Here is a 72089-nt window from a genome sequence, read left to right on the forward strand (position 1 = left end):
GGATAATCTTTCTCTAAATATTTCATTTAAACTCAGGAGAGTTTACAAACCATTCATTTGCACCTCTTTGTCTCTTGGTTTCATCCTAAAAATTATATTATTGAGCCCCTTTACTCAACAAATTTTTTTACACAATATGTAAATACCAGGTTCCCTGTATCTCTTTAGGCATACTTCTTGTTTTTCTGGGATTGATTGGGCTTTTTGGTTTTGCTTTGTTTGTTTCTTAATGTAAATAGAATGTTATACATATTTCACTGGCAAAGACAAAAGTTTTTATAAAAAAAACCAATTCAAACTTAATGAATTAATTGTTCTAACTCAGAGATATGAAAAAAAGAGCTTAGAAGCTTGAATGAATTTATAGTTGAGCTTGGTGGAACATGAAGACAGCTGCAACTGGCTGCATTATTGATGAGAAACACAAAGCAGTTACATAGAACATTGAGTTAAAGAGAATAGAACATTGCTTTACTACTTCATGTACAGTCAGATGTTAAAGCTTCATTATCTTGGTGGATCTTGGGGAGTTATTTGTACAGGGATTACTTGTGCATGTGAGGCTTTCTCACTTGCTAACAATACTAGGTTTTGTTCAGTGTGCCTCAAGAACAAGACCTTTCTAGAAATTTTTCCTTTCTTCCCACTGCCTACCACTCCAAGACAGATTTGGAACTATAATTAAACCATTTTGATTGACTGGTGATTTAAAAAAAAAAGGGTGCCGATTAATGCAGTCACTACTATATTATTATTAAAGTACCCAAAGCAATAAAGGTTAGGTCAAGCTCCAGGGAGTGTTCCTAGCCACATAAATAGATAACAAATGTAGGGTGGAGTTTAAACAGCTTTTCCATTATATTAAAAGGCTAATGCTGCAACTGAGTTAGGGAATTTTGAGGTAAAATACTGGCAGATCTGGGAAAAAAATTGGAAATATGCCATATTTCCAAATATGACATATCAGTGGACAATACCAACCTTAAAAAGTAAAAAAGAAAGGTTTTTAAAAGTTGAGGTTTAATTTGTACTGGTCCTAAGTTCTATTACTCTTGCTGGCATAACTCAGGCTTACTACTATAAAATGCTTATAACAATGCAAAAAAAATCATTGCAATAAAGTGGGTATGCAGAGGAGGAAGGCTTCAAACAATTCAATTCTTGATTGTTCCATGCAATGTCTTTTATGTTTACCTAGGTCAGTGGGCAGAGAGAAGCCTGATCTGGGGTCTGTGCCATTCTCTAAGCAGCCCTTTCTTTAGTAACACTTTCCAAACACGACCTGAGGTTAGGTCAGATCCTATTTCAGTTCAAGGTGTTAGAATGCAATTTCCTATGCAAACTGCCTCATCCCTCACTTTGAACTCAAACACTCCTAAAATATGTAGCTAAGCGGATTTTTTTAGTGTGTATAAAATACAGTAAGTATATAGTTTGAACTTGTTTTCTATCACGCAAGGGGGAACTATCACAACTGGGGGAAAAGCTACAGTGGGGTTTTTTTCATAATCATACACAACAGGAACATATACTGTTGGAAATACATAAGATACTAAGTCCTTCTTTTGCTCTTCAGAAGTTTTTCTTCCAATTTTCCCAGAAGATGAATTCAACATTGTTATTCAAGCTGCAGTCTCATTGTGTTGTGCACCCAAAGAAAGAAAACATCATAGTTGCAAAGAAACACGAAGCAGTGACTTAAAAAAGATTTTTAACCTTCTACTGGAATTTGGGTGGAGGGCCAGAATCTACTCCTCCTACTTCTAAAATTTTTTTCCCCTTACAGATTTCAAGGTAAAAAACAAGATTTAAGCAGCAAATATAACTCAAAAACCTCTCCCCCTACACTCCCTTCCTGACTACATTGTTGTAAAACAGGAGAGGTCATAAGCTTAGATTCTTTTCCCTTGCAGGTCAGCTTTTTTCAAATCAGGACTGGGGTTTTGATTTGATTTTGTTGAGGATTTAGGATTTCCTTTTTGTTTTGGTTTTTTGTTTGTTTGTTTTGGGGTTTTTTGGTGTGTTGTGGGTTTTTTTTGTCTACTTCTGAACTAGAACTTGTGCTTTAAACAAATCTAACTTGATTTATCTTTCACATAAAATCAATACACTAAGTTCAAAGATGTCTTGCTATTCTGTGCCCTTTGACATTATACCATTAAATTCCAGGATTTTGTAACAGGAAATAAGTGAATGTTTAAGAAACTAAAGAATTTCTAGATACAAGGAATGAGTTTCTCTATTTGGGTATAATGAGCTTTATTATATTGGGGATAATGTAGGCACTTGATACAAGTAGAAATCTAGACACCATACAGCTACATCTGTATGGGCAAATGTTGGCCGGGAGAATATCTGTAGTTGTGCTCAGAATGTGATAGCTTTAAACATGTTCCAAATTTCTATACCAAAAGCTAGCACTGGATTAGTGAAAATCTGATGAATTTAACAATCAAGAAAAGATGGAATTTAGTTTCCAGTCAAGTTTCATCCAAAGGAAATCCCGTTTGAGCACTCCCGTGCCACACCCCCACAAACCATAGCACAAGAAGCTTTGATAAATCTCATCAAGGGTTTTGCTTCAGACAAGTACTTCTGATGCAATGGAGGCACGCCTTCCACTATTCCTTGAGGCAAAAATCTAGTATACTGACCAAAATTGAAACTGTGGGCTTAGGATTTGCTTCTCCTGTGCCCAAGAAATCTTACAACGGACATGTATCCCTAAAAATGTCCTTTCAGCTTCAGAGAATCATCCTTCCTAGGATCTTCATGAGCCACAGGCTGCATCCATTTAACTAATATTTTTTCATTAATTTGCAGGATGAATTTTCTGTTCAGCATAAATGTAAATTAATACACCAAAGCATCTGGGAAAATTTATCTCTTTTTAGAATATATTAGTAATATATATAGGATTGCAGTGATTTCAAAACCATGAAAAACCTAGGCCTAGAAACACTGGCAAATACTATAGAATGAAAATTAAAATATTACAGAATAGAAATTAACATCTACTGAAAATTTTTCTTTCCATCTTCATGGAAGTTGTTTGGGATTTTTTTTGCTGCTATGTGACATACTATTTGGTTGTTCCCACTTACAAGTCTCTGACAAAACAGTGCCTTTCAAATTGTGCTGCTGTACTTCTGTATAGTATCTCTCTCAGAAAAAAAAAAAATTAGATATTCTAGATTCATTCCAAATTAAGCAAGCCACTACCTGGATGTTAATACTTATTACATAATTCTAGGTGAATTACTTCAATGTTCTGATCCTTGCACTTAAATTATTTAGCAGTTCCACCACAAGACAATGGTCAAAATACACAGAGGAACACAAATTCATACAAGTTCCAAAGATGCTCTAATTCACATACTGTTTCACTCCCTATTAGGTACAAGTACTAATATTGGTTTGTTTCAGACATGAGAGAATGGTATGTTTAATTTGGATCTTTAAAAGGTTCCACCATACAGTTAAATCCCATAAATAGGGATCATTTTCAAGGGCACTGCAATGCCATCCTGATCAGAAATGTTTCTGTGAACCAGGACCCCAAAATACCCATAATTCTCTTACTTTGTGCTTCGTTTCAACAGCAAGGTGGAAACATAAGCCAGAACAAAATAATATAAGTAGTGCTAGCAAAAGAAAGTTTTACATTGTCACAGCAAAGTATCCCTCCAAACAACATTTATGACCACTTATATGCATATATATATATGGTATATGGGCAACTGTAAGACAAACGTTTTTATAATTCTTGATGTATAATATTCCAGTAGCTGAACACTGAACATGCTATTACACAAATATGTACAACGTAAAGGGAGACTTCAAAGCACATTTACGCTTCCTGCAGATATGATTATAATACTATTTTATCCTTCTTATACATAATCAGGCTCTTTTGTATGCAACAATGCAAATTCACTCACAGTAAGAGTCCTATTGAGGCAATGTCTTGTGTGTTTTACTGCTTGGATTATCTCTAACATGTCTACTAGGATTAAAATTATACTGCTACTTCCTTTGGAAACTGGAAGTAGTTGATAGATAAGTCACCCAAAATTTCTTTAGAGCTGTGGATTATTTTTTTATTTAAGGTTTGAAGAGGTGAGTAATGAACGTCCTCCTCTCATTTGTTCCCTGTGCATGGGGCTTTGCAGCAATCACAGTCCTGGCAGTTATCCAAGTCTGGGCACATTTACTCCTGGTAACATACCAGCTCCTATCTGTCACTGCTACTTTTTCTTTTCCCTGGTGATCACCCATTCTCACTAACAATTCCCCAGTTCTCCATTTACTCTGAAATATACCTGCTGTCAAAATGATTTAAGACTTTATGTGCAAATGCTATGTTTGTTTGTTTTTAAAAGGTATGAAAGACAAAATCACAAAAAAGAATGCATTGTCATTCCTGAAGTATCAATTTTGTCTAATTCCTAAAAGAAAAAAGCTTTTTAAAGATTTAGAATTATCATGAACTTCAAAATATTAATTGACAACTAAGTTTTTACTGAGTAAAAAAATACATTGATTTTAGTTGAGCTTTTCTGAATAATATACCTTGACACATTTGGGTTTACGTGAATTGGAATTCAAGAATTATGTCTGTGATGATACTTTCTAAATTTCTTCAATTTATTCTGTTCCTTCTCTTGCATGAAACAGCTGATCAAGGAACTGAGCATGCTTTCCTAGATGTTTTGGTCTGTGGTAAATCCATTTCTAATAAAATATTAATAATAATCCATTTTTAATAAATAGAATGGTGCCACCTATGTTTTTCAACTGAATACTTCTGTCATATGTTTTTATCTTCCCCAGTATCCAAGGCCAGCACACACAAATGATAATCTAGCTTCTGTCCCTGATCCAAAAAGTGACATATTAACAAAAGTCATGTGGCTTAAAACTAAAAAAAGGCTCAATTCATCTGTTCTTCTTTGGAAAACCACTACAGTGAAAAACCTCACAGCACATATTCTGTGCAAAACTATGCAAGTTAGTAGAAAACATACTCTTCTGGAAAAACTGAGTCAATATCTCAAGATCTTGAAAACTGGTGGCCAGGAATGTCAGATGAGCCTGAGTTTGCAGATCGCCTTAATGAACTGGACTGACTAGAGGACTGAACTCTTAATAGGCACTAGACTAGTTTCTTCATGGCTGTGTCTAATTAAACCTATGATAATATCAAACTTAATGCCATACAAACTTAATGCAGGGTAATTATTTCCTAGAGGGAGGTTATAAGATTCATTGTAAATGCCAAATGAAGACAGATATTTCTTTTAGAGAGTCATGCATATTTACTCCCTCCCGTCTTTAGTGTAGAGAGTCTCATATTGTGGAAACGAAATGTTTTGAGTATGCTTTCATTCCTACTTGCTTTGCCAAAGTGGGAACATGACAGATTTTTTACTCCTAAAATTTTAAACTCCATCTATCTAACTAAACTTAAATGAATCAAAAAGACTACACAACCTACCAGCACTGAGAGCATGTTAACTCCACACAGAAGTGTTTTAAGTTTAATAACATATTTAACATTTTGACATATAACAACATATAACAACATGTTTAACATTTTAAGTTTAGTAACATGTTTAAGTTCTATTTATACACAGCAGAAAAGGAAGCTCTGAAATGTCTGCAGGCACCATGAATATTTTACACTTTCAAACCACAGTAGTTGAATTGAAGTAGATACTAGGAGTATGTCCCAGTAGTATATGACTAAAAATGCTAGCAATATTTGTACAAAAAATATATGTTTGCACTTGCTTTATGATGGAAATGAAGGTAAGAGCAGGCAAAAAAACCTCTCCATAATTGAGTTTATGAAAGCAGTGCTCCTTTTCTATCACTTTCCTGGCAAGTCTAGCAATGAATTACCAGAGTAAAAAAGTTTTTTAATTAAACTCTTTGCAAGTATTTCTACATGGCAAGGGGGTTTGCCATTATTTCTTCCCAGAGGAAATAATTTACCAAAAGGAATAAAATCATAGAATCATCAAGGTTGGAAGAGACCTTCAAGATCATCCAGTCCAATCATCAAATCAGCACTGTCACTTTAACCTCTAAACCACTAAACCACATTACCCAGCACCAGATTCAGAAGTCTGTTAAACACCTCCAGGGAGGGTGATTCCACCACCTCCCTGGGCAACCTATTCCAAAGCCTGACCACCCTAACAGTGAAGAAAATTTTTCTAATGTCTAATCTGAATATCTCCAGCTTCATTTTAAGGCCATTTCCTCTTGTCCCTCAGATTTTGGCATAGATTTTTCCTGTAACGGGGAAAGTTAAGGAATCAAAACATACTTGAGCTCAATATTATTATTTCTCTTTCCCTTCTTTAGAGTGAAAATTATAATATGATTTCAATGTAATCTCTCTAGGTTAAGGTTAGATTATAATAAATGGAGTAATTAATAAATGGAGTATGGCAATGCTCATTCTAGTCTGAGTGTAACAGAATGAAGGTCTCACTGAGAAAAGAGTTGGGAGCTTTATAATACTTGAAAGCTATTCCATTTTCCTGCCTTTTAACAAAAACATTTTGAAATCACACAATTTGTACTTCCAATTGGAGTTTACATAGTGAATGGCAAAAGTGTAAATCAGAAAATCTGTTCTTCAAATTACCTGGCTTCTCCCCCAAAAGGCGAGCTCTGATCATACGTTCCTTTCCAAGGCTGTGCTGATTTGTTCTAAACAAGAACATTCACAGGGGGTAAGTCTGACATTAGTAGCATCTAACAGGATGATACAGTGAGGAAATGCTATTTCCAAAAATCTCAGCCTAATGCAATTTTTTACACAAGCTGACTTGCTTAATCAGAAGAAGATTTTTTATTAAAAATAAATGGTAAAAGGAGGTCATTTTGTCTTAAGATGTACAGACAGAAAAACATCTGCAGTGAAATTCTCTTCTCTCCTCATAAACAGTAATTTATTTTACATTTCATGAAGAAATGAGAGTCAACAGTTGCACTTATTTTTCTAAAACAATGGCAGTTTTTGCATTAAAAATTAGCTACTCTTCTTATGGAACTCTCCATGTTTGATGTTAAAAACAATGGAAAAGCTTCTAAAATATATTTAGAATATTTGTGTTTAATTAAAGCCTGCTTGCTCTCTTGTCTGCCCAGGATGAGTAATGGACCAACAGAAGATGTTGTCCCTTTGTACCCTGATTATGATACAGATAGATAGGGTAGAGGCAGGGATTTACTCTTTTGCAGGCAGACAGAAAGTGGGATTAGGATGACTTCTAGCTGCAGGATCCAACATAAAAAATAACCAACCCAAACAGTGTGCGACAATTGACAGCTGACAGTATTTCCTCTGGACCAAAAGGGAAGGAGAGATTGGAAGGCAGGGGATGAAACCTTAATTGAAACCTGATTCTGTGTTTCTTCTCTGCAAGGAGTTGATTCTTAATGCAGGACTTAAATTAAGAATTAGCATCTTCTGTTTTAAAATTTATGTATGTGACGTATATCCCTAAGTCCTGAAAAATACAAATAGCCTTAGTAAAAATTTAAGAGATAAGAGATTTGGTCTGTTTTAGGGGTTTTTAAGACTTTTTATTATAATTGTAGATTTTGTTGTCTTCCACCTACACATTCCATCACTGGAGACAGCTTAAATCACCAAAGAAGCCTTTTAAACACATTTAGTGACACGACTGTATTAGGATGCTGTCTTCATGCTCTTAACCTTTGAGAATGAAAATTTTATAGAAAAGATCTCTGTGCTTTTTTAAGTGGATGTTTTAATGCCAGTCAGATGAGAAGGCCTTTCAGAGAAGAAGCTGTACATTAATAATAATGCAAGGTACTTAGAAAAACAGAATTCCTATCAATGGACAGATTCTTTTTGATACACAAAACTGTATCTACTGGTTTAAAATTGCATTTCAAGAACTAGATGCTCATTATCTACAAATATAAAATAGTTTGGTTGTGAATATATGCTATCTTGAGTATCTTTTTGTCTTACATATAATGGAGGATGATGTTTATAGACCAAGAATAACCTTTTCTGTGTGCTAATGATATAGCCTGGTCAGTCTGAGCAACTGGGTCAGATTAGAATAGCAATCTGTATGGCTTTGAAGTGTATGTTTTACAACACTTTGTCACACATTTACAAGAAAGGGAAATTCTGAAATGATAAAAACAAGTCAGCACTACCCATTTCTGCTAATAGCATCGCCATTTATAAACTGTGCTTAAAAGCCTGTGCAAAAGAGTTTGCGGAACTAGCTGAGGGCGGTAATATATGCATTCAGGAATCAAACTCCTAATTAATTTAGATCTTATTGAAGTTATTTAAAAGTGAGAACAGCAGAATTCTTTAAACATTCTGGCCTCAAAATAGGACAGAAATTCCCTACTGGCACTTTTGTTTATTTTAAGAGAACCTGTTCTACTCAGTTGATTTCATTACTTTTTCCATAATGGGATGCTGGAATGTGTTTCAAATAACAAGATTGCACAGACATACCATTAGTCATCAAATGAATTTTCTGTCTGGCTTCTGTGTTGAGTACGGAAATCCTGCTTGTATAATAATCAGAATTTTAATCATCTATCTGTAAAATTGGTTATTGCAAAAGCAAATGAGCAGCAGAATGACAAGCAGAAATGTTAAAAGAAAGAAACGCAACATGAAGGTCAAAAAAAAAATGTGGAAGGAGTGACTTAGTCATATCCTGTAGGGCAAAAAAATGTCTGTAGCTAGTATGACAGATTTTCTAAGCAGGTAACCATCAGTGAGCTCAAAAGAAAATGCTGGACAATGAACCTTTGCACAATTAAACGATTTTCATGTATTTGACTCAAATCAGGTCTCTGAAACACAGGAGAAGATTTTTTACTAGCAAAAACCTGCAGACTGACTTTCTTACTAGCTACAAATTATTTTCTAAAAGGAAAACATAGGCACAAACATAAAGTCTACAACAGGTTTAAAATCCTTGAAATTAATCTGACAATTTCCTCGTCCCTATGAGCTCAGCATCCTCTTAGATTTCACTTGAATAATTTCCTTAAAACCATTCCTTGATTTTCCGTCTCTACATCATAAACAAGAGGAGCAAAGAAAATTCTGTCTGTACTTGAAGTGAACAGCAAAACCTGCTTTAACTTCTAAGTTGTTCTTGTGTGATGAAAGAAACATATCATCTTACAGATATGAAAACATCTATTTTTTTCCTCAGCTTGCTTGATGTAAGAATAAAAAGCAATGTACACTTAACAGATGTCCTACCTTTCTTGTGTTGTACCCTCATCACATGGCATTTCTCTCCCTCATTTGTCTTTGGTGGTGTTTTTGTTGTCAATGTCAAAATGGAGTAAGTTATAGGAAACTTCTGTATCTGAGACCAATGCTCACACAAAAGCTGCAAAGACAGTCTTAATTCTCTAATTTACTTTCATATTTACAGGTCATCTCTTGGAGTCTAATAGACAGCTTTAAAATTCCACACATCTGCTATTTTCTTAAAAAAATAAAGAAAAACAAAAACCAAACTACACCTTTAAAATCCATTAAAATTCATGTTAAACTCCCAAACACATTAACCTTAGCGTCTGATGCTCCAGAAATATCCCATGGCCATTTTTTCTGAAGGCTTACATTTTACATGCTCAGGCTATAGTCCATTAATAAAAATGAGTTTCTCTACAGCTTTTAGATAGAATTTATTAGTGTGTTCAATCTTAAATCATAAATTATCTACTAACATTTGTTATTCTGTTCACAAACATGAGTAAAAATTTCTCCATACTAGAACATAATCTAAGTCCTTTTCTTAGTAACAAAGTCATAAAAATATTTTTAATTGGGAAAAAATGTAACTATATGACACTTATTTGAATGCTATCCCAACTGTTGTTACTGTCTGTAAAACAGACTAAAGTGTGAAATTGCTTCTTCATTTAGAAGTTAATTTCAGCACTTATTTTAGCTGCAGTTTCCTGCTTTTGTGTTTGTTTGCAATTCAGCAGTACCAAACCATAATCCTTGCAAGTCTTACCCTGCTTATTGTGCACACAAACTATATTGCAGAAGCAATAAAAAACCTTGATTCAAAATCTGAGCTGATGGAGATTTGCCTTAACACAAATGACATATGATGTTGTTTCCCATGCTGTCTTAACAGAAATCCTTCTGAGGGATTTGTGACGCCCACCTTCAGCCACTGACACTGCCTGGTTTGTCTTCTGAAGATCACTCTGTACTAAGATGAGGTCTGCCTGACAAAAAGGGGTAAGACCAGGGACTAATTTTGCAACTCTGAACCTCTTTGTGACTAATTTGTTTTCTCTCGCTCTCTCTTAATTGATCATGGTTTTCTAACTAGGGCATTTAAGTTAAATGCCAAGGGCTATGTAGCACGCACAACTTCAGAATAACTTTCTCATTAAAACGTCAGAGGATGAAGTCTCAAGGAGAATTTGTAATCAATATTCCATGTTGTCTTTTACAATTCTTTCCTTCAGTGGCTGTTCCTGGCACTGTATTTATTTGCAGATCCTTTTACACAAAGGTAACTGGTGACATGTAGTCTTACATGAAACTAAATTTCACCAAAGAATGTCGTTTATTTCTAAAACAGTTATAATTTCACACAACACAAGCTGAAAGTGAATGTAATAATAGTTTATTAGAGAAAATTCTGAAACTTTAATGGTCTTTTTATTCATTCCATGTTCTGTTAATGCTTCAGGGAGGATTTCCCACTAGTAAAGGCTCTATAATTTAAAATAAGTGAAGACATTAGGATGTGAGTCATTAATTGTTAATTATACTCACCTGACTTTATTGGTGTCCTACAGAGTATCTAGTTAACAGTGATCTATAGACAGATTTTTAGAATACCTGTAAACAAAAAAAGACTAAGGTATTTTATGTGATGGTTCCACACCATCTGCTACACTCTTTGAATGAAAGGACAGGAAGAGGGAATAAATTCAAAATGATACAGCAGATGTCCTTGACATAAAATGATGATATTTATGCCTTATTTTTGTTTTCTTTTTATTTACTACTGAAGAGAACAGAAGAAGTTAAGCCCCAAATTCTATTAGAATATGGTAAAGTTATTTAGAACTATAAAGTAGGCCAGAAGAAAATTCTCAGAAATGTATCTTGTTAATCCACTGTAACATAAAGGAGAGAAAAGAGCATCCTAAGTAGTAGAAATTGTTGAAAGAGAAGTTGTGTATGCCCCATCCCTGGAAGTGTTTGAAACTGGATTAGACTGAGCTCTAAGCAACATGGTCTAGAGAAAGGTGTCTCTGCCCATGGCAGGGAGTTGGAACCAGATGAACTTTAAAGTCCTTCCCAACACAAACTGTTCTATGATTCTATGTTAGTGAACATCTCCATTCATCCTTCTTTCTGCCCTTTCTAAGGCTGGCTTTTTAGCTGTCCTCCCAAATAAGCAAACCCTTACTGGTGGAAGAATCTTCTGTTTCTTAATCCAGTGTTTTTTCCTCTATGTATTCCTGAAATTCTCAATGAGCTTCATTTTAATCAGACACATTAATTAACTTTTGAATTAATTTTTGGGAACCAAGTAAATAGTATCTAAAAATGTATCTATTTTGTCAGTCGTTTCTTTCTGTCTTTCTTTTGGACATTATCTCAGTGACCTGTTCTCAAAATACTGGGTAATCTGAACGGCTCCAGTGTGATGCTCCCTCTATTGGTGATTCCGTTTATCCCCAGCAACCGCATTAGCAGCCTTCAAATAGTCTTTTCATAAAATTAGGCCTCACAAGCCATTATAATTTACAGATGAAACCTGAAAAATTACTTGCAAGGGAATAATAAATAAGTAAGTAAGTCAATAAATAAATAAATAAATAAATACTGTAAAGGACCTTGAATCAGATTGATTGTGACATAAACACTAGTTGATTTTTTTATGTTAGAACAGAAATTTTACCATACTATTGCCTTTTGCAACACTCTCAGCAGTAAATTTGTTTCTGTTGCTAGACATTGAGGTGCATTCCAGGTCTCTCTGAGCATTATTTCCCATTACAAAACTCTTTCATCTTGTTTTGTAGATGGAATGCCAATGTATTTTGCACCCAATTCTGCATTGTACAACATAATTCATGGTGAAGTAAGAGCAGCCTTCTTATGAAATTCAAGTTCCAGAATCAGCTACTGAACTACTTTGTAGTCTCCAAAATAACCAGAGGCAAAAATAAAGTGATAAAAAGTTACTGGGAAGAATGTGGTTGCGTTTAATTCCATGATGCAGTGACAGGCGATAGGACACGGAAGAATAAATTCTGTAAAAAAAAAAACATGCACTGAAAGCATTGGGAAAAATGAGAAAGTCATATTACATCATGAAACAAACTTTCCCATGAACCTGATCTAAGGAACCTCCTTCTATAATATTTTTATTTGGGGAAGATAAGACTCCTCTCATGTATATGGAATTGCTTCTTATTATTAGAAAAAAAGATTGGTAAGGGGATCTAGAGATAATGGAACGTTTTTGACTAAGTCAAAGAGGAAAAGATAACTGGAGATAAAAGTCATAACACTCAGTGTGGCATTAGTCTTTTAGATGTGAATATGTATATAAATGGTTATGAAAAATCTATGATGGGGATTGGGAAAAATTATGGGGAAATGAGCTGTCCTTTTTCATAGACATCTGAATAATTGTGTGGAACTTATGCTAAGAACAATAAAAAATAATAAAACATAAGCCATGACCTTTTAGGATGGTCCTTCTCTTAGGAAGCAACACAGCCTTCCTTCATGAAATAGTTGAGAGATTGTAACACTGGCACGTGTCCTAATCTTCTGTACAGGACTAGATTTTTATATCACAACATGATGATAGAACCATGAAACCAGGGCAGCTAGAGCAGTCATAAACAATGAAAAGAGACAAACTGAAACAATTCATTAATGAAATATCAATCAGAAAAGAAAAAAAATACTATCTTCAATACTATACTACAAAACAAAAAATTGACACAGAATTATAATATTTTTCTCATTAATGCCATAAAAATACTGGAAGTGTCAAGCTGCACATTTTTGTTTGAAACATCAAATGTCTTCCTGAAAAGGAAAAAACCCATTTCTTTCATACGTCTGGCTGACTTAAACATTTGACTGCTGCCAAAGAGTCAGACAAAGGTCAAAACTGACTGCAGTACTCTTAAAAGGGCTTCTGCACTGTTTTTGAATGCATTTCATTGGAATGTTAATCACCCAAAAGAGAAGACCTATCAAAAGGATGTCTCCACTGTTATTTTAGCATGAAGAGTTCAGTAATATTAATTTTATTGAAGTATATTTTCATGGAAATATTTATTTTTTATCTTTTCCTATTTAGCTGAATCCTGAAAGTTGTGAAAGGGAGTAGAGGGAGCAAAGGACTTTTAGGTTTCTTTAGAAGTTCGTAAACTCTGTCTTGAGAGCCTGATGAATCTAAGACAGATGAGACAATTATCTGGAACAGTCTGATGTGAGACATAGAGAAAAGATGCAGCGCAAGAATGGCACAGATCCTCAGATCTTACTTTTTATAGGAGAAGTGACACTGAAGGAGAGAAGGAATAAAGGATTTGCAGAGTCTGAAACTAAGGGCAGATAGATGAGGGAGAATTTGAGACTAAGGCCAAAGGCAGACAGTCACTGAGAGAGAGAAGGGAAGTAAGATTTTGTGATTGTCTCCTGGAAACTGCTTTACAGAAGTCAAATGTTGCTTGAATCTCTATCTTCATAATTATAACAGACAAGAGACCTGACAAAGATAACGTGTAATCATCTTCAAGTAATATATAAACCCAGAAAATTTTTTTTTGTATCAATGGTGTTAAAATGGTACGTGTGTTCACTGAATTGTATTTCTCAAACTTTAAGAGTAATGGACTGATTTGGAATGAAATTATGCGACTCAGGTCGATGTGTCAACTCATTTTGGTGATGTCTACTGCTTAACAGACAGATCCATGCATAGAAGACCCTGCTGCCTTTGAAATATCGTTGTACAGTAATGACTCCCCTCTTCCTTCAAAATCCTGGGAGGACTCCTGTAAATTAATTATCCTTTGTCTTAGAAGTGGAGACCTCCATGACATAGAGCTAGGTAGGGCTCCCTATTCCCCATAATTGAGGTGCCCAGAATTTTGACATTCCTTTTCACACACTTTACTAGGAGAAAATAGTAAAGATAATGCTATGAACAGAAACACACCAGAGGCAAAAATTGTATACTTTTTGCTACTCTAGGCTACAATACACAGGTCTTACAATATGATCTGCCACTTTAATTAACTGCAAGAGACATCACATGCCTTCTACTAGGTGGATATGCCAGATATGGGCTCCTTTAAAACACCAATACCAGACATTTTAAGTGTAGGCAGTAGAACCTGAAGTGCCCTTTTGACCATGGACCATCACTTCTCCAGTTATCATGAGGCAGAAAGTAGTTGGGATCCACTCTATCCCCATCTATAACTGAGCCATTTCTAAACAAGGATAAAGAGATGACAAGATTTATTTCATGCAGAGCTAGACCTCCTCCCAAAATGTTGATGGGACGTCTCTTGCTAGGCATGATCCAGAAGAAAATAAATGTCGAATGAGTGAGAATCAACAAGAATTGCATAATTTTGAAGGCAAATATACACCTCATCACACATACCTTGATATCAGAATTAAAGCCTGCTTACAAAATTATACGTAACTTTTGGTTCCTGTAATACAAACAGAATCCTTAATCAAAATTACACCTAAGAATTTGTTCTTCTCTCCAGCTGTCACTCAAACATAATACATGTCACAAAATATATACGTCACAAAAATATAATCTTCAAAATGTTCAATTCTCTTATCAATTAATTCTGTCAAATATTGGGGGGGTTTTTAATTAATAAATGTTGTTCAAAGATATTTAATCTACAATTCTGATTTTGCTTGGTTTAGAGTTAATTTTTTTTCACTGTGGCTAGAATGGATCTATGTCTTGGATCTGTGCCAGAAACACTGTTAATAGAGGGATGTTTTCATTATTGATGAGCAAGGCTTGCACAGAGTCAAGGCCTTTTCTGCCTCTCACCCGACCCCACCAGTGAGCAGATTGGGGGTGCACAAAAAGTTGGGAGGGCAGACATGTGGGGCAGCTGACCCCCAACTGACCAGAAGGATATCCCACACTATACGGCACCATGCTCAGCCTGTGGAGCTGGGGGAAGGAAAAAGGAAGGGCAGGATATTCTGAGTGATGGCATTTGCCTTCCCAAGTCAGCATTATGTGTGAAGGAGTCCAGCTTTGTTGGGGATGGCTGAACATGTGCCTAGCAATGGGAAGTGTTGAGTGCTTTCCTTATTAAACTCTTTGTCTCAACACAAGGGTTCCCTCATTTTTTGCTCTTTCACTTCACTTCCCCATCCCACTAAGCAGAAATGAGCAAGTGGCTATCTGGCACTTAGCTGGAGGCTGGGGTAAACCATGACTCCTGCACTACCTTGCTATGGATGAATTCACACTAAGAGGTTCCAGAGAAGAATTATGTACTTCTGCCTGCCACTTTTCCCTATAGAACTTTTTTTTTTTTTTTTGTTAAGAGTAGCAAATGATTGTTTCATACATTTATACGTTGTTTATTTATACATAGATAGTCATGACACATAAACCTATGCAGCAATGCTTACTTTTTGCTGCTTACTTTTGTTTATTCTTTAGAGAAGAAAAAAGTTAAAGATGATACATTTTAGAATATCTAGGTACTAATGAAAATATTAAAAGCTATGATTGCAGTCTTCTTATGTTTCAACAAATTTAGGTTTTCTAGTTGCATAGTCAAGCATAAAAGTACAAATAAAGAACGTTCCCTAAAGGGCTCACAATCTATTCAATGATATTTTTTTGTTTCATTTTCATAAATACATAAAATAACAGAACACAATTCTTCCAAAAAACTGCCATATTTTTCTGTATTTATCAAGAATTACGGTATCTGACTTAACAGAGGGGGAAGGCTTAGCCTCTATACCTGAAATACTGGAAGGACTTGTCTGTTTAATTCCCACTGCTTGCAGTATATGGTTTCCAAGACAGAATGATCTGAGAGGAAATAACTTAAGAAATGGGTGGATCTGGATGGACACAACCCTGAACTAATTCTGCTAAGTATTGGCTTAAGTTCTACTGTTTTCACTTAGTGTTAATAGCCCTACGAAGTGGACTTTAGAGTCCAGTGAGATTCTCATAAAATCTTCCTATTATGCTTCAAATACAACCAAAGCTAGAAGAGCTAGGAGCCTTTACCACATATTTTGTTGAAAGGCATTAGGTTAGTTTTAAAACAATACCACCCACACAAATAGCTAGAAAATATCAAACATCATGCTGTGTTCTATACTTTATTTCTGGCATGCTACAGAAAGATGAAGTGCATTCATTATCTCACCATGACAGTGAACCAATCCATTTATTTTGTACTGTTACAATTTTAAGCAGGAAAGTCTGCTCTAATAACACAAAAAATAAGTCCAAGTTAAGTCAAGGATAGTTATGACAAATATTTTATGTACTTGCTCCATGAACATGATACATTTTGACAATAACGTATTACAATAATTATGAAGTAGTCACTGCTCTTTAAGATCTTTAAAGTTAAATGCAAACATAAACTATTATTATAAGCACTAACACATAAAAAAGGCCCATCAACATTTAGGGAATGTTGAATGTGAAGAGTATTTGAAAGTAGTTAATGGAATGTGAAACTATATATTTACATATGCCTAAAATTAGATAATCCTTCAAATTTCCAAAGTAATATTCAATCCATAGTTCTGGCTTACAGTTTCTCCTTCCTCATTGCATATTTTCAGGACACAAGTATTTCAGGTGCTATTTATTTGTATTCCAGTATTGTTACGGCGAGGTTTGTCAGCTACATAGAAATATAAGTCATTTGTGTCAGAGTTCCTTTTAAAAGTGCAAACTTTTCATGAGAACTTCATAGTACATAGCCAGGTATGGCACATTTTTTAAAAAACCCACTTTTTCCTGGTTTTGTGTAAAGAAAAACATAACACAAAATGAAGAAACTTCATAGAATTATTGAAGCGATAATGTCACACTTCGTTTTCAGTAGAATTAGTTTTTTAGATCTCCTTGCTCATTTTTTCTTGGGGTCTTCCTTAATGGCTATATAATCCTCATTTACTACTGGAAACCTCAGGGCTTTCTGTCCTTTGCCTTTGGAACGTCCCTTTCCTAGCGTTTTAAAAGAGCATTCTCCTTCTAGTTCATGGTTTACCTATTTTTCCGGTACTTCAAGTAAGTATCTTTCTAATACTTTTCATTCATTTTAAATGTCTCCTCCTCTTTCTAGTGGAACAAAGTTACCAGGATTCTGCAAAATGAGACCCTGTGAAGGGTCCTGGCTAGGAGTCCATGCACCACACACTGCAGTAAACAAACTGCAGAGCAGCAGACACAGTTTGGTAACCTTCAAACACCCAATGACAAAACTAGGCCAGCTCTGTTTGAAATTCTGCTGTGTTTTATTGCAACATCAGTGTTGACTGCATATTTGGAAATGGCTTTTGTCTTCATAAATGTTACTTGATTCTTCCTTTCACTTAAGGAAGTCACTCACAAATACATTTTTTCTTATTACAGTTGTCATACAGGCAGCTAAAGAGCAGCCCAAAGTTAATTAAAGACAGAAGACAAAAGACTGAAGACCTAAGTGAAAGTTAGATGTTTGGACATTTGTATAAAACATGAAGATTATGTTAAAATAGTCATATTGCTGCTACAACAATAAATTTACACACTAAATTAATTTATACTTTTGGGTAGTTTGCTAACTACCATTAACCCTAAATTCTCAAAATAAAATCCCATAATGTAATCTTGGCAATCAACTAGAAGTGGTTTTGTCCTTCTCACACGCCTCCTCTTGATATCAATAAGACTACCATACATATAAACAAAAAAGCATCTTTGTGAAGAAATGTTAAACAATATTTTCTTTCTCTAGAATGGATTATTAATTTTTATGTTCAATTATTTTTCAGTACTTGTAAACAAAATTTTCCAATAGACTTAAAAGAGTGCATGGGGGCACTCATTTTGCTGTAACAAATTAGTATTTAATCCAAAAATAAGAGAGTTTATCATGAGCGGCTTGGCCAATAGACATAAATTTTAATGATAGACAGATAAAAGCAGGCAGAGTGCAGTATCATTTCTAATACAGTAATACAGGCATTCCCTTGCATAACAACTCTCATTATGTAATTTAGTGGCAATGTAATTTATCTACTGTAATTTGCAGACACATTTAAAACTAAATGCGATTAATATTTATGCAGCTGAATTTTTTTCCAGAAGCAGATTTTATTTTATTTTTTTGACCCAGTTCCTCAAATTAATTTTTTTCCTTTCATCTTTCTGCTTAATAAATCAAGGAGAATATATACGTCATGATTAATGCTAATAACTGCCTTGCAATAATATTGTGCTGCACTGCATTAGATGTCCTACTGGAATTAAATCTAAACTCTTTTACCTTTCATTAATTGAAGAGTGGTAGTAAAGATCATAATATATATGCCAAGAGGATATCAGAGAAACATGCAAAATGTGTTTCAGCTTTTTGCACATTCTCTAATTTAAAAAAAAGTTTATGCTTTAATTTTCTTAAAGCTTTTCTATTCAATATTCAATTTGCATGCAAATTGAAATGTTTCAAACCGCAGTATATTTAGATGCGCATCTTCATTTCTGTAACTTCCCTCTTCATTCCTTCCATGTCAATACAAATTCTTCCTGATGAATTTATTTTATTTTATTTTATTGCATGAAGAAGTTTATTGTAATTTTCCTGTTTTGTAAATAATTATGTAGATTATTTTTGAACAGATAGCCATCCTTTCACTGTAAAGAATCCACATGCTCCTGTGGCTGCTCAACAAACAATATTAAAATGCATGGTTTTATTAAATGATATCCTGAAAAGATCTGGATCTATCTTTTAAAAAAAATAAGCATTAGAAACAAATTCTGGGAAAAACTAAGACATTTTTCTTTGTGCACCAGTAAGGGACCAGCCTCCTCTCAATTGATAATCTTATTTTTCATTCATTAAAAACATTCAGCAACATAAAAAACTCACAACACTTTCAAAATTGAAAACAAAATGTGTTAGAAACATAATTAGTTTAATAACTGGACTAGGTTTCAATCACTTTTTATTCTACTGGAACCTGAGAACTCCATTTCTAAGTACAGGGTGTTATGCATATGGTTCCCTATTTGGAAAGAGACAGCTGTAACACTGTCTTTTTTTTTTTTCCTATTTTTTCTGTTCTTCAAATAAATATCTTTCTAATGCTTTTCATTCATTTTAAACATCTCCTCCTCTTTCTAGTGGAACAAAGACTTATGGAGAAAATATTTAGGTCAGAAAGAGATAAAATATTATTTGCTGTATTGTCAACTATATAAGCCCTAGAGAGACTGGAATTTATCAAGCACCTGGAGAAGAAAGAAGGACAAACTGAAAATTGAAATTATCAAAAATGGAACTGCAATTAGGCAAGAACAGCTGGATTCCCAACTGCCCAGATGTAATTACTATTCAAAACTATCAGTACAGAATAGGCTTGATACTGAGACTTGGTGGGGAGTGGAAAAATGAAAAAAGAAAGAGAAAGAAGAAAAAATTAAATTATAGATATGCTAACATTATTTAATCATCATATACTTTAAAGTATTACTGAAAAAAACCAGTAATACTCTGTTTCCTACCACCTAGAAGAAAATCAAGTGTGAATGACACTTCAGATTTGCAAAGACTGACTGTAATGGATGATGCAAAGTGAAAAATTGTGAACGACTGAGAACTGGAATAATTGTGTTTGTGCCAATGAAAAATATGAAAGAACATTCCCAGAGATGGTGCAGAAAGCAGAACCGCAATCCACTTCCTTTTACCTTTGAAAGTCCATAGACTCAAAGCACAATTTATATATTCCATTCTACCTTGTATCACTTATTTTAGTTCAAAAACTCTGCACCCTTCCTAGGCAACTGCTCTAAAAAACAAGCTATAGAGCCAAGTTTGCTCACTTTCTCTCAGACTTCAAATGAATCATAGAATCCTAGAATGATTAAGGTTGGAAAAGACCTCCAAGACCATCGACTCCAACTGTTGACATAATTCCACCATGACACTAAAAACATTCTTGAACACTTCCAGGGGTAGTGACTCCACCACTTCCCTGGGCGGCCTGTTCCAATGTTTTCAGTGAAGAAATTTTTCCATGCTTTCAGTGAAGAAATTTTTCCCAATACCCATCATAAACCTCCCCTGGCACAACTTGAGGCTGTTTCCCCTTGTGCTATTGCTATTTGACTGGGGGAAGAGAACAAGAACATTTATGAGACAAAAAATGTACGTCTCAACAGCTCAGTACCTTGATGTAACCTAGCTGCCTGCTGCTAGACACCAGCATACTTAGGAGACAGCTTCTAAGCACCAGAGCTGGTGACAAACCTCCAGGATTAAGTTCAACTGAGCAGATTTGGAGTAATATATTTTGGGTGCAAGCACCCACAGTGGCTGTTGGGCACCACTCGTACATTTATACCTTATTTGAGATTTAGTACAAGATTCTACAGCTCACCTCTGAAACTATACCAGGGTATTTTTTCTTCAAATAATGTGCCTGTACAAATTGAAACCCCAATATCTGAACTGCACTGTGCAGGGTCAATTTTAAATTTTCATTTAAAAAATAGTGATTTTAAAAAAATGTGTGACACCACATACAGTAAGAATAATCTAAAATCACAAACTGCTATTTCAGGCAATGTTAAGAATATTGCTTTCATCAGATAGACTAGGAGAAAGTGAATCTCAGACAAAAAAAACTGACAGAAAAATGAACACAAGGTTTGTTGGGAAGTATCAATAATGACAGCTACAGTAGCAAGACAGTGACCAAGACAGTTTAAACATATGACATAGTTTACTTACGTGAGTAAAGCATGTTTTTATCAGTGTGTCTAGGCTGAGATTAATTCTTCCTAAAATTTATATTTTACAAAGAATTTCAGAGTGTTCCCAGTGTGGGAGGTAAGGAGGTGGAATAGAGTTCCAAGAGTTTTGCTAAGGAAATCCATAATTTGGAGCACTTCCCAGTGCAGGACTAGCATCAGTCATTTTTCTTTTTTTTTCTCCACTAGGCAAGAATGATAACAGCAGCATTCAGAACGGATAAGAAAAGTCAGTGGAGACTGAGTTCACTAATGAGGTAAATGGAAAAAAAACCCGGGTGGATGTTGGAAGCAGGGAAGGGCCCCTAGATTAGATAATAACTGAATGAGGTAGGTGTTTTCTTTCAAACACTGTAAGAGGTAGAGAGAAACTCTGAGGGATGAAAGAAACAGGAAAGAATGCTGGTGCTAGAAGATGAAAGAAAAGCAGAAATGTTTCATCTCCTCTCTAAGTAAAGGGAATTTTTCAGAGAGAGAAATATAGAACATAGTGTGCTATCCTTTCAATGGTCCCAGAGGAAAAAGGGTAAGTAGATTAGGGAAGTGAGGGTCATGATAAAGATCATCTCTTCTGATCCATAAGGTCAGATTTTAAAAATATTTTAACCACTGAGACCTGTGGAAAGAGGCAGCTGAGTTTTGAACATTCAGCTGTTACTTTGACATTCCAGAAACACAGCTGATGCCTTTTCTTGGTCTTAAATCAAGAGGCATACACGGTTAGAAGGGGAAAAGGGATTTTACCTTGGTATTTATTTTAAGGACCCTTAGGTGTACACGTCTAGGTCATATGCATCGAGATGCACTCCACCGAGTCTACCTCTGTGTCTCTGTCTCTCAACATTGGGTATAACATTATAGGTTTTACTAATTAGCATATCTATCAAAGATTCCCCAATGAGAGGCTCAAGTGAGCCCCCCTTCCCCAAGGAACCTTCCCCTGGATGGTTCTATCTCGGTTTACAGAATGTGTTCTGGAGAGGACCTTGGGGTCTGGGGCACACTGATCCCTAGCTACGAAGCTTCTAAAATGTTGAGTCTCTCAGCTTGACAAACAAGTCCAAGAATGTAGGCAAAAAGCACTGGGAATACAGAAGTTGTAAAAAGGTATAACAGGGGTATAAAAGAAAAGGCAAAATCTTCATGGCATCACAGCCACTGTTCTTCCATCTCAGCCTTCTCTTGTCCTTTGTGGACCACTCTCCACCTCTCTCTTGATAGAGGATGGGATCATACTAACACTTTTCTCAGCATGAAAACAGAGCTCTCTGCACTGTGCACATGACAAAACTGCCATTTTCTTGGCTCACCACAGTTGCAGCGTCACAGAATATTTGAAGTTATTTGAGAGCACATCTGGAGACTGTCCAGTGCAACCCACTGCTCAAAGCAGTGGCAGCACCCACAGCTGCAGAATCTCCAGTCAGATTTTTAATGTCTTCAAGGATGAAGACCTCACCACTTCTCTGAGCAACCTGTTCCACTGTTTGATCAGCCTTAGAGACTGTGATTCTGTCTTCCTCAATTCTCCTTCAGATACTTCCAGGGTCCTGAAGCAGGAAAAGGTTGTTTAGTGAAGACACTGTGCTGAGTTCTTTAAAAGCACTTACCACAAACCTATTATTTCTAGACTTTATTCCATCATGGACATAAATATATGCATAAATTTTAAAAAAAAGGAAAACCATCTTCCCACCAGTAAACATATATTCATAAAGATCATTTAAAGGCACATGCTAAAAGAGAAAACTAACAGTGAAAGCAAATACAACATATGTGGAAGAACAATATACTAGAGAATTCAAATTATCTTTATATCCATTTACATAGTACATAGTGCTTAGAATATGCATTTAGAAAAACTAAATTATGCTACTCTGCTCTTAGTGTACTTGTACAATGGACTGCAAGTATCCAGAATTCCAGTTAGTGTATTTCTCCAATACAATATAGTACAAATATGAATTTTAGTTCTTGACTAAGGAAGAAATATGTAATTTTCTTCTCAAACATATTTTCACTTTGAAATCTTAGGATGAATTCATATGAAAAATTTGATCCACCTTTATAGGAAAAACTACTGCTACTATAACTTAATGGCCAGGAAAGAAGATAAAAGAGATTAAAGTACACAGAAAGAATATTAATTTACTTTTTTCTACTATACTTATAATATTAATTTAAAAGAAATCTCAAAAGAGGTTTTTTGCATAACTATTTCAGTGTGTCCTTATTATCTAAGTAGTCAGACATGACTTTGTCCCTACATTGAAATCACAGTTTCTGAAATTGGGTAACATTCACAGTTCTGAGTTTTATTGCACACTTCTGTACTACAGCTAAGTACCAATTTATACATTCCATTTTGTACAGCACATTTTGCCACTGCAGCCCTCTGAACTCTGTTTAACATGTTTAACTGTTAACAGCCAGGCAGAGCCTTTGTTTTACTGAGCAGATGTGCAACAATAATGAGGTTCAACAACAGCACACCAATGCCAGATGACCATTTGACCTGAGATTTGACAACCACAGGGAAAGGGAAGCTCTACATTGTGGTATTTTATGTATGCATGACTCAGTATCTTCTTCCAAAAATCAGGGATTGCATTCCAGAAGGATTGAAGCAACACAAGAGAGTGGGACAACAGGTTGGGGTTTTTTTTAAGCAAACTTTGGTATAAAAAAGGATACAACTAAGATCAAAAGATAATTACAATACTTTTAAAAGACATATTTAGATGAAAGCATGTGGGGAAAGAAAAAAATTATCAAACATTCCAGGGACAGCTAAGGACTTTGAAATAACCTGAATACTGAATATTGACATGCAAAAGGAAATTCACAGTAGTTAAACACCTGTTTTCATCTCACATCAGGAATGCATAAAAGAGGCTAAAAATGTGTAGAGTTTAAATGACATCTTATCTGATGCATTATTACAATGAAATGAGTGCAGTTAAGGCACAAGGGAGCAAGTGTACTTTCAGATGGATACTACCTTCCCAGAAAATCTATGTCTAAAAACAGATTAAGACATCATTTACTCTCATGAAGCAAGACAGCCGACAAGACAAAAAAACCCACACATTTTTTACTGTATATACACTCACACATATATTTATATACAGATATCTCCATGTATGTGTATCTACATAAATATATATATGCATACGTGTCTATGTGCACAGATGGGGCGGCTGACAGCTTGAAATGTTCCATTATTGAAAAATGTATAATTAGTACTTTGAACAACATTTTAATTTTCTTCTGAAAAAGCACTTTAGAGTTAAAACTGCTGTCCAAGTTTATTAAAATAGGTAATACACATCAAAGTAAAATAGCATATGCAGTCAAGACACAAATACTTGATAAAAGACATGAAGAAGGAGATTAATTATTTGAAAACTGAAAAAAGAATTTTTTATCCCCAGCCTATTCTAGAAATGCATCTACCAGTACAGAAATCCCCATCTAGGTCAAACCATGGTCAGCAAAAGGGTTGACAGTGGAGTTCCGAGTAATTATCCAATGAAAATAACATGTATCAGCAAAACCACTTTACTTCTTAGATTATATAAACTAAGGGCTTTTTCTTCTTATATAACTGTCATAGGTTAGCAAGCATAGTCCCGGAAATGACGTTCTTGCAAAGCGTTGCTTACAGCTCCTCTATGACCTGACAGAACCTATCAGCTGGCTAGTTTGAATATTGACAAATTTTTAAGCCACTTAGAATTTTGACTGCCTCTGTGGTCCACATTTAAGAATGGACCAACCCTGGGAAGCACCCTCTCTTGCTTTCGGCCGGGGGACAGGTAACTGGGCCGGGCCCATGTGGGGCCCAGAGGGCACTGCCGGGCTCTGCCAGGACCTGCTCGGGCCAGGCCCGGGCTGGGACACAGCCATCCTGGAGCCGATGGGCCCTGTTCCACCCGTGGCCCCCCCCCCCCCCCCTTCTTTCTAGCCCTGCTCTATGCAGACAGCACGCCTCCCCCCTCCCCCCCCGGGTACGGCCGAAGACTCAGCTGAAGCTGCCTCGCTGTCCAGCAAAGATCATGTGAAGAACAGCGATAAGCGAAATTCCAGCTGCAAGGCCCAGGTGAGATAAACACTTTTAGTGCTGTAAGTTCCCTCCAGAAGAGATGGAGCCTGCAGACATTAAGTAAAGAAAGAAGAGCTGAAAACCTGAGGGAGGGGAAAGAGGAGATGCTTAAAGCTGAAATTCTGTTGTAAAGCTATGGCGGTGATGGACTATGATATATCAGAGTACCTGTTGTAATTTCATGAAAGCGTGGGGAGTGGGGCATTCAAACTGTGCTTGTGAGCAAAAGCACCTGTGCTGGAAAAAGCAAATGCTGAAGCAGCTGTAATTTCATGAGAAGTTTGAACAGGGAGAGATGGAAGTGATGAGGGACTCTTGCTCCAATCGGAAGGAGAAAACCTCTGTTCCTAGAGGTACTCCCAGAGATAGTCCTAGAGAAGAAGATTATGAGGACCCTTGTCTTCCAGGAAAGGAGGAAGGCCTCTATTCCTAGAGATAAAAATGCTTCCAGAGATGGGTGAAGAGAACTTTTGTCTCTGAATGGCTCCACCTTAAAATTGTACCCCAATAGCTCAAGATTGGACCCCCGAAAGCAGTTGTGGGAAAAGCTGCAAGTTGAGGGAAGGGACTCTCACATGATGCAGAGAACCAACCTGGGCGGCTGTCTCGTTGTGATAATGTCTCCATAGTATGAGCAAGAGAATGAACTGAACAAGGTTATTATGGAAGTGGTAAACAGACTGAATATCTCAAGGGTTGTCTTTTACAGTGGGAGAAGGGGGAAAGGTGGGGGGAGGAGAAGAATTCTGAAGGTGTGGTATGATTTTTTTTTTTCCTTCTTTTAGGTCTGTTAATAAATTTCTTTATATTCTTTCAAGTTTGGTGCCTGCTTTGCTTTTCTCCTAATTCTTACCTCACAGAAGGTAAACAGTAATGAGTATTTTGGACCAAACCACTATGCTAAATTGGTGTTTCTGCCCGGTTACAAACTGAACCCGCTACAATAACATAAATTTTCTGTCAGCAGTGCAATCAATTAATGACGATAGTTTCCTAAGAATGTGTGCATTTTATTCCCTAAACTCAGTTTCTATGTCATAAAATCCTTTCCTTCCCTTTTTCCTACCACACCAATGGCAGGAAACTGTGTGTGTTATGGCTGGTCCATGGTTATACATAATCTAATTTTGGCATTTAGTTACTGCTCAAAAAACCCCCCAATCTGAAATGGCTTTTTCTTACATTTTCATCAGGAAGGGGCACTAACTGAAACTCCTCTACTAAGCTGACAATACTCACCAAATTTTCAGAATCCTAAAACTTTTTGCCTTTCTGTCAAAATAGGTTGAAATTGACTGTATTCATCTGTTTTAGATGTTATAGACAGAGAACACAATTGGACTTTTTTTTCACAAGAGCAAATGTGAATGCAAAATGTGAGCAAAATGTGAATGTGAGCAAAAGCCTCCATGTCAAAATGTACTCCTAGACTTAAATGGTAATTTTCACGTGTCCTTACACAATCCAGAAAATATCAACCCTAAAGTCCATTCCTCTAGACTATCTTTACAGGAAATGGGAAGAATTACTGTTTTCGGGTGAGCTGTGGCTTACCTCACAGTAATGCAGACATCTAAACTGATCATCTGAGTCATGTTCCTGAATTTCTCTTGAAGCATCTATGTAGATAATTAAATTTAGAAGAGAAAAAAAAACCACTTGAGATTCTTTTAGGTGAAGACCATATCAGGAATTGGAAGAGAGTAGTAACAGGTAACAAATGTCTTAAAGGGTAACCAGGAAAAAATAGGCAGAATCCATGAGTCTTAAGCTGTGTTTGAATTACTGAATCTTCATTTTAAGAAACTTTGGAAAACACATTTTGGAGTATTTCATAGCAAGCAATATGATTGATCCAGTCTGCAAAACTGAGGTTTTAATAGGCAAATCCTTGAAATTTTGAACTTGTCTCAATTAGCATAAAAAGGTATCAAAATCTTAAGTTATCAAAAGATTTAAAAAAATTCCTTCCACTGCTCTATTTAAAATACAATGCTATTTAAATATTTTAATTCCAGAATTTGAACATGAACTTCATTTTGAAAGTGAATGTAACACTTCTACTTAAGAAGGATCTCAGCTTAGAAGTGAGCATAGAAATTCAGTCATTCTCAATGACTGCCATTAATTTAAAAACAAAAACAACCCCAAAACCTCAACAAATTCAGTCAGTAGGCTTTAAGTTGCCTTAGATTAATATTTTAGATTCAGAAAAAAATTGTAACATACTATATATCTAAGCCAAAAAAATTTCCAAAATATCATCTGTCATGCGAGAAAGCAGATAATTTTTTTCTTATTTTCCTCTAGCAAAGGTACAACAGCTAATAAGAGAAATTTCAAGCGTGTTAACAGTGACTTATAGCATCCTCATGGAATTGAATTTTAGAGTTCTGCTCCTGAACTGTAAGAGACCTAACCTTTCTTGTCAGCCTCCACTAAATCTCTTCATGTGGCAAATACGAAACATTTAAATTAGCTTCAGAATGTCAACAAGGTTGTGATGCAGACTTCAGATCTTGTTTTGACTTCATTTCATAGGAGCTGTCAACCAACTCTTTGGAAAATACTGGTGTGGCTACTGGGCCCTTGTTCACCTTGTCATTCCCATATCACATGTTTGGCTATTAATCACATCTATATTCCCTGTGCTAATCACTATTATAACCTTCTGTATTTGCACTGCAATCTTGTTCCTATTTTTTATCTTCTCTTTACCTCGAAGTTTGATACTGCTATTCACGCTTGCATCATGAGAGATAGGATAAGGACCCTTTGCTTTTTAAATTGTTATTCATTATGACCACACCAGTGGGTTACTTGCAGTATTCCTCATTTCCTTCCACAAATCATCCTATATATGCAGGCTGGTACCAGTTTATCAACCAACCTCTAAAGAGGAGATCCAGATGATTTCTGCTAAATTAAATACAGAAGTGACATACAGTCCATTGAAAAGATATTTTTTAACAGAACATAAAAAAACCTTACAAGATAAATACTTTGCCATAACTAAACCTAACACATTTCTATTCTCTTGAATACAGGACATGAACCAATCCAACAACATAATCACAATACTTTTTTACAGGAACTCTACATCAAACATCACTTTTCTTCTTCATCCCTCCAGAAATCTTAACAGAAACATCATGCTCAACAAGAAATACTGTATAGAATATTTTAGGTTGATGAACCTAAGTTAGTCATCAGTAATGATAAAGAAAGTTATACAGGAAGATGTTAAAATGAATATTAAATGGGATAACATCCATTGCTGTTAAATTTAACTAACTGGTCAGCAATTCTAAATTTAATTATAAAGACATAAAGAGTTTTTTTATGGTATTAATGACACTGATAGCAGTTAATCAATTAAAATAACTGGGAAGAGCTGAACTAAGTGGATTTGCACTAGAACCCAACAAAGGAACCATTCCAGAAAGATCACACGTGGATAAAAAGAGAAAAAAATTCTGCTCTTCTGAGTGAAAATGAAGGCTGAAATGCAGCTCCATTAAACCATTCAAGCAGGTGACAGGCAGTGAGAGCAGAATCATACGGATTATTTAGTAAACACTGAGAGAAGTTCCAACCTTCTTTCAGTGTGATTACACAGGTGCAGCAGTGTGCCAACCTCCTGCCTTAATTGCAGAGTGGGAGCAACAATGACTAAGTGTAGCAAGTTCAGTTCATAAACTGGGCAGAAACACCAATTAAGTGTAGTGGTTTGGTTCAAAATATCCATTACTTTCTTATTTTCCTTCTGTGAGATAAGAATTAAGAGAAAGCAAAGCAGCCACAAAACTTAAAAATATATAAAGAAGTTTATTAACATACCTAGAAAGAAAAAAAGTCAGACTAAACCTTCAGAACACTTCTCCTCCCCCCACCTTTCTCCCTTCTCCCACTGACAATGTAAAAAGACAACTCTTGAGATTTTCAGTCAGTTTACCACTTCTATAATAATCTCTTTTTCAGTTCACTTAGGCAGAGGAGTCTCTCTTGCTCATGCTATGGAGACATCTCCACAAGAAACAATTCTCTCATGGCTTCAATGTCACAGCAACACAGCCGCCCCGGTTGGTTCTCTGCTCACATGTGAAAGTCCCTTCCCTCGACTTACAGCTTTCCCCACAACTGCTTTTGAGGGTTCAGTCTTTAGCTAATGAGGTACCATTTTAAGGATGAGCTGTTCAGAAGCAAAGGTTCTCTTCACCTGTCTCTGGGAGCATCTTCATCTCTAGCAGTAAAGGCCTTCCTCCTTCCCTGGGAGCAAGGGTCCTCATCACTTTCACCTCTAGGAACAGAGGTCTTCTCCTTCCTTGGGAGCAAGGGTCCTCATCAAATTACAGCTACTGTCATTTGCTTATTTCAGCACAGATATTTTTGCTCACAATTACAGTTTGAACACTCCACCTCCCCATGTTTTCATGAAATTACAACGGGTACTCTGGTATATCATAGTCCATCACCATAGCTTTACAGCAGAATTTCAGCTTCTAAGCTCAAAGCATCTCCTCTTTCTCCTCCCTCAGGATTTCAGCTCTTCCTTCTTTACTGACTTTGGTGTCTCTCTGGTGTTCTCTTCATTTGCCATCATCTTTCCCTTTCCTCTGACTCGGGAGAGGATTGACGTCTGCAGGCTTCTTCTGTTCTGGAGGAAACTTACAGCACTAACACTGCCGGGCCCTGCAGCTGGAATTTGCTTATCACTGTTGGTCACATCATCTTTGCCAGGCTGGGCAGCCTCAGATGAATCTTTGGCCACACTGGAGGGGGAGAAGGTGGGGAGCCGGGCTGCGCTGCCTGCAGGGAGCAGGGCCGTAGGGGGAGGACGTGGGATGGGCCGCCTGCAGGCCCGGCCACTGCTACCTGTCCGAAAGCCAGAAGACAAGAAAGCTTTCCCAGGCTCTGTTCATTATTAAATGCGGATCACAGAGGAGTGTCAAGCTTCTTAAGTGGCTTAAAAAGTTGCCAATATTCAAACTAGCCAGTCGATAGATTCTGTCAGGTCATAGAGGAAGCTGTAAGAACCTCCTTGCAAGAGAATCACTTCCATGGCTGTGCTAAACCATGACACTAAGGAAACTGTTATTTCCATCACAGTTCTGTTAGCCTTAAGTTAATAAACTGGATTAAAATTACTTTCCATAGCTCCAATAGCAAATAATTGAAGATCCAGTTTACCAGACAGATAACACCTCCAAAAGCATACAAACCGACCCTTGATGTAGGCAAGAGGAGAGGGCATACATCTGCCCCTTGTCAAAGCATTTATTAAACTGTACAAATATCTATAGCTAAGAACATGAAACTAGGTTGAAAAGGTAAGATTTTAGTTTTGTAAATCACAATTCTACTGATTTTTAATTCTTGGAAAATACCAGGGTGCTTGCTCTGCCTGCTTGCCCTGTTTCCTTCTACTCTGCTTTTCCTGCTTATATAATAGAGAATAGAACTGTAAGAAAACACATTCATCTTTGTATCATCTACTGCCCTCAATTGCAATAGATTTGGACTGGTTGTAATGTTATGAACTGAAGGGTTTGTCCTTTATTTGATTCCTGTCATATTAAACAAAATATTATCCAGCAGAAAGAAACAGCTAGAATTTGGGTACACAAGTATCCATATTTTAAACATTTTGGCTGTAGATACTTCTCCCTTCACATATTGAAAAAAGCCGCAGGCTATCTAACCTGAATCTGTGCACTTCCAGTGGACTGCTGCTTTCAGTCAATAAAGCATAAAGAATTCTTTCATCTGAATATTAGAGGGAATCGTCACCTCCTTGGCTTACAATTTCACACCACAGTTCTGATTATCAGAGATACCAAAGTTAGAGATCACTTGGCCTAAGTGCAACGTTGCTGTTGGCAGTGTTGGAATGCTTCGATGAATTTAGATCCCACTTTCCACAATAACCCATTAGAGTCCAAGTTTGTTGTGACTCCAAGGTGTATCTTGAAGCTCGTGTTTCTTATCCAGGGGCACCAAATAAAATGAAGCTTCCCTTTTCTAACCTAGGCTCTTAGCCAAAACTTAAAGTCAAGCTGATTGTTTCTGTTACCAGAGAAACTAGTGATGGTGTCAGACATCTGTGAAGCAGCTCTTTTTCTGTTAAAATAGTGCACAGCATGGCTTTTCCTGAACACACACAATACCCCCAACGAATTGAAGGCAGTTTACTTGCTTATAATGCTTGCTTATAGTATATTTCCAAATGGGTATTTATAAAAAGACAGCAAAATGATTTGACATATGTGTTCCTTTCCTCTGGCTTAGAGCAATTTGCATTTTAGAAACAAAAAGGAAAAGCACTGGCATAATTTCCCTATGATAAACACCATAAATTTCACACACTACACCACTACTACTACAATATACTATATGCAGGATGACATGTTCATTGAAGTCACAGGTAAGAGCACCTACAATGTAATACATTTCATATAATTAATTTACATATTTTCCATTTTTCTCCTAACTTTTCTCCTGTTTAGAGAACTGAGATGACTTCCTCAAACTTTTTAGAGAAAACAGAACCTATTTAAATTTATATATTTTTGTATATTTAATGCACACTTTTATCCAATGACATATGATTTGGAGATACATGTCAATCTCTAAATACATGCTTCCAAGCAATGTGTCTTTTCCATCACTCCTGGACTGAAATAAAAATTAATTATAGCACTGTGCAATTAGTCTACATTTTACTAATATTTAGCTCTTTCAAGCAGTATGCTCTTTCTCTGTTAGTTAGCTGATCATATATTTCAACCATTTAAATTGTACCTATTCTCCACAGTAAATGGCAGATAATAACAGTTTGGGGAATCTCAGTCAAAATGCTAAATTTGCAGCTACTCATGAAAGGGGTGGATTCATTAGTTACACTCTTGGAAGACTTTATCTGACTCATGTTATCACATCAAGGGAAGGAAAATAAAATTGGTTTTAAAACCTGGATTCTTCAACTTACAGCCAAAGTATCCTAAGAAATATACTGAAGAAATAATGACTATATTATTTGATTAGTTATTACTTAACATACTGTGGAGATAAAGTAAGTGCGACTTTCACTGAATCATGTATCTCCAAATCATATGTCATTGGATAAAAGTGTGCATTAAATATACAAAAATACACAAATTTAAATAGGTTCTGTTTTCTCTAAAAAGTTTGAGGAAGTCATCTCAGTTCTCTAAACAGGAGAAAAGTTAGAAGATGGAAAATATGTAAATTAATTATATGAAATGTATTACATTGTAGGTGCTCTTACCTGTGACTTCAATGAACATGTCATCCTGCATATAGTATATTGTAGTAGTAGTGGTGTAGTGTGTGAAATTTATGGTGTTTATCATAGGGAAATTATGCCAGTGCTTTTCCTTTTTGTTTCTAAAATGCAAATTGCTCTAAGCCAGAGGAAAGGAACACATATGTCAAATCATTTTGCTGTCTTTTTATAAATACATGAGGAAGAGCATCTTTGGTCATAGGCTTGCCAAGTTGTGAAGAGGGCTCTAAACTAAAGTTGCCAAAGAAGGGGAACTCAGTCCATCCCACTCCCGGCAGTCTCATGCCAGTGCCAGCAGGAGATGGCCAGAACCTGGAGAAGGGATCACAGATCCGCAGGAGGGCACCTGAAGAGCAGCATGAAGGAATTCCAGCCACTCCAGAGAGTAATATGGCTTCACCAGAGGCCCAACTTAAGTATGTCTGTGAAAAGGCACATGGAAGAAACATGAGGAAGAAACATGAGGAAGAAACAACAAGAAAAGCTTCTATAGGTATGATGGTGATAAAAGGAAGACTAAGAAAAATGTGAGCCCTCTTTGGTAGGAAATAGGAGACCTGGTTACTCAGGATATGGAGAAGGCTGAGGTACTTAATGACTTTTTGCCGTTGGTCTTCCCCAATAAGAGCACTACTCAAGGCACAGAAGGCAAAGGCAGGAACTGGGAGAATGAAGAAGCACCCACTGCAGGAGAAGATCAGGTTTGCGAACATTTAAGGTGAGGTGAGAACACTTAGAGATGCAGAAGTCCATGGGACCTAAAGGAACTTGCAGATGAAGTGGCTAAGCTACTCTCCATCATCTTTGAGAAGTCATGGCAGTCTGGTGAAGTTCCCACTGATTGGAAAAGGGGAACATAACCTACATTTTTAAAAAGGGAAAAAAGGAAGACGCAGGGAACTGCAGACCATTCAGTCTCACCTCTGTGCCTGGCTAGATCATGGAGCAGATGTTTCTGGAAAACAAGCCAACCATATCCTGCACTATATCAAAAAAAGTGTGACAAGCAGATCGAGGGAGGTGATTCTCCCCATTTGTCCTTCTCCTGTGAGACCCTACCTGGAGTACTGCATCTAGCTCTGGGTCTCTGAATATAAGAAGGATGTGGATATGCTGGAGTGAGTCCAGAGAAGGGCCACAAGATGATCAAAGAGATGGAACACCTCTGCTACGAAAACAGGCTGAGAGAGTTGGGGTTGTTCAGCCTGGAGAAGAGAAGGCTGTTGTCAGAGGGGCAAAGCATAAGGAAAAGTCAAGAGATTAAAGTTGACACGTGAGAAATTTCAAGTAGATATAAGCAAAAGGAAAAAAAGTTACCATAAGGTTGGTCAAACACAGGAACAGGCTACTCAGAGGAGTCAAAGATTTCATATTCCTGAGGATAATGAAGCCTTGATTGTACAAGAAGGTTATATTTAACTTGATTTCTTTGGAGCAGGAGGTTGCACTAGATAACCTCTAGAGGTCTCTTCCAACCTGGATAATTCTGTAACTGTTATGGACATCATAAATAGCAGCTTGAAAAGTAGTTACTACAGGAAAGTACTTTATCTATGGTTTCAAAGGGCTTGACATCCAGTTTGTATGTGGAACTGTCTACTGCTACTCCAGACTGTTCTGGGTAGTGAAAAGTGTGACTAATTAGGGATCTCTTTTACCACAACAAGCTGAACACAACCCAGAAGTTGCTCTATGACAAAATGAACCCAGAAAATGAGGCTAGAGAAAGTTCTGTGAAAAATTCATCCTGTTAATTTGCACTCTAAATCATTTTAGAGACCACTCTGTCAAAGGTTTGTCAATAATCTTGCTGCTGATAACAACCCCTGAACTTTCTAAAATAAGCTTTTCAAACAGCCCACCTGAGTCCATGTCCAAGTGAGCCTTCAGATCATTTCACAGTTTAGGTGCAGGTAGAGGAAATAATTTGCCTTCCTGTAAGCAGTCAGATGGAGACACTGAAAGAAAGAGAATTTCTTTTCATTAAAGCAGTTACTCACAAGCATTCTATTTGCCTAGTAAGACTTTATAAATGCATCCACATGCTAAACACAAGAGTTTTCTATTGATCCTGTAAACATTGCACTGTCAGCTGCAACATGGACTATATTAAATGACTTGACTGAAAAAGAGACTTCAAATGCTCTAGAATGTATGTTATTGTGGTAACATCCATAAGGATTCTTTGTACTTCAGATAATCCACTCTATTCCTATAAATGTTAAAATTTGCAGCAAAGAGAAATGAGCATGATGTGATAAGTTTGATTTATTCCTCCTCTCCCTTCATCTTCCTATCTGACTTCTCTCTGGATAACAGCTGCAGTCCCAGATGATGTACTATTGGTGCTGTTCTTAACAGAGCTTTCTCAAATGCTCTGTAAAGGCAGGAAAGCTGTTTGCAGGAATCATGAACAGATGATCCACGGCAGAATGTTCACTCTTGAGGTTGACCGTGCAAAGTAGACAAATGAACCATGTGCCCATTAAGTTCTTACTTTTGCTTATGTTTATACTTTACTTTCCTGGTGTTTATATGGTGTTCTGATGCTGCCACATGCAGGTATAAGAGTGCTATGATATTCAGGGACTCCCCTTTTGACTCCCAGTTACCCCACTTGCAATTTCTGGTTTGATTCTTCCTGGCATGAGTTCTTCATATTTCCTTATTAACAAATTATCAAATACCTATATGTGTATATACATATATACCTGTCTTATTAAGTCAGTGCAAGTTGCAGCTGGGCTGTGAAATGAATAAGACTATTGTTAAAGTTTCAGAAAATACAATTTAATTAATGGTTTTCTACAAGGGTGCTGGAATAGCAGTAGTTGTTAATTTTCCCTCCAAGCAGTGTAAACAAAATGGTTCTAAGCATTTTGATTAGACAAGGTATTTTCTAGCACAATCTACCAGCTACCCTTGAGCTACCAGAATGAAGGGAAAGGCAGAAAACTGACCTGCTACCCCACAGCCTGACCATTCATTCAGAGAAAGCCAGAATGGAGTCCTGCATTTTAAGCCAATTTCAGTTCTAAATCTGTCCTGGTTTTAAAGCATACAACTTAGCCCAGCTGGTTTAGTGTTTCAGTTTTGTTAAAAGGACCTTTTGTGATACAGCAAATCAAGACAGAAAAAAGTCCTAGGTATTCTTCTGTTCAAATTCTGTGCTTTCTCTGTTGCCATAGCTTTGGAACCCTTCTCAATTAATTAGCAGTACCACATCACTATTTTTACTTAATTTTTTGTGGCTTGCCTTCTTGAGTTCAGAGGGCCCAAGAGCCTCGAAGCTTATTGTCTAGATCTTTAAGACAAAAATGTAATTCATGGCAAATAGCTTTTAGAGTAGAAGCATTTCTATTAAAACATAAAAAAAGAGCCTTGAATCCTGAAATCTAGCTAAACAGCTCAGTGTTTTGGAATCTCTTTATTTCTTAGAATAGGTAGATTCCATGTAACTTGATGATTCAAAGAGTGAGGGACCTATTTTAATGAAAACTAAAAGTTTACTTGGTTTTTGAAAATTTAAATATTCATACACCTCCCTTTATTAAAAAGCTTGGAGATATAAGCAAAAAATTATAATAAAATCATATCTGAAATTATCTGAAGACTGTGCCTTAAGCAGCTGAAAGATACTCTAAAAAATCTGATTTTGTAAATAAATTCAAACTTTTTTTATATTAGAGATTGTTAACTATTTTTCACATTTAAAAAGTTGGCTATGTCAGGTGTAGATACAGGGTTTGAAATTTACTTGTACTGAGTAACCAATGAACAGCAACAATTCTGTCCACAAAATTTCTTCAAAATAATTAACCATTCTTTCAAGGAATAAAAACATAATAATACAAAGAGCATACGAATATATTGGTGAAGGAAATGGACATTACTCCTTCAAGCTCTGGATTTTTTCTTTATTTACAGAAAAAAATCTTTAACAATTATACAATATATCATATTCATCTCATCTGAGATATTCATGCAGTACCTCCTGCACCTTCTTACTAGGTTCCTATCAATCTACTTAATTTCCTTATCACTAGCTTCTTATCAATCAACTTTATTTCCTTATCACATCTGCTTAATAAGATTGATTATTTTTTCAGATGTCTAAGAATGAAACCTATGTTTCTGTTGGTAAAGTGTGCTAGCACTTTTTGCTGCACTCTGGCTTGAATGAATCACAGTTCTTTTTATCTTCTGGCTAATCTTCAATGATATCCATGAAAGAACTGCTTTCCCTCTTCTCTCGTGCTGTAACTGAGAGGACATGATGGAACTAGTTTTAATTCAACTGAAAGGTCAGCAAAGAGCAGACTGTCAAATTTGACCTAAAAATAAGCACCTGGCCTGTAGGAGACTGGGGACTTTTAAGACATTAATTTATGTGAAACACCTTAAACCAGGTCCAGTGACAGATGTAACATACTTAAGACTTTTATTTTTCCCTGCTGACATATTTTTCATAACGCAGTATTCACTTGGATACACTAAGAGAGACTGCCACTGACTATAGCAGTCACATGAAAAAGAAAACTAATGAGACACCTGCTTATTTCAGCATTGAAGATAATCCACTCACTACAAAAACAAACTGTTGGAAGATGAGAATGAGAAATCTGTCCCAAAATGCTCTACTGCCTTGTAGCTAAGGTGATGTTCTTAACAAGCAAGGAGGGAATGTTTGTCTTAGGAGGGAATTTAAGCCCAAATCTTCTCCTTTACATCCCAGAGGTTAGAGCAATTATCTGTAATTAATGTCAGGAGCTTTCTCCTATTGCACTTGAGAAGGGCAATTAACCTGACTTAGACTCAAGAACAAAATTTAGTCCTGGATCCCAAATGGAGGCAGGTGGTTCTGTTGATTCAGGTGAGCAACATGCTGAGTTAGTTCTCCTAGAAAAATCTCATGCTCTGAGTTTTCTTTTGAGAAGCTTCTCTAATTCATTTAAATTCCCATTACTGATTCTAGTTTCCTTTGGCTTGAGTGGTATGAAAGGGAGGAAAAGAAGGTTATTTGGCTAGGTTGTGTTCATTATTCACTGAAATAATGATACTACATAACATACCTTGTTCCCATATCTCAATTTATCTCTCTTTTCTACTCCCTAGACAAACACAACTAAATTATTGGAAACTATGAAAGATTTTAAACTTTTAAATTATACATTATATTTTGAGTTCTTACTCCACGTGGAATTTCCATTTATGAGTTTCCCTGGTGATTTTCGGCATCTGAAGCAGAGGCTCAACATTGACTTCCTTGTGACTCTGACCTACAATCCTTTCACAAATAATGTTATTGACACCAGTAGGCTTAGCCCAAGAAAGGAAAAAAGAAAATATTTTACCTAGAATGCTAAAGCAGGTATTAGAACATATTCCAAAAGAATTATGCAAGGGACCATTTAAAATTTATGAAGCACCAATGGAAGGGGGTCGGACTTTTTCTTTCTTTGCTACATTAATGCTAAGTTACACTACCGTTCCAAAAATACTAGTAAGTCGAAAAGCAGAAAAATGTGAGGATGTCTATACGTCATATTTCCACATCTACCAGCCTCGGCATCTGGTTTCTAGACTGAATCTATGTAACACAGGGATGCATTAAGACCAAATCAGAAGTAACAAAACAATTCACTTGACTTGTTTTAGGGTAAATTTCTAAATCTAGAAAGATGAGCAAATATATTTAACCATGAAAAAAACTCCCAGTACATTTCTAAGACACCATAACTGTTAAAATAAAATCTTAAAACTGACTGCATAACTTTTAGCCTCCTCAGAAAATATTTCATTTTGGTTTTGAAAGTAACATTTTCTGCTTTTAACAAGTCATTTTTTAGCTTTTCTTAGAGAGGCATGTTGTTGCAGATCAGATATAGATCATGTAACTCATTAAATATGCTTGATGGTGACATCATGACCACATTCAATCACAAAATTTTAAGTACTTGCATTTCATCAGGCATCATTCTGGGAAGTAACAGCCCTTCACTTCAGCACTTCAAAAGACAGTTTTTCATTCCATGCTGTGTGAACAAATGTTCCTCTTCTTAGCCACTGGCAACTTTTGGAACTGTGGTGCAACACATCATATAGTTAAAAGTCCTCATCTGTTATGCCCAGCATGACCCTGGGAGAATTATTGGTGCAGTGACAGCTCAAAATTTTATTCTCACTCTTCGTGTGTAACATCAAACTCAGTACTAATTTTAAAAAGCAACATACTCACAATCCATGTCCAGGGCAGAGTAGGTTAATTTGAAATTAGCAAATCAACTTACATTACCTAAGGGTAGAGGTTTGATATTCCTGGAATGAGAAATTGTCTTGCTTTACTTGGGTCTTGAGATGACACTGTAACTCAAATTTTTACTTCCTTTTCAATGAATCATCACTGGCTTAGAAATCTTTGTCAACATAAGAAGGACATGGATCTATAAGAGAAAGTCCAGAGGAGGGCCACAAAGATGATCAGAGAGTTGGAGCACCTCTTCTATGAGGACAGGCTGGGAGAGTTGGGGTTGTTCAGCCTGGAGGAGAAAACTCCAGGGCGACCTCAGAAAACATTCCAGCACCTAAAGGGGCTACAAGAGAGCTAAAGAGGAACTTCTACAAGGGCAAGTAGCAACAGACAAGGGGCAGTTGCTTCAAACTCAAAGAGGGTAGGTTTAGTTTAAATATTAAGGGGGAGTCTTAAGGAGGCGAGACACTGAAAGAGCTTTTCCAGAGAGGCTGCGAATACCTCATCCCTGTAAGTGTTCGAGACCAGGCTGGATGGGACCCTGAGCACTCTGGTCTGGTGCAGGGTGCCCCTGCTCACAGCAGCAGGGCTGGCACTAGGTGACCCTTAAGGCCGCTTCTGACCCAGACTAGTCTATTTGATTTTATGAAAATAAACACTAAAGACTTTGCCCTTTCCCGGTCACTCTATGACAAATAACTAATTGAGCAATACCTACACAGAATATATTGTCCTTACACAGTAGGTGTTGGAGAATAAATCATCCCACTTGTGACACTCAGGATATACATGACCCAACAAGGATTTCATTTCAGTTTCAGATCTTCCTATGTCACCACACCATTACACTATTCGAAAATGAAAAATAAAATCATTGAAGAGCACAGTCTTTTTATATTAATTTATTTGTTAATTAAGTTACTGCAGTAACTGCTTACTTAATTACATTCTCCCATCTACATTATTCCTTGTTATAAACATTTCTTCTGACCCTTGCTCCAAAGAATGTCATAACTGACTTGCCTTGCCTCACCAAATACGTTTCAAACAGCTTGTTCCAGTGTTCCGGTGTTCTGGTAACCTAATAAGGACAATTTAAATGAAAAAAACCCACAACAAATGCAAAACCAAGATACTTATCCAGAGTAGGGGTTTACAGACAATTAGAGAGATTATGTTCCTCCTGAGCTTTAAATGTTTCTCTATTCCTCAGAACAATCTGAATCTGAGACCTGAATTCTCATCTTCAGGTGAGCATCCTAAAATGAGACCAGCTAAGGACGTGCTATGCATGAGATGTTTGCTATGTTGAAGCTGTTCCTATCAGTAAAATTAACAAGTATTCCTGGAAGAGAGTGAAATGCTCCAAAACTGAAGGCTCCAGAGCTACTCATTACTCCAGTAAATTTTTGTTTCTATGAAGCATAACATTGTCACAGAAAAGACAAAAAATGTTTTGGTCTGGTTTTCTTTTATTTCTTTGTTTTTTAAAATGCCTTATAATTAGACACTGAGTAGCAGGAGCAGGAATTAGAGATGCACTCTTAACTCCAAGTTTTAGAGTGCTCAGTAGACCTCAGCTGGAAGGGTATTATGCTCCCTGTTCCACCAGTCTTCTTCTAGTACATCAGTATTGTTCTACTTTTTGTTCTTTGCTTTTTAGTGTCACCCACACATAGAAGCCACCCAAATGCCTGGGGGGGAAAGGGAAGATAGTTTAAAAAATCAAAGTTTTGTTTGGATTAAAGATGTGCAGTTAAAGAAGAGAAAGGAAGAAAGAGGTTTCTCAGAAGGCTTTTCACAGGTTTCCACAGCCCTCTGAACATGTCAGAAGGAAAGAGCACAACTTCAAACACAATAACAGAGAAAAAAATTAGTCACTGACATGTTGCCATCTATAAAGACAGTTTTTGGGGTCTATACATGATTAATTATCAGTGTCATGTGTAACAACTGGAATTTACTCTCTTATTTTCCTATGTTTCTAAGAAAAAACATGGACAAAAGGATGACTACCACCTTGGCTATCTCCAAGGACTGAATCTAGGAAAACCAAGAGAAGCAGCCTTGAATCTTACATTAGCAATTCATAGATGAAGAGATCATTCAACAATAGGGAGTTGATTTCTGACTTGCCAAATCAAAAGCTTTAACAGGCAGATATGTTCCATGAATGAAGTGGGACAGAAGGGAGACATAAGAGAATGAATGGTGATTGCACCATCGGAAATCTAAATGACTGTTTGCAACCTAGGGACCAGGGAATGAGTGGGCATGTTGGCAACCTGTTTGTGTTAAAGCCTGCATAGGTACTACCAAGGCAATTTAATAGTCAAAATTGATTTCAGTTTTCATGGTTGTTAGTCTACAGCCTCTGATACTTTACACAAACATACACAAAACTACAGATTTAAGTAAAGAAGGCCTTCTATTTAGACCAGTCTGATAGAAGATCATGCTATTCATTTTGTTAGATGCCAGAACCAATAAACATAAACACCCTGAAATATTAAACTAATCACCCTCGAACACTGAATTTAAGAGTGGTTTGTATTTGGTTAGCTACAGAACATGCAGTGAGTAAATATATACAAAAAAACTAATATAATCTTTTCTCTAAAGAGTTTCACAGTACACAGTCCATAGTCCACAGGATAAATGACATTCTGAATAGAAACCAAATTAATACAAACACAGCATAGGCAAGGTAACCCAGCTATTTATTTAACATTTTTGGAAAGAGTAAATGAAGAATGTGACCTTTAAAGTTGTTGGTCCAGAATAGACCTTCTAGCCATGTTATTTTTATTTATTGTATTCTTCTTAGAGTCAAAATTCCTTCTGAAATATTTTTCCACACTTATTTATTAATTAGCTGTAGTTAAGAAAAATGTACATACCTGGGGAGTTTAAATACTCCCACGCTATTGTCATAGCCACATACCCTTTAGATCTGTTTGGTTTATTTCTGTATAGTGGATGATTTTGGGTTGTTCGCCATTTGCACTAGAATCATAAAGTGCAGTTATTTTATTCATCTATCACCTCTGATGAAATCCTGCTGAGATAATCTTTTGAGCCTATTTGCCCCCTCAGGTATACCTACCATAACAATTCTTGGCAACTGAGAGGCAGAGAAAATTAGGAATCTTCAGCCTGGGGAAGAGAAAGTTATGTGGAGACCTCATAGCTACCTTCCACTACCTGAAGGGGGCCTACGGGGAACCTGGAGAGGGATTGTTCAACACAAACTGTAGTGACAGGACAAGGACTAATGGGTACAAACTGAAAGAGGGAAAATTTAGGTTAGACATATGGAAGAAGTTATTAACTGTGGCCGTCATGAGGCACTGGAACATGTTGTCAGAGAAGCTGTGGATGCCTCATCACTGGAGATGCCTAAGGACAGGTTGAATGGGGCATTGAGCAATCTGGTCCAGTGGAGGTGTCCCGGCCTATGGTAGGGGGGCTGGAGCCAGATGATTTTTAAGGTTCCTTCCAACCCAAACCATTCTATGATTATGATTCTATTCTAATTAATATTCTATAATTTTGCTTTACATTCAAACCTAAAGTTTGGCTTTAGCTTCTCAAAAAGTGCCGCTTGGCAAATCAAAATAGTGTCTTTCAGACCAAAAAAAAAAATAAAAACTGATAGGAAAACAACTTTCAGCTACAGTATTTGAAAGGTAAAGTTGGGCGTGAGTGCCATTCCCATGGGAATTAAGACATTGTAAGAGGGAGTACTGGAATGGGTCTACACAACAGGAGTAGGTCCCTTTCTTATTAGCCCAGGCACAGCAGCACAATGCCAAGGTCAGTGAGAGCTCTGTAGAAAATCATTGGCCTCCTCATCACGTAGATCGCTCTTCAGTGGTTCAGTTTCTCAAACTTAGTGCAGTGCTGCAGACACATTTCCTTGTTACTGTTCAGGTTTTCTGAGCAACTTAGACATTGCTTTGGGAAATGAGCAGAACTTGAGGCAGAGTAGCAAAGTGAAGGGGATGTTTGTCTGATGGAACACCTCTTTTCCTTCCCTCCCTTTTTTTTTCACCACAAAGTTACACGCTTGGAGTTGTTTAGAGGAGCACTGTCTACACCCAACTAATTGGCCATAACGCCACCTTGTAAACAAGACCAAGATGTATCTTGCAGGACAGGTTTTGTCATAACTTTAGTTTTGCAGATTTTTTTTTCCTCACAGCCTGTTACTGTAGCTGGCATGCATTACAGTCTTTTAAAGGAACTACAGGCTTTACAAAAACAAACAAATAGAAGGGGGGAAAGGGGTAGGGGGGGGAAGTGTTCTGGGGATGAAAGAGGCATTTTGGCAAGTAGAAATTTTTGACAAAATGAATAAAATAAGGCATGGTGAGCAGATGGAAACAAGCTAAGCTTCACACATTTTTTAGTCTGGAAAGACGTCAAGGAAACCTGCCACAAAGTCATTGCCAGAAAAATCCACTGTGGTGAACAAAACATGTAGGTTCTATCAAAAAGGTCATAAACTTCATCTCAGCATTTAGTTGTTCAATGAACTGATTACAGTAACACATTTTAACTGAAAAAACTAGGTCAAGTAAGGAGAAAGGAAACCCCTGAAGTCCTTGGCTATAAATGTGTTCTATATAACCTACCAGGGAAGAATTATTTAAAGATCATTCAACTTAAACTCTCCAGAGATCTCTGGTTGGACATTTATTATTTTCCTACAAGAAACCCGAGCCACTGCTCTGACTTACTGCTCCAGTTTTAGAATAGAAATCTCAATGGAACTTGCACTGATATAAAAATGGACTGTAAAAATTACAGTAATGAATCCAGCTCAGTGATATGATAAGTTCTGAAAGTATTTTTTTTTTCCGCTTCTGAATTAATTTTTTATTAGTCAGTTTTTAATGTTTAAGAAGAATTAAATTTCCAACTGATCTCTGAAAACACAGCATGGAAAAACATATTGGATTAAAAACATCTGATTCATGAAAAGACACCTTGAAAACAGTACTGGCTAAAACTGTCTGGTGTTTCTACCATTATGGCTACCTCCTGATTAATTTAAACTGTTCTTCCTAAGCTTCTATATATTCGAAAATGACAGTGAAATTGTATGAGAAAGGTATAAGCTCCTACTTTGAAGACTGCATTTAGACAAACCCTTGCATAGATAATGGGAAGGGGCCCTTTACCTGTTCCTCTCTATTTGCCAACCAAAACATAGCTCAGCTCAGCAAGAGGATTATAAAAAATTTACCTGACTAATTTGTAGGTTAATGTAAAACAATATAACAATATACAGTAAAACCTTTAAGCATTTTTGTTCCTTTCAAAATACTTATTTTTTAAGAAATATGTATTAGCATAATGTGGAAAAGAAAAATATTTTTATGAATTGCTGTAACTCTTTAATTGCTGTAATTTCCTTAGGTATTTTCTTAACTCCATAGAAGTTTGTGTATTTATTGTGTATTCTGTATCTTTCGACTTACGATCCCCAAACATTCCTGTTTGTAACCCTTGAACAGAAAGGGTTCAACAGAACAGGTTCAAATACACATATTCATACTTAAGTAGAAATATCGATCACTACTCTATATTTTGCCCCAGTTTTGCAATAATCAGTTGCATAATAACTGATGTTTGTTATGTTCTGGCTTCCAAGAAACTGGTAAAAATCCTTGCAGTGTTTCCATGAGAATGACATTACAAGATAAACAACCTTATCAGGATGTTGAGTTTCACCATATTTCACATCACACAGGAAATCACAAGCATTAGATGCATTTTTATCTACAGGTAGGAAAACAATGTACCAATGTTGAAACCCGTAAGAGCAGCCTAGTATACTTGCTAATGCTAACAGTGTGTTATATGTCCCTTCATTTCCCCATGAATGCAAACCTAGTTTTAGATGCTAAAAGTCAGGGTCTAAGACCACTATTTAGCTATCTCATATCCTACTTCAAATCATTATTATGAGGAAAGATGACATCATAGTTTTTAACAACATATTTGTATTTTCCCACCTCTTTTTCCTGTGTCTGGTTGTAAGGCTGTGTTCACATTATTACCTGTTACAAGGAGGCAAAGTTCCTCAACACATCAACACCTCTGAATCACTGGCAATAAAAGTATAGCTGCTTTTCCCAGGCCTTGCCTCTCCCACCAGCCACTACCTGTGCTCTAATGTGCAGCTTCTCACCATATGCAACAGCAGGCAGGTTGGCATGCAATTTTTTCCAGCAGCCTAGATAATGAGGTCCAGCTTTTTGGTAACCCATAGTCAGAGGGATTGACTTTTCTTGTATACATTTGATTGCTTCTGACATCATTACCTCTTGATAATGTTAACTCTGTGATGGGTATCACCAAATCTTCAATCAGGATGTACTTAATTATCATTTTATAAATCCTTTATTTTCATGATTTCAAACACTAAGATAATACCCGTTAAATATGTTAAGTGCTTGTACTTAGGATTTACTTCCTGTTTTCATGTACGCTTTACGTTCAGTAGACATACAAGCTAAAACCCCTCTTCTTTGTATTCAACTGGTAATTAAAGCCACATTATTTTACGAGATCTGGAAATATTTTTTTACCATCTTGATCAGTCTTTTTAAGTTAGTAGTAGCCTAAACAAGAGTTTCTTCCAGGAAAATTATCACAAAACCCACCTGGACTTGTGTGAGAGACTGGGAAAAATGATTACTGGCTCAAAACAACTAAGGTGTGTGTGGGGAGAAAAGGTCAGATCAAGTTCTGCAAAGGTGGAATGGTGCTCTGTCCCACACCCCGTCCCTTTTGGAACCACGGCCTAGTCCCAGAGTGGCTATCAGACCACAAGTCCCACCTGAGGAGGAGCTGTGGCCACAGGAGGGCAGAGCGGATTAAAAACCATTGCACAAAGACGCACGTGGCCGTGTCCCTATTGTCCTTGAATTTCATGGCATCTGAGACCACACTGGATCCCAGGGTGATAGCTGTATCTTTCTTGTCTCTGTCTTTTTTCTCTCTTTCTCTCCTTTTTTGTACTAATTTCCTCTTCTTCTAGTCTGGGTAATTCAGGGTTGGATGGATTAGAGTTTGCTAAATCAATGCTTTGTGAAATGCTTTGCTTTGATTGAAATTTTGCTTGAAATTCTGTCAAGTTCCTGATCTTCCAAAGTTTGCCAGTAAAGTTTGTTTTATGACATTCCAAGAACTTTTGCCAAATTCTCCTTTGTGCCACCTCAGAGAGAAGTAGTGCTTTAAGCCATTTTAAAATAAACTCACTGTGCAATGACTGGGGATTTACATGTTCCTCTATAACCTGCATTGGGTGACCTTGCCTTGGCAGGGGGCTTGGACTAAATGATCTACAGAGGTCCCTTCCAACCCTAACAATTATGTGACTCTGTGAAGTCCTCTCTGAAGGACCAGTTAGTCCAAACAGCAAACAAAGTGCTCTCATCCAATGCAAGAACTTGGTGTTGGGTAACTAATGTTATATAATGGAAAAGCTCACAGGTCAGGTAAACAAAAAGCTGAAGTTAAGACAACACCAAAACTGTCTGACAGATGTTTTTAGCACTTCAAAGCTTCAAATGTGGACCAAAATTTTTGGCTAAAACACCCAGCTTTACACTAATTTTCTTGTATCTCTACAAAATCTGATTTTAAGGATACATTTTGACTACATCTAAATGAGAAGGTATGTAGTTTACCATCAAGTCTACATAGCATGGGCATATTTCCAAATTATGGTGAAAACTAGATAGTAAAAATGCTTTTTTTGAAAAATAAGTATTTTAGAATAACATAATATATTTTATATGCTCTTGTTACTTGTTAATACTGATACTCAGGATATATCTTTTTTTGGTTTCATTTCAGGCTTCCAAACACCTTAAGAGCACTCATCTTTAAGTTCCCAAGTAAAATAAACCTTGGGTTAATATTCTGTTTTAATAGTTACTTGTGAAGAAAATTATTTATTAACAAAAACACAGAAAAAGCCACAGAATACGGGTTTCAGACCCAGAAATAGCATGTTTTATTCTCAGTCCCCCAGTCCCATAGGCAGAGAGGTTATTTTCAATCCTAAATTTTTGTAGTGTAAGTGATTGCCTTTTTACTTTTACAGCTCTCTCTTCAAGACTCTCTTGACACTCAACTATAACAACAGATTTTTTAAAAAGGAGAGAAAGCCTGGAAGTCACCACTGGCAGTCAACCGTTAAATGTGATTTTTATTTCCTCTCATCAGGCAGAGAACCAATAAGTTATCTATGAAGCTGAAGCCAGGAGCTGTCTTATAGTCCATTTGTACAACCTATGCATGCTTCAGTGAGGGCCTAGTGACATAAATAGATTTGTAGGAGCCCATAAGACTTAATAAAATAAACACTAGGGCAAAGAATGCATGTATAGATCATTATGGAGCTTTAGAAAGAGAAGGAGAAGAAAATTTTATTTTGTAGCACTCGAAAATTAGTTGAGAAGTGAAAAAGACCTTGGAATAAATTCCCTGTTCTTTTGTAAAAATGCTGGGGGTTTTGCATTTTTATAACCTTACCCATTTAAATTTATGGGACTTGTTGGACAGTACTGCTAATTATTTTCCTGTCAGAGGCTTCTGTACTTTAACTGGCAGAATTGTAATGAGCTCACAGATGGAAATGGTACTTGGGTGTGACAGGGGAGAGGTAGTCAATATAATACAAATATCCAAAAACCCAATTCATATCATGGAAAAGCCTTAAACCGATTCCATGAACACAGAAAATTCAAAGCCCATAAAAACCCTGTCAGGATGAAAGACTCGAATTGTCTCACTTTACAGTGGTCATTCTGGGAATAAACAAATGTCCAAAACAAGGAATACAGCTTCACACACAACCACTATCAGTCCTTAGGGATTCAAGTGCAGATCTCCACAAGCTCCATAGCCAATAATACTCACTTCACTTTTACTGACACTCTTCCAAGATATAATTTCCTCTTTACTCTGTTCTATATGTTGAACAACTACTTTGACTTAAAGGATTTTCAGAACTGAAAAATCAAAAAGCTTGAGTTTTTCTGCAAGTGGCTGGAGGAAAGGTAGGCAAATGCAAAAGAAATGTTATTTTTCAGAACCAGAAGAAAGGTTGCAGAAAAAAATGCATATAATCATCTCAATTGATTGACCTCCTGCTAATATTGTACATTTCATTGGCTGATTTGATCAAGGCCTGCTTTGCTTAAAACAGCTATTCTGGAGACACATGATCAGGCAGGCCTCAGTCAAGAGAAAGAGTAAACTGCTGCTATTAGCAAAAGGCAGCATGTACAAAGATGCTTCTTATTAGGCCACTTGCAGAAGTGAGCCTACATTAAAGCCTGGGAAAATTTCATCAGAACAGAAGACAGCCAGTACTTCTTAATTTAGATGAGTCCATTTGCATTTTAGTCAGTCTAGCAAGAGAGAATACATAGAATTAAGTAACTGATGCTGGGACATCAGATTTTTTCTTCCTCCAAATGACATGAATTTAGGGAACACGTCTAATCCTGAAAAACTGGTACTTTATATCATACAAACATTTTTATAGTGCATAATACTCAGAAAAAAGGTACGATAACAGGTCAGATGGCTTTGCAGTGAGATGACTCATACCTTGTTATGGAAAGAGGCACCTCTCTGGTGTGATTCCTTCTTCTGGTTTGTCTGGAGGGATAGTATGGTCTTTAATTGTCTCTTAACCACGATAAGGATCTGGTTTAATAAAGCTTTTCTCAGAAATCAGTTCCTTTTTATACCCCAGTGCACCTATTTGCGCTGTAATAGAGTTGATTTTCTTCATAGTAGCTTGTACAAGCTATGTTTTGCTTTTGTGTTGAAAATAGTGTTGATAATACAATTTTAATCATGGCTGAACAGTGCTTACACTGTAAGTATGTAAGTGTAAGGACATCCTAAAACAGGATGCCATTTATTCCAAACAGAACGTCAGTGAGCTCATCACAACAGATTAAACCTTGTTCAGGAGTTGTTTGGATAAGTCAATCTATCATAAAACAACTAAGCTTCAAGACAGCAAACAAATTTGCTGCCCAAAAGATGTAAAGACAAAATATGCTTTTCTTCTGCAGATGAAGATAATCCCTCATTCTCCATTATCCTGTAAATTAAATCTTTCCCATGAAACATATGAGAAGTCTTGTGTGTCCTATTCCTCTCCCTTCTTTCAACTACAAATTTCTGATTCAACCTCTGCAAAGATATGCCTGAGTGGTTTCTCTGATGGCCCATCCATCAATCAGTACCCTAAGACTTCTGCTTGTTGCCATTGTCTCCATTATCAACTTTTGTTCAGGGTTGGTGTGTCTTTGAGTATAATGTAATAATTTTCCTGTCTCTTTACCTGTCTTTTTTATGCTGACTAGCCATTAATCAGATATTCTGACAATAATCCTTACATTCTTCTGATCCTTGTACTAATATAAAAAATGTACACCATTCCATGAGGATTAACAATTTTTGTCATTTAGTTGGAACACTATCCTTATCCTTATTTGTTGGCAAAACTGAGTAACAGTCAAAAAAGATGTAATTAACATTTTTTTACTTTAGTCTTTAACCTCCGATTCACATGACTGATGTTTGTAAGTTATCAAAGGGTTTTTTTGCCCCCGTGAGTCTATTTATGGAAAGCAATCATATTTTCTCTTCCTACAAAAACTGTAACTAAGTGACAGTGGTCAATTAGGGTAGATTTTGAGTAGCTCCTAGCACATCTTTGTCAGATTGGATGTGAGTGACAACACTTCACTTTCTAATGTGACAGACATCTACAGCTGGATCCACAGTGATTTTAGCAGATCAGTTCTAGCTTGTTGTCATGGTTTAGGTGTGGTATTCCCCAGTTTACTGCTCTCACTGCTACTCATTTTCCCTTCCCTTCCCTTCCAGCTAAAAGCACAAAAGGCAAAGATCATGGGTTGAGATAAGACCAATTTACTGGAAACAACGAGATAAGAAAATGAACAGTAACAACAACAATACTTATATCAAAAGTGTACAAAGAAAGTGTGTTTTACATGCAAAATACTCACCAGGCCTGGGACAATGAAACAATGGCAGACAGAGCCTCCACCCATCACATTTTTGCAGCATTGGAAAGCAATGTCCTTTCTTCCAGGAAACAAGAGAGTGATTCCTCCACCCCTGGCAATGACCTAAGATGGTGTGGAATAACATTAGGGTCCTGCCCATGCCCACAGGGTTCCAGGCTCTGTCCTCTCACTGCTACTGTGAAAAGTTAACCCTGTCCATGGCTGAAAACAGGACACTTATATGCAAGTAAGCTCTTTTATATCCTACTTATTTATACTGCCTACCTGCTGGTTCACTCAAGCTGGATTATAGAGACAGCAACCAGTTCACGTAGGCAGGATTTACCATCCAACTTCTTACAAGGTACTCCATGTCAAGTCAATACTTTTTGAGGGTTTTGTTGAATGCCTAAGCAATTACTTGGACTTTTCCTGAAGATTTTTTTGGGAGACTCAGTGGAGTGAACATACAAGAAAATTTGATGCTTTTTTCCTTCAGCTTTTTTTAATGGTTATTCAACTAGGAAAGAATGCAGATTGGAAACATTGAATTTTCATTATTTTTGGCATTATCAAGTCTGAACATGAACCTCAGTGTTCCTGAAGGAATAAGCATACTTGCCTTATTGAAACTGCCACATACCTTCTCCTGAGTTAAGCTTTCCCCAGATTAACTCAGGAAAGGATACCCAGAAACACATCTACAGAAGGACTGAAACAAAGAGTGCATAACTATACAAAAAACCTGAGAGTGGTCATCAGCTTCTGTGTGAAAGGAAAAATTCATCACAGAAACCAGTAGGTTTCTGTAAAAGAAGTCAAATTTCAGTATTCGTAAAATCACATAACTTAAGTGCTACCTTCAAGTTGAAAAGGAAGAGGAAGAATAGTTGTATTCTATAAGGACACCTGGGGAATCACAGTTTTGTCAGTTACACAGTTTCTTCAGGTCCAAGGCAAAATACACTGAATATTGTGTTCAGTTTTTGGCCTCTTAGCACAAGGCATTGGGGTGCAGAAAAGGGCAACAAAGGTGGTAAACGGTCTGGAGGACAAGTCTGATGAGAAGTGGCTCAGGGAGCTGGGGCTGGGACCTTATCATTCTCTACAACTGCTTGAAAGGAGGTTGTAAAAAGAGCTGAAGGTAGGTCTCCTCTCTCATGTAACAAGTGACTAGATGAGAGGATATGACCTCAAGCTATGCCAGAGGAGGTTTAGGTTGATCATTAGGAAAACTTTCTTCACCAAAAAGGTTGTCAAGCACTGAACAGGCTGCCCAGGGAAGTGAATGAGTCATCATCCCTGAAGGTATTTAAAAACATGTGGATGTGGCACTTAGGGAAATGATTTAGTGTTGGACTTGGCAGTGCTGAGTTTACAGTTGGACTTGATGATCTTAAAGGTCTTCTCCAACCTAAAGGATTCTATGGGATAAAGCACACGTGTAATGCTCAGTTCACAGCTGTCCATGCACTGATGATATTACAGAACCACTGTGAAGCTAGGAAAAAATCATTGTTTTGCTTATTCAGTCACTAAATCTCAAGTAGCAAGGCATTTTTTGTCAAATATATCTTAACTGAAGAGCTGATGGGTACAAGCAATAGAATATAGTCTGGAGCTGAAACGCACTTTCAGAGCATAACTCCAAAGCCATTTACTGCAGCTTGATGCACACTGTGGTACCCTTGAAAAGAAAGAAACATTCTTGGTACTCGTTTGTGCTACAAATCTGTTCAACTAATTGTGCTGCACTGTTAACTAGCACAGACTCTTTAGCAGCCAGCCTTGAGTAGAGTCATATAATAACAGAACGTAAACAGCACTGCTTACACAGTCAGGCGGCTTCTTGGGATCAATAAAGATTCTTGTCTGCAGGTGTGAACAGAAAGCTGGTTTAACCTAGGTCAAAACCCCTCAAACTCACAAAGATACAAAGTCTTACATGCAGCTGAAATATATTAAATTACAGCAGCAGAATGGTTGTCCTTTTTCTTAGTTATTTATAGAGTCCAAGAGAGAGCAACAGATTTATTTATGGAGTCAAGAGAGCAACAGAGGGTATTCATGTTCCAGTATACAACCCCTACACATTTGGGAGGAAAATACTGAACAAAGCTCTCAGTAACACCTGCAGCACTTGCCATTCTAAGACAGCGTGCTCCTGATGGCACTGCACACCTGTATTATGACAGCTGACAACGTCAGTCAAACAGCTTGCCTCCAAGCACAAGAGTTTTGGGTAGAGGTCAAGGAAGACAAACTTGCAGAAGCGATTACTGGATGGAGAGACAGTGAAGGCTGCACACCGATACCGCAGCTCTGGCACCGAGCATCAACACTTTCAAGGAGTTCTTTTCTCCCAAGTTCTATATATGGAACAGCATGCTCCATATATAGAACTTGGGAGAAAAAAGAAAGCCCCAGCCTTTGGTTTTCTGCTCTTCAGCATAAACCAGTTTACTTTGCAAATTATTTGAGAAGATGAGGTATGCCCAAATTTAGTCCTGTGTGAATGCAGTATGGTTACAGCTGTCTTGAAACATTTGCTTCTGACAGCCAAGCCAAAAGTCAGCTTATCAATTTAAATTCAAATAATCAAAGAACAAGATAATTGCCCCCTTAGTTGTCATTAGGTATCTTAACAGGGTACCAAAGTTCCATATATTATAGAAAACTTAGAAGCCTTTAGACAGTTCAAAAACTGATCTAAAGTAATCCTTAGGAAACACCAGAAGGGGGAGAGCACTTTGTTCCCAGTTGTGTATGCAAGGAGGTCTCCAAGTGTGCAACCATTTGATTGCACAGATAAAAGCTAGTGTGCTGAAACTAGCTCTATGAGCAATTTGAAAAGGAAGTGATCTACACTTTAAGGACAGAGAAAGGCACACATACATCTGCCCTGAAAGTGTTTACTTGTACAGAAACTTGTAGGCTACATTTTGTTTGCAGATGTTACTATGAAAACGACATCAAGCAGCCCCTCTAGGTACATTAGGATGCTAAACCACCAAAGAAACTCAGAGGGATGTACAGGGGTGGGAAAAACCTGCAGGGCATGGTGTAAAAAGAAAACCTCTCTGCAAAATTAATGAAGAGACTTTCATTAAAATGTATCAGTATGCAGTCAAAGTAATAGCTCACATATACTGAAAATGATCTCTAAAACAAGGGTGAAATAAATAGGCTTTATCCCCAAAGGAAGAACAACATACAGCAAACAGCCTGTTGTTCCTTCTTCCTCCTCCCATCTTAGTCAGTTTTAAGTAATTGAGAAGCAACGGTACAAAACCTACTAACAAATCCCAACCCAGAATGTTTTCTTTGAAGCCACATGCATATTCTGCTATTTGAAACATTTTCCTGTGATCCTGAGCTGACTACCTAGTATTAGGTAAAGGGAAAAAAATTCTGATCTTCCACATTGTGCAAAAAAACTAACCAAAAAACCAAAAAAAACCCCACAAAAGAAACCACCCCAGCAATTATAGAAAAAAAGGAAAAATCTGTCCTTTGTTAAAAGCATAATTCTTTTGAAAGATATGTCATAGGGACTTCTTTTCTGAGGGTCTTTTGGTATATAAATCCTCAGCAGTGGCTCCACAGCATCAAAGACAGCTGAGTGCAGGCTGAAGATACCCTCTCCTCAGTATTCCCACAGGGCTGGGGGGTTCCTGGTCAGCATTCTCACTTCAGGTAAGTTAACTCCTGAGATGTCAGGAGCACTTACAGTGCTCTCCAGTTTCCCTACATATGAAAATCAGGAACTAGGCTTTGCTTCTAGACCCTGTTCCCATCAACTATGAAGCACCTACTGTAAATCCTTCACACTTCCACTGCCTTAGCACAGCCAGTGTAGAGGGGAAAACAAAGCAGCCTCCCTTGCTTGTCATCTGACAGAAATACATTGCAGAGCAGGTTGAGAAGGTGCTACACCTTCCTTGACAGCAGCCAGTACCGTTGAACAGTCTCACTCAGCAAGCCCCTGCAAGTGCTTTCCTTACAGCCTAGCAAAACCCAAAGCCATCCACTTGACCCCGCAAGCCAGCAGTTTCTCCCTGCTGCAGCTTTTGAGCAGGTTTTTCCCTTCCAAACTTCTGGCTGGATTTCAGCCAGCTCTTCAAAGTGAAAGACACCGAAATCCTCAGTAAAACCATGAGGAGTGAGGTAACTACCTGAAACAAGGAGAGAGAAAAAAGCATCAAGACTGACATCCCAGAACTGGGATGGCAGAAAGATAAGGCTAGAGAACAGGGGCAAGTGTCTTAGGTAGACAGGTGAGTGCCTGAAAGGATTTACGGGAACAACCTGATCCCTTTCTCCCCTAATTCCATAATCAAAGAAGGTTGGCTGGCTCATGTTAGGTTTCTAAATGGAGACAGAATACTCCTGTACTCTGTTAAAAAATTCTCAGCATTATCGATCAGCCTCTTTTTATATTTGCCCTTAAATTTCACCTTACTGCTGAGGTTTTATAAGTAAGATTTATAAGTAAGATTTGATTTCTTTTTATTTTCTTTGAAGGTTTCCTCTATCAGAGAGAAAACTATGCTGTATACCTCACAATATATGGCAGTACATTTCCTCCTGTCTTATGTACTGCTTTCATCGTGTATTTTTTTTCTCTCCAGTTGTTTTATGGGGTTTCCAATTATATTCACTTTTTTCTTCTGTCTCAAGCAGTGGAACCTCAGTGACTGATGAAATAATCAAATTAGCAACAATAAGTCACAGCAGGTTTCAACTGTGTAGTTGTCAGGGAAGAGTTTGCTAGATGATGGCCCCCCAATGCCGAGAATTTTTGTACCTATAGTTGTGTGGGACCAGGAGTGCTTATAGAATGTAAATTCTATTTGCTTCTGATGTATGAACTTTTGAAATGCCTTTGGTATTTTGGTTTCTGATTGTAAATAATGTGTGTTTTGGTACTTTTTTCTTAATATCTATATAATATATATTGAGATGATATGTTGCTCTTCAATTTAATTTTAGACAGAAATTTCTCATTCTGGAGAAAACTAGGAAATACATTCAGGTCAGGAGTCTTTGTTACAGGTGCTGGGCCCCTGCACACCATTTTTATTCCCATAATAATTTCTAAAATAGACTGGAGAAAACCACAGTAACTTTAATGACTTATTGCATTATTATAATGCAAATTATAATAGGACTTCTCAACTTACTGTGTCATTTCTAACAGTAGAGAATACATGTTCTTTGAGAAAAAAAAATTATCTTCTTTGGAAACAGCTGAGATGAAGAATCTTTTCTTTGAAAGAATGCCAAAGTAGCTCTGCTACAGCAGCAAGAACATTTACTGACAGTAACTAGAGGCTTAGATCTGTAATGTGTCTTCCAAATGCCAGCCTGTTTTTCCCTTAGGAGAAGAATTAAAAGTAGTTCTGGGAACAGCATGGGGAAAGAAACAATCAAGATTTTTTTACAAAGTTCTGTGCTAGTATCCTATAACAGTATTTTAGAGCTTTGTAGCACAGGGCAATTACAGTCTGTTACTACTGTTAACTCTTCAGGGTGGAAAGGCTCAGAAAAAGTATGTGGTGTTAAACCCAAGTATTTTGCTTTGAGTTCTCATGATATACAGCGACTGCAGTCCTTTAATTTTAAGTCTAATATCTGATTTTAAGACTAATTAAATGTCTAATTTTAATTATACGTGAATTCAGGCCAGTGAAATTTGCCTCCTCAGCCTTAGGTTCTGAAGGTCAGTTACAGAGCCACAAAGATGGTAGAGTAGCAACAGCAAGGCTGTGATAATTCCTTCCGATGCTGAAGAAATTGTGGTAAAATAACTTTTCAGTTCAATCGATCCCTATCTCACATGCTTAGATGCTGCTAAGAAGACAAGGACTGACTGCCAATAATTTGACTGAAACTATCAACAGTAGTTAGGAGCAAGTGGCAACCTCCCCAGCTATCCAAGATACAACAGCATTTGTAAGAAAAAAGCTAAAAAGCTCTGTTTCCCTGTAACTAACATAGTCACCATAAGCACATAGGGGTCACTGCAACACCAACACAGAAGCTGGAAAACTGTAAGATTCATTTTGAAAATGTGGGAACACGGCACCCTGACTCAAGTGTATGTATATCTGAGTACTGCAAATTTGTGTCCTTTTTGAAAAGTACTGATGAGCAGTTTGATGAAGACAAATTTTTTAACACGTTGTAGTGAAATATCAGCCCATGCTTTTCACAAGACTTATTTTGGCTATTCACCTTTTCACTAATCTTGTAGAAAATTGCACATATTTGTCACAATTCCTCAGGTTTAAATTCACCTTAAAAAAACCCCAAGAAAAAAGTTTAATAATGTTCAGTTTTATGTCCCTTTAAGTCAGCTGGTACACAAATTTAAACTAAATGTTAGTAACAGTCATGAATTTTAACCCAATTTTGAGATCATTATTTGGTTAAAAAAAATAGGAACGCTAAGAGAGTTAACAATTATGGTGTGTTGCAATCCACCTGAACCTGTCAGATGAAAAATACAGCCTCACTGGAGGTCATGAATTACAATGGAGTGGTTTGGCAGAGCAAAGCACTTCCTTCCAAGAACTTCCTGGCATTTAATGAGTTTATTCTGGGTCTGCCTGTAGTCTAGTCCCTTGGATTAGAATCACAGAATCACAGAATAAGCTGAGTTGGAAGAGACTCATCAGGATCATCAAGTCCAACTCCTGGCCCTGCGCAGCACCATCCCCAAAATTCACATCATGTGCCTGAGAGTGTTGCCCAAATGCTTCTTGAACTCTGTCAGGCTTGGTGCTTTGACCACTTCCCTCAGGAGCCTGTTCAAGGTGCCCAGCCACCTTCTAGGTGAAAAACCTTTTCCTGATATCCAACCTACCTGCCCCCAACTCAACTTCAAGCCATTCCCTCAGGTCCTGTCACTGATCACCACAGAGAAGAGTCTGCCCCTCCTCTTCCCCTTATGAGGAAGTTGCAGACTATGGTGAGGTCTCCCCTCAGTCTCCTTCAGGCTGAACAGACCTCAGCTGTTCCTCATACAGCTTCTCCTCAAGCCTGTTTGACATCTTCCTTGCCCTCCTTTGGATGCTCTCTAATAGTTTAATACCTTTCTTATATTGTGGTGCCCAAAACTGCACACAATATTGTGCCAGTTTGGGTAAATTTGGAAATACATCCTCTGAGAGAAGGCAGGTTACAACCATCCCTCCCCCCCACCAGGTTCGGGAAAAAATAAATTTTCCTCAAAGGAAAGAGATAAAAACTATTTATTTAACAAACACAGGGGGAAAGGATAGTGATGCTAAATAATAAAACCTCTCGCTCTGCTGAGAGAAACCTGGGAAAATTTCAGAGTCCTTCCGTAGATCTCCCTCTTCCTCCTTGGAGCTGGGACGGGGTGGTGGGCCCACCTCCAGGGCCAAGGCCTCAGGGGAAGGTCCTCCTAATGTATTCTGATGTTGAAACCGTCCAGCAGAGAAGAAAGGAAAAATCGGAGTCCCAGGAAAACAAAGTTCAACTCTATGGAGGAAAAGGAGCTGAAAAACTGGCTGAAAGCTGGCTGGAAAGCAAACAGGCTGCTTCCCCACTCTCGCTCCGCTGCCGCAGCTGAACACAGAGAGCCGTCTCTATCTCTGTGTGACCTTGGACAAGCTGCAAACTGCTTTGAAGAACTTTTGCTCAAGTTTTCCTCCCCCCTCTCAGGCTCAGTTTAAAGGCATAGAAAGGCACAAAATTAATTTCTGGGCATGGAGCAGTGATAGGGGATACACATCATAAAGTCACCCCAAGACAAATATTCAAGGTGAAGCCACACCAGCGCAGAGCAGAGTGGGAGAACATGAATTCATGGAGATTATCTTCAGGTTTGCTTTAAGAACCTGCTAAAAACTCTAGCAAACATGAACCCTCCAAATACCTGTTTCTGTTACAAGTGGAACACTGCTGAGGGACACAGCTTGAATTTGCACCGTAATGACCCTAACTTTCCTAAGCAACCATATTTGCATGTGGGTAACCCATGGGCAGTCCTCTTAGGTTCTGTCTCTCAAGCTGTACTTTAATCACTCTACCACTATCCTCAAAGGACACAGATATAAAAAGCAATTCCTTTTTTTTTATGGCATCTCTTCACCAAGATGAGCAATAGCATCTTTCACAAAGCATAGCCATTATGTCTTATATTAACATCATTATATATGCCACTGAGGGTTTGATTTCTAATCCATATGTGTTAAAATCCAGTTACTAAAATACTTCGAGAGATGGCTCTGCCCGAATTAAGGTACCAACAAGACCTTGGGCTGAATACATATAGCAACCTTGTGTGTAAACCAAAGCAGCCTTTGCTTCACACCCTGAAGCAAAAGTATTTATTTATATCATAGAGCTTCTTTGGATCAATAGAACTTTGAATGATAATACGGCACGTACATTGATAAAAGATACCAGTTAGACAAAAAATAGAGCATTAACAGAAACTAATGGTAATGTTGGATTAACTTTAGGGGTTTTAATTACATGCTGAGAACTCTTTAGAAGAGTTCTATTAGCACTAATGTCTTCACAGTCACCTAAGAAAATGCTTTCTTTCAAATAATAATTAAAAAATGCTATGGAATTGAATTTCATTTTTTTAATCTCGCTGTATAGAAAAGAGCAAGAAGTCTCACCTTTTAAACTCACAGAACAAAAGTAGACTCATATAATCTCCTTGATAAATGTCATGTAAATTGCAGTATTTTCAACTGGGACATAGTAATTTAATGACCTTTCAGTCACGAAGCCCCAGAACACTTACTACCTTACAATAACTACAGAGAAACTGAAAGCATTCAAACATTCAAAAAAAAAAAAAATTTAAAAGGATTTAATTATATACTCTCGGTAGGGAATTCATAAGTTCTTGTGCATCTTATTGGAAGCTTTATAGAATGATCTTATGTTGTGTAAGAAAAATGACTGAGACACGTGCACAGTGGTTTAGTTATGTATTTGGGGGTAGCTTTAAACAGCAATAAATAAGGGTTTCTACTCTAAGTCTTTTGCTATGATATTCATCCTTGATCCTCTTCTACTGTCTATTTACAGATCATTCATTTATGTAACAGTAAGTGCAATTTATTTTTTCCTTAACAAGCAGATGTATCACCATATATTACCATTTATCATTTCTTTTGATGTGAAATACAGAATGCAATGGGATATAAAGCACCACAGTAAACACATAAAAGTTACAAGTAGGGTGATAATATTTTTTAAACTCTTACTTTTGAGAGAAATGCAGACATACAAGAATGCATTTATAGTGATTGGGGCCAAGGAATTTATCTTCATATTTAGAGACCTTTTTTTTCAAGGTACCCTATATCTTTCAATTTTATCTTTATGGGAACTGAGTTATTGAACAGTTATTTTCAGGTGCTACTTAAAAGATTTAATTTTATAATTTATTAACCCTGATGACAGCAATTTATAGGGCCAAATGTAAGAGAAAATATTAGGTATAGCTTTGAATAAGGCAGTGGCTATCTGGGTATTTTCTACAGAAGTATATACTTGAATATCATATTTAAAGAACAGTCTTAAAAGTTCAAAAAAGGTATGCAGTGAAATCACATGAAATATTTTCCATGCCCAGCTGCCATTTGGAATAAATAACTATAGATTCTAAAAATCTGAAAAATTCATAAGGCATATAGTTTCTGCCCTTCAGCACTCACTCTTTTTGTAAATGTGTCATAAATAGAGATGCTATGAGATTCCCTTTTAAATGGTGTGTAGGCTTCAGCATAGAGGTGCATAAGAATGATGATCACTGTGGGTCCCTTCCAAATGAATTATTCTATTCTAGTATAGTCTAGTCTGGTCTAGTCTACTTCTATCCTACTTATAATCTAATGGATAAGTTCTTAGAGAATTGCCAATAAAATATCTTTTCTAAATAATCAAAATGTTGTGTCAGAGGTAATAAATTTCATACAGTTACAACTGACAAATTCCTAAAATACCAAGTACCTACCTTGTTATGATCAACTGCAAAATTTCCTGCAGATTAATAAAAGTGAGCCAATAAAAAACATATTTTTGGAAGATGATGTTTATACCAAATGATTAAATATTACAATTATTTACAATTTGGTAACCCTGCCTGAGTTACAGTTCTGCCGCCTATTTACATTTTGTAAAGTAAAACACGTCTTCAATTTGTACAACTGAATAGTGAATACTGCTTTCTTTAGAAGTTCAATGATTTGCCTTGCTGCTTTTTCATTTACCCTTTCTATCAGACTGTGACTGCTTATTTCTGTTGCACAAAGGGGAAAACACTGTTGATCTCACTAAATAAACTGAATATCTTTACTCAATGGATTCAGCTGCACTTCTACTATCATTGTTCGAAGAACGAAGAAACAGACAAAAAACCAAGCCAAACCACAAATCTTTTTTAACATATTCAGGGCAAAAGACCTTAGGCAAAATCAATTCAGATATGAATATATGCATCAGTCTTCAAGAACTCCAACAGGACTCAATTTGTTTTCTGGTAGAAGCCATAAAATCAAAGTTACAATTGGGATATAAGTATAAAATTCACGTCCATCCAATAATTCCAGCTGTGGCCTAGCTGGATGTCAGTGCTGTGGCTGCATGCACACCCAGCAACCCCTGTCAATGAATTCCTGGGTGGTGCAAGAGCTTCCCAAGTACTCTCGGCATTGAGGAGACCACACTTGAGACAAAGTCAATGACTAGGCCTTTAACCAGCTTCACAACAAAAATTCTGTTACAGGAGCTCTCCAGGTGTGAGTTAAAGACAGCCCTGGAATTTTCCTAAACAGGCCCAGCTGTGCCTAGACTCTTTGATAGCCACCATCTGTATGCTTCAATACATATGCTATTCATGCATAATTTATTAATATGCACTTATTAAAAATGCAGCTACCTTGGATAAAGAATCTGGCAGGCTCATTGACTCCTTCAGGCAGTTCCTGATACAAGACTGACCGAAACACAAAGATAGTTGTAAACAGCCAGCAGAAGGCTTTTTTTGGTGCATTTGACAGCAATTGTCACATATGACAGTCTTTTATACGTCATTAAGGAAGGAGATGTTTTGTGTATCATTTAAAAGAATCAATATAAACATATCTATGAGATGATGGAGTGGTCATGGAGGACTGAAGACCAACTGAGTTATAGGAAATAATTGAAATAGCATCACAAGTAATCTTAACCTGATCCAGGTGAACACACTGCTGCAGGGATTCTTGCAATGGAGGCTCCTGCAACCAAACAGAAAACAACGATCTCGTTCAAGAGACTGGCACTCCTGTCAGGAGTGTTATGCTCTGCCAAGGTGCCATTTCTTTTTTTAGATAAAAAATTTCACCTGTGAGTATCTCTACAAGTTTCCAGTGCTTAAAAGGAGATACCAAAAAAAATTAGTATTAATAACAAATATGCCATCCTCTTTCAAAACACATTGTTAATAAGGAATAGGAAATTTCCCTTTTGTAGTGTGAGACAGCACAGTTCCACTACAGTGCAGAAGGACTGGTACTATTTTTGAACCCATGCTAAAACAAAAACTTAATGACAGAAAATTAGGTTATTAAATTTGAGCCCTTGTATATATATACTACCAAAAAAGAAGCTGTATGCCTGGCTTTTTCTCTAGTGTAGGTATTGGACGGAAATACTAGTCATGTACATTAGCTCCTTTGACACAATCAGAAAAAAAAGAAAGGAAAACCCTGCATGACTAACATTGAATAACACAATACCTTCCACCTCAAAAAAATGAATCAGGAATTCCATATCAAAAGAAAAGAATTGCAATTAGATCAGAGTAGCTAGGCTCTGCCTAAAGGCCAAACACTCCTAAAGAACTTGTTCATTCCTTTTGGTAAGAACACTGGATGTACATGACAGCAGTACAAAAGGACCAGCACAATTAATATACCTAGCTTTGCATCTGCATCTGGAGCACTAAAAACATTGCATAACCCTGGCTAAATCATTCCTCCTCTAAAAGTCAGGAAAAACGACCTCTATTAGGGCACCGATGCTTGAATGAGACAGTGCCACAAGGTGATTAGCTAATTTCCAATAACAAAGTTGAACTATCCTCTGCATTTTTACATAACAGTCTAAAAGTACTTAATACATGGTCACATTAGTACTTTACACAACTATTATACTCCAAAGACTACAATACAGCAGAAAAAAGCCCCATAACATTAACAAATTTGGCTAAACAAAGAATCTCATTAAATTCAAAAGGATGAGTCGCACTTACAAAATTACAGTGCTGAGTGTAAAAAATTTATGTCTGTATCTAATGTTTGCTTTAAAAGACATGAAAAACAAATCTGTTTAAAATAACTGGCTATGCAGTGGCTCTAAAATACTATACATAAAAAGTTCTCAGAAACTGACACGCTGAAATTTTTACTGTATTTCATGAGACCCTGATCTTGCAAAAATTTTGAATGAATTTACCTTATTATGTATGAACTCCATCTGAGAAAAGCAGATTTCACAAGAGTACCGAGCAAGCATTGTTTGCAGAACATTTTAAAGCTAGTGCATACTGAAAACATACAAAGCAGTCACAACATCACAGTCATTTTGTATCAATTCAGACACAGACACCCACCTGTGCTTTGGTACAAATCAGAAAACTATCCGGGCCTTCCATTTGACATTCTCCTTCTTTTTCCACTAGATAGTTCTGTTCCTGTAAGAGCTCCTAGTTGAATCTATGAACTAGTTACTCAAGAACAAATCCCTGAACACTCACCAATCCAACATTTGCAGTAACAATATATTCCTATGATTAGGACAAAATATACAAAATATTCATTGTGCTTTTACAACTAAGTCTCTCTAAAAAAAAACCCCTTTCTAAACTAAGCAATGAAAGGCTAAATATCTGTTTCAAAAACATTTGCATTGTTTTTCTTACTTGAACTGCACCACAGAAAATGAGAAAAGAAAATAATAATTGACAGTGGATAATACTTCTTGTAAAAAGCTTAACTAAACTATGAATGGGTTCAATTTAATTGTAGCCTAGGGTAGTGATACAGGGTACTATTTTATGACTGGAAGCTATAGATTACAGAATCATAGAATGGCTTGGGTTGTAAGGATCCTAGCAGATAAAAACGTCTAAGATTTGCTGATGTAGAAACTAGGGGGACAAATTATATAGGTCGCAATTGCGTTTTAGGACAGTCTGCTCACAATGCTAAGGAATATCTTTCAGTATGGTGTATATATGGGATATGTTTTCAATGCCAAAGTTCCATTTTGTGTTTATTTTAATTTGTATCTCAGGAACTCAAAATCTGGTGAATTGTTTTAAGTTTAAATACTGCACTAAGTTTAAATACTTCCAATTGGGCAATATTTTCCTTAGGTAGCTATCAGCTAGGTAGAAAATCAGCTCTTACACTGCTCCCCACACACACACAAAAAAAATCTACCTCATTTTACCCCATGGATCAGAAGTTTCTGTAAGTGACTTCAAGCAGAAAATTCTGAAGCTGATAGATATTTTCCAATTCATTTATTTGTTCTTCTGTGTTTGATGTTCTGATTCTCTTTTTCGTATTATATCAAAAGAATAAGATGTGTAATGTCCCTCTGGATAAGAAGCAGAAGAATTAAGTATGCTGGAAAAAAAAAAAGAAACTCTTGAAACACTTTAACATTTTTCTTGTTAATATACAAAGGATATGCACGTATACATATTATTGCTCTTGTTTTTCAGTAATACAGGGGGGAAAACAGCACTATGTGTTAAGTCCTGTATTACTTGTTTTGAAATGGGTGACAGAAGTTTCCTGCTTCTTTTTAGCCTGACCTATTCTGTGCGTTCTTGCAGAATGCTTTTTCTCTTAAATGATTTATCCTAGCCATGTTTCACTACATTGACCCTGGTTGTCTTTTGGTATTTGTATATGCCTTCCAGTTGACTAGTGTAAATAGCAGACAGGACTAAAACACTTTCAGCTCCTCGCTCAGATTTGCAGGTTCACAGAGGTTCCAGTGCTTAAAACAACATTTGTTTAAGCATTTATCTGTGCTCACATTTTTGTGCAGAAATAAACAGACAGAAATCAAGATAAAATCCAAAGTAAGCACCTAAGATCGAATTGCCTATATCAGAGAAGACTATGTTCTAAAGTCTTCTGTTTACCGTAAAGAATTTTTTGTTCTTGTTAGAAGATATTACTCATAAGACTGAATGATTTCAAACAATTATCACTGCTTTAGATTATATACTTGATTAACTGTCAGAAATTAAGGACTTTATTCAACAGGTAACATACCAAAAATATTTTTTTTATATAATCAAGCTAAACTACTGGTCAATCAAATCAAGTTAATCAAAATGCAGTTCCTGGAATTACTGAGAAAGTTTAGAGATAAGCCTCTTAAAAATTCTAAACTCATTTAAACATCCTACCTGCAGTATATTAACTCTGAATTGTATCATACCTCTAGGAAAACACCTGATGATATTGATTCTTTAAGAGGCACTGTCATTGAAACCTTCCTGAGTTATTCTTGGCTACATCCAAAGCAATAAAACATTCTTCCTCTTATATGTTATAACCAGTGCTGTTTCTTTATTTCATTCAGTTCTGTAGATAAAAGAAATAACCAATGCCAGGCCTGTCGAGTAATGCAAGACCTGCTGTCTATATGTGTGTTTAAGACAGAGGGGCAGAGGGCAAGAAAGACCAAGATGAGTAAGATGATGAAAAAGTATTTCTGCAAACAGATGGAAAGAAAAGTTTGAAAGCTTACTTTTGAGATTAGGAAAAGTGCATCTTGTGCTGCACTCATTTTTTTATGTGACACTTCTGGGATCTGAATTCAGTATCATGAACTCCAAAAATTTGTAAGACATAGTAATAACAAAAAAGTTTCTTACTGCATCAAATAATAAAATATGAGGTTCCTGGAATCCTAGTTTTCTGTGCACACAGATCTATAGTCTGATCTAAAACTTCCATTCACAAACGTTTGACCTTTAAGGGCACTCTTATTTTCTTCATCAGTCATTGATTTTATGACTCAGTACTTGGAAGTCTGCTCCTTTCTGTCTATAGAGGGCCTTATTCACTCAGTTCTCCTGGTTGGACAGTCTGTAGCAGATCCCCACTGTAAAGTCCCCTGTCCCTGCCCTGCCTTTAATCCTGACCCATAAATTCTCAGTTGTCTTATCATCCATTCCAAAGTAGAGCTGGTCATTAACACAGAGGGAAAAACCCCTCCCCATGTCCCCTGCCTGTCCTTCCTAAAGAGTCTGCATCCCAGCACTCCAGTCATAGGAGCCATCTCATCATATCTCCGTTATGCCAATAACATTCTAGCCCTGCAGACATGTGCACGTCTCTAACTCCTCTTCTTTATTCCCCATGGAACGTCTTGTATAGACACATTTAAGCTGGGATGCCAGTGAAGCCAACTTGCTGTCTGGAGTGGTTGAAATTCCTTTGTGCCACTCTTCAGGAGCTCTCTTGATGACTTGGGATCCCTCTCCAGGCTCTGGCCATCAATTGCAGAGAGGTCATTTATGATCCCTGGTTTTGCTTCTTCTCTGATATTACTAGGGTGAAAAATAAAAAACAAAAAAACCCTAAGCCACCCAAACAAACAAACAGAAAAAGGTTTTGCTAACAGATCATTATTTTGGTATTTTTATGAAACCAGAGTATTTTCAAACATCCATAATATGTGAGTTAAAAAAGCTGTGTATTGCAGGTGCTAAGTTAATTTAGAATTTGTATACAACATTGTTTTCTTGATTAAGTCTTCCTTTGCTGTGCAAGTTGGGAATATTTTAATTGGGCCTACCTCTTACTCATTAGAAATAGGCCATTAGAACCATTATTAAAGGCCAGAAAGAAGTCAAAAAATACTGGTAATAAAGGGAGACCTTTTCTGTGCACAGATAATTGAAAAAATAGTTTGATAGCCCTTGGTGATGAGGCTGGATATATAACAGAAGGCAGGGGAGCCCTGTGGTTCCCATTTACTTGATGTACAAGACAGAACATCAGCTTCTTTTCCTGAAAAATAGCTCTTCAAGGTAAAGAGAAATAATCATAAAAAAAGCAGTGATTGCTTCTTTTTGGGTTGGGGAAGGGAGATGTTGGGTTTGTTTTTTCTTTTTGTGTGTGTGTGTGATAGTAGAGTCAGCACATAACATTTTGAATATCTAAAGGTTTTCATTCTCTTTGAAACAAGGTTTCAAATTTAAGTATTATTCAGAACAGAAGTATATTTCAAGCACCTTGCTCAAGATCATGCAGAAATGCTAAGACTGAACAAATGATAAATCTGATTTCCCAGTTCTGTGCTTCAATCGAAGAATGTCTTTCCTCTCTTCAAATATATCCCAAAAGTATACCTTGAAAATAGTGTAGGGACCAGTCAAAGAGATTCAAAACTACAGCCTGTGTTTGAAAGAATACCTTGAGGATATTTGCTCATCTACAAATTTAACCCAGAAGCTAAGGAACTCTTTTGTTTCATCCAAATCAGTGCACATGCATTTGATATTTAGTCCATGAAATGGCTCTAAATCACAGAACTGATGAGTATTGTAGCAATCTGTTGGGGAAAAGGAAGTTCAAGCCCTGTGAAGCTCCAGGCAGTGCTTTCTGTCACAGGCCTCTGCCTCTCCTGATGTGATTTATCTCACTAACACAGATCTCTAAAAGTCAAACATGCTACCCTGAGCTATGGTTTACAGCATGCAGAATTATGGAAGGAAAGTCTATTTAATTTACCTTGTGCAAATCTACTGGCATGTTCAGAAAATAATTTAGTATACAAGTAATCTGCTCCAGACAGAAAGAGTATAGCTTCTTTTTTTTTTCCCCTACAAAAGGGGATATACATAAAGCCCAATTACTAAGCACTTATTTCCTACATTCCATGTGCATGAAATAATGTGGCAGCTCCTCTTCATCCCTTCCACATTATGTACCTCTAAAGAAACATTTCCATCTACTCTGAGCACTCCCTGTACAAGCATGCAAAGTTCACATCCATGAAGTAGTTGTTACTCATTTTCAAACTCACTGTCAGTACAGGTACTTTTCTTTTACTTTTCAGTTTTCTTCACATGCTGAAGAACTTTCTACCGACAAAGGAGAAATGGTAACAGCGTGGATACTTACCATTTATTTTTATCTTGGTTTTGCTATCTCATGGGCTTGCAAACCATTTACAAGCAGCAAGAACAATTATTCAAGTGGAAGGCAGGTGGATAGCACATCATTACAGTATTTCCCAAGTTCCACTAAACAAGCACGGACCAAACCAACTCTAAAAGAGCTCATAAGCAGAAGCAAGTAATACCCTGCAAGTAATAGCAGGAAGGAAGGCTAGTGTTTTAAGCATTATCATGGTATCACGGTAGTCTACATTTAGTCAGGTAGAAGATCCTTTAGCACAATCAATCTTTCTTTCGGTGTCAAAGCAAACATTAAAAGGTGTACAGAAGTCACAAGTGCTGGGTACTGATACTGCTTGGGTTAGTTTTTGATGAATACAAATTAATAACCTATTACTATTATATTAGGCTCTATTTTGTTTCCAGGCAAAATGTATATCTAAGACTGTTTTAAGGAACAATGCTTAAAGAAGCCCTGCCAACCCACTATGGCTGAGCTGAGACAGATTTCTAGCCTTTGTTCCCTCTTCTTTGGCAAAGCAAAAACATCTCCAGTGTTTCTTTCACATTGATCAATCTCCTTTGGTGTTCTTTAGATTCTCCACTCTGTACCCAAATCCAGCTGAAAATACCTCTTTTCTGTACCCTGTTAAGCTTCAATCTTACAGATTTCAAAAAGCAGCATATTTTTTCAAGTAATATTTTTTAAAAGTTATCCATTTATTAGGTTGTGCCTCTGGGGACAGAATTTATAAGAGAATTGTGGTAGAATATAGACTTCTGACCAAACCAAAAATTTTATTACATACTAAATATAAGGAAAACACAGTATCTAAAACTATCCATTGAAGACTCTGCTCCATACACCTAAGAAACAATCATCAAAGCTTGAGTTACTAACCCCAGTCTCTTACAGAGAGAAAAAAAATTTCCTTTTTTTGGTTTAGACTCCTACCCAAGGATAAACCCGTCTTAAGTGATTCATGTACTTATTTATCTCCACTGACTATGAGGAATACCTTGGACAGCTAGTGCAGTCTTACAGCTGTCACAGTTAGACCATGGGCAATGCACTTCAAAATGGGGGGAAGCTGCTTCAACAAAATTATAGATAGCTTTGGAGAGAGGTGCAGAGCCCTTGGAAATCTATGGAAGGTTCACTGCACTCCAGCTACACATAAAAGTCTTGCACCAATACTGACATGGCTATAACTTGTAGTTTGTACCCATTCCCCATGCCTCCCTGAGTTCACTCTGAGTTCTCTTTCTACCAATGCCTTCTGGTTATAAAGAAAAGACAAGTATTGGCTTCCCAACAAATTTTGCAAAATTGTTGTTGCACTGGAAAAAAAGCAGGATGAATCCACATCCATTGGTGTATGTACCAAGCCATCCGTGGTGTGGATAAAAACCACAGGCAGAAGGAGTACAAGAAGCTTATGAAGATACACATCAACTACACATCCCAGAACAACCTGATTGCCCATACTACAGAGGTAGAAGAAGCACTCACACTGTATTTTAGAGCTAAACATTACAAAATCATATTCTTACTCATTATTATTTATGAGCAAAAGATCGCATCTTCTGAAAAGGGTGCTTGGATAATATTTTGCTCTTAATAAGCTCAATAAGTGAATTAGAAAACCTGAAGGTTTAAATCATCAGATTTCAATACAGAAGAATCATTTGCATAAATTTTATTTTGCATCAAATACACAGCTTGCCCCTAGAGGACAAATAGCTACAGATAAATTGCTTTCAGCACAAGAAATTAAGCAGGCTGATCACCTTGCAGCTGCTAAAGAAAGCTTGCAAACAGGCTGATAAAACATTCAGGGTTGAAAAGTTCACGAACATAACTAACTTTGCATTCCTCATCATCCTTCATTAGCAACATAGTAAAATCAATAGCAATTTAAATCAAGGCTATACTTCACACAGAATCTCCTTTTAGGTTTACTAGAAATAGAACACCATGTAGGTAAAAAATTCAGTTACCAGCTTTTTCCATATCTGAATCAAAATCCAGTGCATCTCACTCAAGGCTCTAATAGTTCATTCAAGCTTAAAGGAAAAATGTGCTCATCACAATTCACTCATTTCTAGGGGAGATGTCTAGAAGACCTCTGTTACAACAGGACTGAACATTATTTTCAGTCCCATTAGTTTTTTCATGAAGGTAAATGTAACAGGTAAATATAGGAATACATCTCTAGGAGCCACTCTGAAATGGTCCAAGTCTTAAGTGAAGCTAAATCCCAGCTCCAGGCAGAAGCAAGTAGGAAGATTGATATCCAGAGCAGCAGAGGGTGGAGAGCTCATGGGAACGCAGCCTTTTCCTCAGCTGCAGCAACAGACCAACAAAATCAGACTGCTGTCACACTGGTGGGAGTGATCCTCCCAGCTACTCTGTGAAAACACCTGAATTCCACATTCATCTGCTGTATGCTAGGGCACACTCCAGCACACCACAGCTAACAGAGATGTCTCTTCACAAAGTTGTCGCTTCATAGATTTAAACAGTTGTTAACTATACCCCAACATTCATATTGTACACATCTCCAGAAATTTTTCCTGAAGGGTTCTAAGCCAGTTTGGAAATTTGAACATCCATTAATAATTCCAGCTGCACTAGGTGCAGTTCTGGAGCACATCTGACATCCATCTGAAAATAAATCTAATTTGTGTGCTCTGAGACTGCCCCAGTCTCGTGTAAAAAGTAAAGAGGAAAAAACAGTAAAAATGACTAAAAGATTCCTTGCATCTGTGCACACCTTGTCTCAGCTAATAGTCTGATGTAGAGGCACCATAAGAAGAAGTCACTCAAGCATAATTCTAAAGACCATTACTGTATTCTAACAAAATTCAGTCATTATATTTGAAGGCACATAGAAACAATATTTTTTAATATCTGGTAATTTTTTCTTAGCTAAAGAATATTCTTTGTAATTCATTCAGCTGGCAGAGAAATAGAACCTGTTGACAGGGTAATTTTGTAGCCTTTTCAATTAGGAATTGTCTTCTCAAATTTCTGAAAGCCTGGGACATGTCTAGTATTGATTTCCTCTATGTATTTACTGGCAACACTACTAAACACACATTCTGCTTTGACTACGTGTCTTAAACTGACCTATAGCTTTCTTGGTAATGAGAGGCTGTGTGTTGCAGCAGTAATTCATCCTAGACAGGCATAGGGGCCTTTGAAATATGTAAGTCTCTGACTGAGCAGACGTAGACAAGACTAGTACCTTGTTAGTCAATAAACAACCTCATTTATATGAGGTAATAGTGGCTCTCATACCAAACTGTCACTTCACACCTTGATACCGAGATAGATAGATAGATAGATAGATAAAAAAAATTATTAAAAAAGAACAAACATCAACATGGTTCATTAGTTTATTTAAGGATGGGGTTTGGAGGAGATCCATCACAAGAATAAATGGCAGTAATAACAGAAAGCCTCTGGAGATACCATGTTAGCAGTCACTTCAAGTAACCTTACTGTCCTTACAACTCTCTGATCCCCTTCAAAGCATTTTATGCTCAAACAATCTCTGCCTTGATGCTCTCTCTGGTTGTTAGCTACCCTGTTTCCAATACTTTTTCTTGTCAAGTGCCACTTAAATCCTCTGACAATGAAGAGAAGGAAGAAAAGGAATATTATCAAGGCAACCAACAGAAAGAACCTAAATAGAAACCTACTTAAAAGGCTACATTTGCTACACTTTTAATCAATTGGTTTAATTTAATCTCTCCTCTGTGTTCAGTTCATCAACAGAAAAAGTAATTAAAAAGTCAGCTCCTTGTTATAAGTAGTGAGAACACTATTTCTCTAATTATTTGTCAACAGTTAGTGTGGCCAACACAGAATTAAAAGGGACGAAAATATCCCCTGTTCAGAGCTTCATTTTGCTTTGGTTTTATTGCAGTGAAAATTATGCTTATTTCCAAGTACAGGACATTCTGAATCATCCTATTATGCTCAAAAAGGTTTGATACACATACTTTCAGAAAACCACTCTTTAGACACTTTCAGAAACCCACTCCATAGACAAAATATATATGAAAACCAATTAATTTCCACCTATTAATATTACATGTGGTCCTCAGCAACAGGCATATCCAGCCTGGTAAAATATTAAATTATTTTTTAAAGTTGCTTAAACATATAAAAACACATGACTGTTGCTTGCTTGAAAGTAAATGAAAACAAAATCACTAGTTGAACATAAAGGCTACAGCTATGTTCTTTCTGCCTATGAAAATAGCTTTTTAACCACATAACGTAATACACTTGAAAACTAATGTCTTTCCATGGAAATTGACTCTGTCTCCACCACAAGTCAATATTCATGGGAATTTTGGAATTTCTTTTCATACCAAGGGACATTACTTTCAGAGATTGACAAGACTTATAAGACACAGTAGTTAATCTGAAAAAATATCCCTCAAAACTGTAATTTCAAGTTTCTAGTAAAGTAAAAGTAAATCACAGAAAAACAGTTGAAAAACTGTTCAGTTCTGCAAACAGGCTTTTTTTCGCCCTCCCCTCTTTTTTCTTTATTTTTATTCTTTTTTTCTTCTTTTTATGGCCCCATCTAAGCAGCTATTCAGTATTCTGTAAGCATTTAAAAGGTATATCATCTATCAGTCCCTTTCTCCAATTTTTAATTACTTACTTTTATTTGTTGAACATCCTAATTCCAGTTTTCACTATTTGTTATTACACTGAGTTTTCTATTTGTATCCTTTGCCTATTTTTTTCTCACCTGCCATAACTCTACCAAGAGAGGGCTTCTACCTTCTACCACATTTAGCAGCCTATCTGCTTCCACAATGCTGTCACTTTCACGCACCTTTTCCTTCCTTCCCCAAGCTCACATCTATATGAGTTCCAGTTGAGCCACTGTCACAGACATGCAGTTTTTTAGTTTTCTGCCTCTTTTTCCATGGCATATGCACTGAAATAATTTATGGGAAACACTTAAGATGTAAGATTATATCTTTAGTATAGATCATGATATGTTGAAAAATCTAATACTTCAGTGTTTGATGACAAAAACA

The sequence above is a fragment of the Corvus kubaryi genome, unplaced genomic scaffold (assembly GCF_017639235.1).
Source record: "Corvus kubaryi isolate FWS band 111438036 unplaced genomic scaffold, C.kubaryi_AGA036_p1.0 37312, whole genome shotgun sequence".
Lineage (NCBI taxonomy): Eukaryota > Metazoa > Chordata > Aves > Passeriformes > Corvidae > Corvus > Corvus kubaryi.